The sequence below is a fragment of the Zea mays genome, chromosome 5, assembly GCF_902167145.1.
Source record: "Zea mays cultivar B73 chromosome 5, Zm-B73-REFERENCE-NAM-5.0, whole genome shotgun sequence".
Taxonomy (NCBI): Eukaryota; Viridiplantae; Streptophyta; class Magnoliopsida; order Poales; family Poaceae; genus Zea; species Zea mays.
Window position 1 is genome coordinate 85334973 of NC_050100.1, and position 71356 is coordinate 85406328.

At 45.0% G+C, this 71356-nt stretch overlaps 3 protein-coding genes and 1 long non-coding RNA gene across 5 annotated transcripts; 2 read left to right on the plus strand and 2 right to left on the minus strand.

Annotated features, from left to right (window-relative positions):
* Nucleotides 1-11093: 11093 nt before the first annotated feature.
* LOC103626660 (biotin--protein ligase 2) lies at nt 11094-14457 on the plus strand. The gene is made up of 9 exons (XM_008647054.3): nt 11094-11628; nt 11726-11787; nt 12212-12360; nt 12481-12601; nt 12694-12849; nt 13188-13233; nt 13424-13487; nt 13562-13638; nt 13823-14457. The coding sequence occupies exons 1-9, from the start codon at nt 11249-11251 to the stop codon at nt 13866-13868; spliced, it is 1101 nt and encodes a 366-aa protein (XP_008645276.1). The 5' UTR covers nt 11094-11248; the 3' UTR covers nt 13869-14457.
* Nucleotides 14458-15087: 630 nt separating this feature from the next.
* LOC103626661 (uncharacterized) lies at nt 15088-16249 on the plus strand. Its single transcript, XR_002262316.1, has 3 exons — nt 15088-15446; nt 15765-15845; nt 15934-16249. It is a non-coding gene; the product is annotated as an uncharacterized lncRNA (long non-coding RNA).
* LOC100191397 (Pentatricopeptide repeat-containing protein) lies at nt 16119-19924 on the minus strand. Of its 2 annotated transcripts, XM_008682739.3 has the most exons (2): nt 17072-19924; nt 16119-16405 (listed from the first exon to the last, which is right to left on the minus strand). In XM_008682739.3, exon 1 carries the CDS (start codon nt 19886-19888, stop codon nt 17465-17467), a length of 2424 nt encoding a protein of 807 aa, XP_008680961.1. In that variant the 5' UTR covers nt 19889-19924; the 3' UTR covers nt 16119-16405; nt 17072-17464. The 2 variants fall into 2 exon arrangements, with proteins under 2 accessions (XP_008680961.1, NP_001130303.1); NM_001136831.1 differs by lacking the exon at nt 16119-16405 and having other exon boundaries at nt 17094-19884.
* Nucleotides 19925-49757: 29833 nt separating this feature from the next.
* Nucleotides 49758-50932, minus strand: LOC103626662 (putative germin-like protein 2-1). Its single transcript, XM_008647055.3, has 2 exons — nt 50719-50932; nt 49758-50551 (listed from the first exon to the last, which is right to left on the minus strand). The coding sequence occupies exons 1-2, from the start codon at nt 50852-50854 to the stop codon at nt 50013-50015; spliced, it is 675 nt and encodes a 224-aa protein (XP_008645277.1). The 5' UTR covers nt 50855-50932; the 3' UTR covers nt 49758-50012.
* Between the last annotated feature and the right edge of the window lie 20424 nt (nt 50933-71356).

A 71356-nucleotide genomic window follows, 5' to 3' on the forward strand; every position in this document is an offset into this window, starting at 1 on the left:
CTTCGCAAGAGGCGTGGGAACCCTTCCACTTCTGAGCAGTAGGATGACTTAATGGCCAGAGAGTCTTCCATCTGGAATAGGAAAAGAAGGGTCTTGTTAAAACCGGGGAAGGGAAGAGAAAACTTTTCTTGAGGTAAGAGGTATTTTCTTTTTAAGGTAGGTTTTAGGGTCAGGGCTGCGACCTACGGCCAGTCCTATGGGCTCTGATACCACCTGAAGCGTCCCGATCCTTTGGGACTCAAATGTGAAACAATTACTAGTCCCAGGAGGCTAGTAAACACATTCCTTACTTCAAATAGTACAGAGTTTAGATAAATTTATTACAATACCGGGGTACAAGCTCGAGAGAGCCAAATAGAGAAGCGCAGAAGGAAAATATACTAGCCCAAGCCACAGGCAGAACTGGGTGCAGACACAGCCCTCTTAATCAAGCATAGCAGAAAAGAAGTCCTCGACTGCTGAAAAAACATAAATAAATCTGGGTGAATACACTAGGTATTCCGCAAGCCCACCCCGCTCCCGTAGAGAGAAAGAGACCTATGATGTACATGCTCAATTTGGTGGAGTTGTAGTCACTCATCATTTTCTTAGAGAGAGGCAGTTGCTTGAAGGTTTTCCCATGGTATTACAAGTAACCAAAAACTCAACCACCACTGAGCTTCCCGCTCCCGTGGCTTTATTTTCTTTTTCAACACCCATTTAAACACACCTTTTCCTTGTTAAGAAACTTAGTGAAAAAGCTCTAATTGCCATACCATACCAGACTCATCCATACCCGTGGACACGGACTATTCGAATAGGTTTCAACTCTGCGCAGAGGGGTACACTTTACCCACTAGCCCGGTTTCTGCGATCTCACCGTCGCGAGACCCGAATGTCAGATCTCTTTCCTTACTCGTGCGTCCTAACCTTAACGGTTATTCGGAAGGAGTCAGGCCACCACCATGCCCAAACCGGACAAAACTTTCCCCCTCCTTATCCTCCCGGTGCTCCCCAGCCTTCTTAACCCTGGGGTTGGACCGCATGAGTTCGGATTGAGTGACTGCCCACACAGTCTCGAGTGGTTGTACGACAAAGGAGTATAGGTAGTGAAAATGACAAGCCGGTCCTTATATGAGGGGACAATCCTTCTGCTCACGCCTAAACCAGCTAAGCCAACACCTTAGGCCCTCCCCTAAACCAGGGAGTCCCTGATCATCCCACTCCCAGGGTGATGAGGGTGAGTACCCTTCACCGCGAAATATTTCAAAAAGAGACTTTATTTGGGAAAACACATTGCCCTTCTTTCCAAACCACATTACGTATCCAGAAAGTATATGTTAATGCGGGCCATCTCTCACTCACAATGCAATATTCCCCCGTGATCCCGGCCTAGGCAGTGGTAGAGAGAATAGGTAATTTATGCATCAAGGGAAGGATGGACTTGCCTTCGTCGAAGCTTTCCTGGCACAGAAGACCTACTTCCGGAAGTTCGGGCTCTGGTCCCTCTTCCGGGGCTACGGGTTCCGGATCAACGATCCCCGCTTCTTCTAGGAAAACAGGCAATAAAACAATACATCAACAGGGATTTACAAATTATAGTGTGTCATTTTCTAACATCATTGTTGTATGAGACCTTTAGAAATTATTTGGATAATTTTTTGTGCATAAAATATTGAAGAATACTAATTAAATGGGAAAAGGGGAGGGAAAGGAAAAAGAAAAGGAATTTCTTCTCAGGTGGGCCGGGGGGGTGGTTTTAAGCCCAGCCAGGCGCGAGGCACGCGCGCGCGAGGGCGCCGGCCCAGCTGCGGCCCGCAGGCGGAGGAGACGGCGCGGGCGCGCGGGAGCAACGGCGTTACTGCGGGTCCACCAGTCAGCGAGAGCGGAGGGGAAACGGCGCCACAGTTCCACGGCGCGGGCGAACCGGCCGTCCACGGGGAAGAAAACCCGGCCGCCGGTGGGCTCGACGGCGATTCGCCGCCGGTGGCCCGGTTCTTGGTCCACGAGGAGGTGGCTTAGCACGGGCAGGGGCTGGCGATCCTAGGGGTAGGCTTGATTTGGCTAGAGGGGGACAGGAGGGGGCTGTCCGCGGGGAGGTGGCGGAGCTCCGCGGCGGGGATCGCCGCCGGTGGTCTTTGGGCGAGGGATTGGGGCGGGGAAGTGGTGTTTTGAGTTTGCGGCAAAGTGAGGAAGCTGCTAGGCTAACTTAATCGCTCGCTGGACCAACAGAGAGGGAGAGAGAAGAGGGGGGAGGAACTCACCGGAGAGGGGGAAGACGGCGGCGCTTCGCGAATTGGGCTCGGGCGAGGGGAGGAGGGTAGTGGTCGAGGCCGGTGCGAGGAAGAAGGAGCTCGGGGCGAGCTTTTTATAGGCGCGCGGGGGCAAGGGGAGCGGTGGAGCTCCCTGACTCCGGCGAGCTTCCCGGTGCCGCCATAAATGGCGCACAGCGCCGCCGAGGGGACGCTACGGCGGGGCGGTACCGGCGAGGACGCTGGTCAAGGGGAGGAGGACGGAGCGGTGCCAAACTTTCCTGTGTGGCAGGATGGCAGAGGGGAGGACGGAGGCGACGACCGGAGGTGACTTCGGCGAGGGGACGGCGGACGGACGACGAAGCAGCTGACCCGTGGGGTCACTTGGTCAGAGGGAGCGAGCGAGCGAGAGAGCGGGTGGCTGACGGGTGGGGATGCCTTGTCAGCGAGAGGGAGGGCGAGGTGAGGAGCGGCCGTCGCGCGCGCGGAAGCAGGCTGCAGTTGGGCCGAAAGCGGGGAGCGCGGGCGCGCGGGAAAAGGGGGGTTTGCGGGTGTTGGGCCGAGATTCGGTCCAACAGGGCAAGGAGAGGGTTTTTATCCTTTTTCTTTTTACTTTTCAAACCCCATTTCCCTTTTTGCCCCTTTTTCTTTTGAACAAAATATTTTGTGAATACTCTAAGTGTTTAGAAAATAGAATCTAAGTGAGGTGCCTTGATCAAACAAAATGTATGCATATGATGAAAGAAAAACTTAGTGGAGGACTTAGAATTAGGGGATGAAGGGAGGGGTAAAAAGGGGGATTAGGGTTTCAAACCTAGATTAGGATTTTTGGGATGCTACATGCCCTCACCCCCGATGGCTCCCTCCGCCGTGATTCGTGCTGCCGACGTCGCGATTCGTGCCCAGGGTGGATGGATAGCGTCGCGGGTGAAAGATCTTCGCCGCCGGTGTGCTGGACGCCACTCCGGCTAGCCGCAATCCCTCTCCCCTTGCTCACCGCCCTTGAATAAAGGTTCTCACCGCCGTCAAGCCTTCATCGTTGTCCGCCGCGTGTCTCAGACTGTCTACCGCATCACCGTGACTCACCCTTGCTCTTCGTCGATCACCGGAATAATCACCACGACGGTTGACACGAGTTCACTTGCACCAGTAACCTTTCTCTCTCTGGCCGCCACCGCGCCATCTTCAATTCAAGCGCCACTGCCCCTGGGATCTATAAATTGAGCCTGCAGCGAGCTTCGCAACATCATCACCCACCCAGCCACCGCGTCTCGCTAGCAATCATTCGCCTGAGCTCGCGAATTTTGAATTCGCCCCAAATCAGTTCTCCGCCACCCGAAAACCAACCTCATCGCGGCCAGCCCTCCACAGGTCTGCTCATACCCTTTTTGTTCCTGTTCTAGCATCTGTGCATGCTGGTGATGCTCGTCGACCCACGTAATTGAACTAGAAGTCCTCTGGTCGCCGGGAACACGGTTGTCTCGCCGTGATGTTCACGGTCACCGTGGCCAGAGCAAACCAATTGGCCATAGATGAAATTAGGTTGGGGGAAATGATCGAGGTAGCTCCAATTTCGTGTCAGTCGCTTGAAGAACCTAGTCGTTGCCCCAATCGGTCGGTCCAGACGGCTCGCCGGAGCTCGGCCGTGCTCCACGCCGTCAGGGACCGCGTGATGTAAAGTAATAGAAATCGGAGGGTTTTTCTGCAAACTGTCAGCGACGTAGGGTAATAGTGATAGAAGCCCATTCTGATTAGCCGAAACCCCGAGGACCTCAGCGCAAAGTCTCCTTCGCGGGCGCGAGCGCGCGCGCTTTCCCTCTGGTGTTGGGCCGCCTGGGTTAAAACCAGCCCGACACTATTCAATCGTTTTCCTTTTCTTTTTCAGTAGAACTTTAGAAATCCATAGAAAATTGTAGAAAAATCCTAAAATTGTGAAACCAATTTTCCTATACTTCTTATTTTCCATAGAATTTAATAAAAATAGTTGACTGATTTTTCGATAAAATAAGGAATTTTGGAGTATTTAAAGTAGCTTAAAACATTAGTTCTGGATTTTTAGAAAATAAATGGTAATCCCAAAATTGCTCAAACTTTTTGTATAAGCTCTACACATTATTTAGAAGCCTTGGGTAGAGTTTGGTTTGATTTGGACCTTGTTTGATACTTAGAACCCAAACCCCCCTGCCCTTTGAACTCCTTTACTGACTCCGGAAACCCTAAGTTCTCGGAGTTCCGTGAAGGAAAGTTGTATTCAAGACTTAGATAATACATCTTTATTATCTTTGCACTCTCATGAGCATTACATGGCATTCATTCTTATATATACCTATATGGTTATATTTAGAAAACGAAGAAGAGATCGAAGTAACTGAAGAGAAGACACCACCACCTTCGGAATCTCAGGCCGGAAATTGTTTCTACTTTGATATCTGTGGGTCCGAGCCTGACTCACCTACTAACGAAGGCAAGCCCCGGTGCATTTGCCACCTTCCTTGATGTTTTTAAAATCTTTCTCACTTGCTTGCTGCATTAGGTGCTAGGAGTTGAATGCTTAAACAATTCCTGCATTACCTTCCTTGAACTTGATTACCCTCCTTGAAACCCTGTTTTTTACAAAAAGGTTTTACTATGCTTAGTATTGCTCTAGAAAAACAAAAGGATTTGTTTTACAAAAGATGATTGGCAAAGTGGGAGGGTTGTTTTCAAAAATAAAACTTGATGATGGATCCATCATGGCCATGATGGGTTCAACATCGGAAAAGATGTACCTCTGCCAGGTACCAAGTTTTTGGGTTGAAATGATTAAGCTGAGACCGGGCGGGTGACTTGCACGAGAAAGGAGTCTCGGTGTAGTGTCTCTGTCTGAGTCGATTAAGGATCGTCTCGATGTAGGCTTTATGACCGAGGACCCTTTAGCTGGTCACATGCCTCGTCATGGGTAAGCCTTGCCTCGGGCAGACTAAGGCCAGAATAAGATAACACGAAATGGGCGTGGAGCGGTAGCGGGAGTAGCGTGTACCCTCCGTAGCAAGAGGCTGGACGGTGGTGTATCTATGCTCTCGGTTTGCGTGAACCTGATCTGGTCTTAAGAACCCCGGTGGCGGGTTGACATATGCAAGGGTTAAGTGCTACATATGTCGTGTGATTGGAGATCCTCAGCTGAGTATAATCGATTCGGATCGCCGTACCTTCGCGGTTATGAAGACTTGGTCACTGACTTACACGTAGCAATCCACTAAAGATGATGGTTTGTTAAGAAATTGGCTAGTGTAGGTCAAGTGATTGAACTAGGGTAGAAAGAACTCTAGTTGCAGGTAATTTTACTTAACTTGACAAATAAAACTGGATTTTTAAGGATCCACTTTAGTAAGCATTTCTGCAAAACAGAGTCTTTGATTATTGAAAAGCCTTACCTTGACTCCCTTAACCAGCATACCCTTGAGAGTCTTTTCTTTAGTTGGGTAAGACTTGCTGAGTAATTCCATACTCAGGGTTTATTCCCCCGTTGTTTTTAGGTGAGGAAGCGACAAATTTTTGTTGCTTTTGCTCCAAGGTGGTTCCAAATGAAGAAAAACAAGAGTGAAGCTGCGGGAGGACTTGGTCCTCCATATAGAACTTTTATATAAGAACCTATCGGGAGGAGTTTTTGCCTCCCTTGGTATTGTAATAATACTACTCAGCACTCGTTTTATAACTCTGGTCTGTAATAACCAACTTGATCTTACTTTCTAAATAAATGTAAGTTTATGTAATCGCTTCCGCATTTCTATATCTCTGATGTTCTGTAATGTCTGCAAGACGGGTGAAACGTTCCTGGAAAGGTAAGAAAGAAGATACCGAACTTGTCGAGTGATTCAGGAACATCTACAGGGTTGTCTGATGTCTGTGGGACAAGGACAACTGTAGGTGGGCCTAATTACTTGGGAGGTTCCGTCACAGTGAACTTGTGGCACTGTTCTTGTGTGCTCTTTTCTTGACTTGTGTGCGTATTGCTGCTGCGATTCTTGTCTTGTGTGTGTTTCTTTCCCTCCCTTACTCTTGTGCTTTTCTTGTGATCAACATTGTAAGGGTGAGAGGCTCCATCTTGTGGAGATTCCTCACAAATAGGAAACATCACTAAGGAAGAAAAATGTGGTACTCAAGTTTGATCGTTGGATCACTTGAGAGGGATTGAGTGCAATCCTTGACCGAAGGAGGTCACCACAACGTGGAGTAGGCATTGGCCGAACCACAGGATAAAATCACCGTGTCTCTTCTGTCATCCTTTATTGTGATTGTTTTTCTTCTTGAGTTCTCACTTAATCACTTGTGCTTTTGTTCCTAAGTTTAATACTCATTCTAAAGAACAATCAAGTGAAGAGTTCTCGCTATAGCATCTTGGTTTTGATCTAACTAGCATTTCGTAACCAAGTTTGGACTATTTAGTATTTGATTTTACAGGATCACCTATTCACCCCCCCCCCTCTAGGTGCTCTCAATACCTAGTGCTTCCTTCAAGGCCAGGTCAGCTTCGGGGTTGTACGGCTCTGGGGAGGTGAAAGTTCAGCTACATCATAAAAATGTCTATTAATTCCGAAGTTGAAAACGAATTCTGAAGCTAAACCTCAGAGGGTACCTATAAGCCAAGCATGCTCGGCAGCTTTTTCAGCTCGTTTAGCTTCTTCTTGAGCGTCATGAGATTCTTTTTAATTTTTCTAATAGCTTCATCAGCTATCTCACGGCCGCCTTTCATCCACACCTCGGAGTAAAATTTCCCGCCTAGCGTAGAAGCTTCAACTGAAGGGTTTTTAATGTCATCCACTAAAAAAACAAATTCTGGCCGAACTACAGCCTTGGCATGTTCGCAACCAGCTTTCTCTAAGACGGATGTGGCCCCCCGTGCACCAGCAAAGGCGCATAAATCTCCTCAGTCATTTAAAATTTCGTCAAAAGCTTCGGCCTCCCCACTGATCCACTAGACAACTCCATCAGGGTCGTTGCAGATGAATTTTTTCTCAAAGGAATATGCCTCAACCCTAGCAAAGCTGTCCTTTAATTTCTTGGTGCACTTTAGTGATATTTCATAACATTTCTCTTTCGAAGCCCAAAGCTCATCGGCGTTCTTTTGCGCTCTTGACCTTTCGATCTCGCAAATTTCATGTTCACCGCCTCAACTTCAAAAATTTTGGTTGCTTCAGCAACCTTCCTTTTTAGCTCTTCCACTTCAACTTTATGAGTTTCGGCTTGAGCAACAAGTTTGGCTTCATTAGATTTCAGCCTATCCACTAAGGAAAGTAATATCTTGTCCTTTTGAGAGCTTCGTTCCTTAGTGTGATAACTTCTCAGCGAAGATTCCCAAGAGCTATTCGGGAGCTCTCATCTTCTGATTCGTTCTAGGCCTTTAGAGCCTTGCTTAGAATTAAGCCCTACAAAACGAAGAATGAGCACATAATGATAAGAAAAGCTATAAAAATAATTTATTTTACAACAAGTCAAAATATACACACCTTAAGACTATTGTAGGCAAGGCTGTCTGCAAGCTGATCCTTCGACATCACAGATAAGCCGAGTTCAAGCTTCGGATATCCTATATTGTACGCCATTTCCCGGCAGACATGTATCTCTTTATTGTCTGGCAGACAATAAAGGAAGTCATCTTCGTCATTGCCACCATACACCAAGGACCCTCGGGGGTACTTCAGATCCCTGGCATAATGTTGCACTTTGGCAACCTGCTTTTCTGATAGCTGCTTTCCTGAAGCATGTCGAACAATGAATTCTAGCTCTTTAGCAGATGCTTCAGGAGCAGGAGATTTGGATTTCTCAGAACACTCTCCATCTCCAGGGTTATTGGAGCGCTTTCCGAAGGTCCAGCTTTGGCAGGAACTTCTGCAGGTCCAGTTTCAGTAATAGTCTGAGCCATGCTGGCGTCGTCATTTTTTCTCGAAACTTTAGCCTCTGTTCTAAGTATTTCGGCAGAAGCAGGAGTTGATGTTTTCACAGACTCCATAATAGCATCTAGCACACTAGCCATTCTCCTCTTCCTTGGAGTTGCTGCGGGGATGCTTGATGGCTTCGGTAGTTCCGTTGCGCATGGTGGACTCAGTGCCTTTAACTGATTTATCGTTTTCTCTAGTTTCGGCTCTTTAGTAACATTTGTCCCAGCTTCGACTGGCATAGAGCGACTTGGCTCTGTGATAGGAGCGGTCCCCTCACTTAGCTTCGGCACGTCGGCCGTTTCAATGCGCCTCGGTCGGCGCATCAAAACTTTAACCTTTTTCGACCTCGACACACTAGAAGTTGCCGAGGTAGCAGCTTTTCTCTTCTTCCCCTTCTTTCGCGTGGGATAGCAGTAATCTGGGTACAAAAACCCGATAACTCAAACACCCTATTCAATCTCTTTTTGCCTCGAGCACCGAAGGCAGTTGTCATAGCCTCATCTTCGGTCTTCGAGTATGCTCCAAGCAGCTCATCGCTAGTTGCCTCTATAGCATCTAGCCAGTCATCATTTGGCTCATCAAACTGGCTTCTGTATCGAAAAGTATACTTCAGATAGACCAAACCATTTTGGCTGGAGCCAGCGGCAGTCTCCTTCGGCATCTCCCATCCACTTGGAAGTGGCCACACTCTGTAAGCAATATGCTCTTGGACCAAGTCTCGTGTGCCGATGTAAGTACACACTGTATTGAAAGCTGCCTGGCACGTTTGCACATCATTTCCAAGTGCAATGACCGGCCTCCTAATGCCGAAGCGAGACCATATAGGGCGCTGAATAACCCCTGTTATATCTTCCCTTTGACTTAGGTCAACCTTCACATAAAACCATTCTTGCATCCAAGAACCTGGCCACTTTTTCCGAAATGTTGGCACATGATAATTGGCCTCAGCGCGGGGTACAAAGCTATAGCAGCCAAAATTGTTGTGGTATTGCTCTTTCTCGATCGCCTTCGTCTGATATGATAACTCGTGGATATTGCAGAAACACCTGGCATCTGGCTCCAACCCTTGGCTTCTCATGGCCCATATAAAAACCCCTACCTTGATAATAGCTTCGGGAGTAAGTTGATGAAGATAAATTTCAAAAGTTTTTAGAACTTCGACCAACATTTTGTCCAGGGGGAACCGAAGTCCGGCTTTCATGAAGCTTCTGAAAATTACCACTTCGTCAGCTTCGGGAAGAGGAACATTATTCTCTCCTCCGACCCTCACAATTGAAATGTCACGAAAGTATCTGCCTCTCATTGCTTCGATCTGCCCTTGTTTAATAGTCGACTTTCCTAAAACAACATGGCTCGGTCTCCATGGCCGATCTTCGGCATCTTCATTTCCACTTTCCACGTCGAAACTCTCACTATCGCTGTAGTTTTCAGATATTCCAACCAACATCTCATTGGTGATTTTCTCCATGTTGGTTTTTCCATAGCTTCATAAAATAGCACAATGCAAGCAGCTAAAATAGCACGAAAAATACTCACGACACGGGCTTCTATTTATATACTCAGAGCCCCACAGATTGGTGGGTCCCGCAAGTCAGTGTGATTCGTTATTCTAGCGAAGGGAAGGTGTTTTTTCGGACCTTCGCCTAAAGGCCTTCGTTCATGTCACAGTCTAAATTTGTTACAAAGAAACAAATCAATACTACGAGGGGCTACTGTTGGGGGCCTTCTTCCTCCGAAGGTCCTCAAAAACGTGACTAACCATAAGTTTCTAGTATGACATGGGTTATTACAGAGGAAGGCTTCGGCTTCGGGATGAAGGTTTTCTCTCGTGACAGGGTGGAAATACAACCCGAAGGTGCTGAAAATGGATAGTGGAGCTATAGCCGAAGAGCTTTGGCTTGACGTGATGACGAAGACCAAGCATGATGAAGACCAAAAAGGGACAAATACTATTCAATCCTTAATGATTTGCATTACGTTTATAGATGAATGTCAAGGGCATAAATGTACTTTTGACCGGGCTGCGTCCCGTGCCTATAAATAGATGAACAGTAGCACCGTACTGTTCACGCTGGATTGTAATCACTCTCTCGCATCCACGCTTTCGAGTAAGTCGAAGGTATCAATGTAATACTAATCTTGTTAATATTCATACGTGCTTTATGGAATACAAATATGAATAAATTAATAAGAAGCAGTTACTGTCTTCATCCTTATGCATTCTCATTCACATGATTAATGATGAAGATATTCCCTTTTTGACCTTCGTCTGGTAAGCATTATGCCCTTTGGAAATAATACTTCGAAAGACGAAGGTCTGTAATAATTAACAATTGTGTTGCCTTGTTCTTGATCCACAACATTTGAGAACAAGTGACCAACAATCGCCAATCCCCCGCAGTGGCCGAACCAGTGCAAGTGCAAGCAATTAGTAGTTGTCTATATTACAACAAACAAGGTATACAATTTCCTTACTGAAACTACAATTACAATGAAACTCTCATGAATGTGCTTTTTAGTACATAAATCATGTTGTATTTTGGTTGTAGACAATGGACATGTCATATTTTGTGTTTTAACGTCTTGAATGGTATTTTAATTTCATATATGTGGCAAAATTATTTGTACAAAAGTAGTTGTTTGACTAAAAGATGGAACAAAGGGCAAGAATGTCAAAGCACCTCCTCCTCCTTGTCAAACACCTCATCCTTGTTAGCTCGAACACTATATGGAGCATGCTCCACTTAGAGTTATGGAGTGGAGCAGAAATCTGTGAAGTTGAAGCTATGCAAACATGGTCAACTACTCAATGGATATTGACATGATTCATTCGCATCCTTATGCCCGGGCCTTTTTCTAGTTACTTTTAAAAAACGTACTTTCTCTGTCACAAAAGAATATACGTGCTTGCACATAAATACTCCAAAGTTTGCTAATCCAGCCCGCTTCCATCACGACTTTGAACTAACGGACCCGGTCTAGCTCAATATCTGCAGCAGTGAAGCCCACTCGCCCAGCCCACAAGTACCAAGCACGTGCACGACTCGGAGGAAACAAAGCACACGCACACCAAACTACCAAACCAACAGAGCAACATCAATGCGCCTTCCGCCGCCATCAACCACCGCGGCCGCAGCCGCTGCCACCGTCGGGGCCGTACTCGCCGCAGTCGCCCTCCGCCGCTACCTGTCCGCTTCTCGCCACCGCGAACCCGCCCGCGTGCCCATGTCCGCGGCCGCCGGAGCCACCACGCTTGTGGTGTACGGCAAATCGGCGCAGGAGCAGGAGCTGCTGGCCTCCGCGGCCGGTTCCGTCGTCCTCGGTGAGGGCGATCCGTCCGGTGATGTCGCCATCGCGCTCGCCTACGAGAGCGCGGGCTTCGACGCCGCCGCGTACATGAGCGCGCTCCGGGCGCGCCGGTTCGGGAGGTGGATGCTCTGGACGCCCAGGATTGGTTCCACGCAGGATCTCATCACGCGGTGAGTGCCATGTCTGGTTTCGCGCCGGGGAGGGATTTGGGTTTTCGTTTTATCTTATTTTTACTTTGTTTGACTTGGCGTCAGCTCGTGTTCGCAGGAACTTTGCAAAGCTACCGGTGGGCGTTGTGTGCGTTGCCGACGTGCAGTTCAAAGGGAGAGGTGCGCGTGATTAGGGGCTGGCTTGTTGCTCTTAGTGTTTTAGTCCTGATGAATTTGCAACTTTGATTACAAAGCTCTCGAATTTTATTTCAGGCGAGATTGATGCTCTCTTATACTTATGATCTCATTGATAAAACTGATGAAACTATCTGCTGAATGCTGTGTAACCTTTAAGATTAAGTGCTTGAAAAATGCAGTCTGACTGAACACAAGTAGAATCTTACTGTAGTGTGACAACTCTTTATCAAAATAACTGTTTTAATTGATTCTACTTTTTTGTGGCAACACATTCTTAACCAGTTGGCTAAACCAGATCATACATAGCATTCCCTTTTTTCTTTCATCTTTCTAATCACATAATTTTAGTATGCACTAGGTGCTATTAAGAGATAACAAATTTAATCTTTGCTCACGTATCATGCAGGCCGTTCAAAGAATGTGTGGGAATCGCCACCAGGCTGTCTCATGTTCTCTTTCACATCACAGATGCAGGATGCACGGAAGTTGCCCCTTATGCAATATGTTGTCTGCCTTTCGATAACTGAAGCTATCAAGGAGCTGTGCCGTGCCAAGGTTAGGTTATAGTTCAGTGTTGTCATGTTTGCTGCTTATTGATTGCATTTTGAGTCCCCTGTTTCCTTTATGCTAACTACCTCAGTTGCCATTTCATTCTGCCTTTGTGATAAAACTCAGGGACTACCAGAACTTGATGTGAGAATAAAATGGCCTAATGATCTCTATCTGAAAGGATTAAAAGTTGGTGGCATTCTATGTACCTCATCTTATGAACCCAAAGTGTACAATATTTGTACTGGTAAAATGCATTTCCAATGTTGCCCATTCTAAGCATTTGATCTCTTTTTTTTTTTCTTTTGACAAGGATGGGATTCCTTTGATCTTAATCAGGTGTTGGTTTGAATGTTGACAATGAGAAGCCTACCACATGCTTGAATGCTGCACTTCAAGAGGCAAATCATACATCACCCATATTGAAACGAGAAGACATATTGGCATACTTCTTCAATAAATTTGAAAACCTTTTCGAGATCTTCATGAACCATGGTACTCGGATTCCATTTCCCCCCATTTTTGCAGTACATAACCACATGCTCATTAGAACCGTGGCTGTTGATGTGTATGCAGAGCTGGTTCCTTTACTGACAATGCATTAAATGATAATTTTGTTTTGCTGTAGAGACTTACTGTTTTCCTATAGCTGATTTAGATGCTGACAAAAAATGTTTTGAAGTTAACTACAATTTTTTTGAACTCTAGTCTACCCCTAAAAGGCTTTTGTTTGTTTGTTGTTTTTGTCTAGCCTACCCCAAATTTCTTGGGACTAAAAGGCTTTGTTGCTGTTGGTAGAATTGTGTACTTAACATCCTCAAATTTCTCTGCAGGATTTCAGGTTCTTGAGGAGCAATACTATAACTCATGGCTTCATAGGTATGGACTATTATGTCAATATACATGCTAATTGGACCTTATTATGACAATTTGCCCTGAGTTACATTTACTGCCACTTGAATTTTAAGTGTTCATTGTAAATATCTAAAGACGATGCTTGCAAGTTAATATGTTCTATCTTTGGTATGTGCCACTTTATGTGAAAGAAATTTGCACTTATTGTTTGTAGTGGCCAGAGAGTTGTCGTACATGATGCACATGAAAACAAGTCAGGCAGTGTCGTCACCATCCAGGTTAGCACAAAACAGAACTGTTATGGTTGAATTGATATTTCTGCTTACCTAATTATGGTGTTAATCGTTTCCAGGGGTTAACACCAACTGGGTACTTACATGCTATTGGTGAGGATAACAAAAGCTATGAGTTGCACCCAGATGGCAACAGGTATTGTCCATTGCTCCGTTTTTTCATCCATTAACTTTTTTTGTTCTATATATAATTACTCAGTATGTATACAATGTTTTTTATGTGTCTCATCTTATATATGTCCTCAACATGTAATCGATTGTTCTATCACTAACTATTCTTTGTCAGGAGTGACATTTGACATAGTACCATCTGTTTGCAGCTTTGATTTCTTCACTGGATTGGTGAGGAGGAAGATGGAAGCTTAGGGTATCAATACAATGGGATACATGGATAGATTCAACAGACTGTACAAATGAATGGAATGAGAACATGATTTAAGCATCAGCCCCCTCCATCTGTATTCAAACCTTGTGCTTGGAATAAATAGAAGGAATGCTCTTATCACAATCCTGAACGGCCGCTTTGAGACCTCAAACCTTAACAAGTGCCCCACCCTCGCAATTCCATTTGCGACAGCTCAGCATAAACAATTAAGAAGACAATCAACCGTGACTGAAGCCCAGGCATGAGTTCAGATCTCAGGTGAAGAAATCGCAGTGACTGAAGACCGTTTACTTGAATGATTCATATTTCATAGGAAGAATGCATGAAAATTATGAAGCACATCTGCTCCATTGATGGGCGGACAGCTTCTTCGGCAGTGTTTGGGGCTCATGTTTGCATCAGGTTCTGTATAACTGCAGTGTTTTTTCTATTAGTGAACTAAGTTGGAAATCTGCTGCAACTGCAAGATTTGTAGCGGTGATGTATGAGTTGGTAACTTGTATTTGCACAGATGCTTAACTGAAAGGACATGTTATATATTATCCATGCTGTCGTTGTTGGCTTGTGCAAGTCGTCTGGGTAACTGCATATGCATCATTGCGTGTGTTCCGTGGGCAAGACAGCCGTATACCGGGATTGATGACCCCACTGGTTGATTTGCACAATTATCACTTTATCAGCACACAAACATGCGCACACAGTTCGCCCTCTCTCGCTGCTCCCCTTCCTCTCCCGCACGAATCCGAATCAATAAGGTCAACTCCACTTGGCCTTAATGGAAGCTTGCTGCCGCCGAGAAGCTGGTCACCTGCAAGCTTTCGTGTTTGGTGGTAAACTGAATTCTGTATCCAGTATCCATTTCATCAAAATGATGAAACCAGTAAAAACTTGCTATTCAGTTGTGCTGTTGATATAAAAAAAACCGATCAAAATTAGTGACAAACTTAGCAAGGACACTATTTTCTTTGTTATAAGAGTGATCTGATTCTTTTACTTGACTAACATGATTTCCTTCAAGATGTTTAGGGTTTTTAGAGTGTTTGGACACAATAAAGTCTGGGTATTAATTAGATGTTTGTTTACCTCAGTGGCGAGCTTCTTGTTTCAATTCTGGAAAATGCCAGCCCTGATGATGCAGTTCTGAAATCAAATGCTGTAAATAAGGCTGTCGAGAGGGTTTATAATGGTGAACAGGTGAGCTAAAATGATGTTGTCCATATGATTAATAAACATTCTTTTTTTTACCTGAACTAACCTTGCATGCATAGACTGAAATATGTATCAGTCTGGTCATATGAACCTTTTTGCTTTCTTTATTTTTTTTACATTCACGTCCCGAAAAAACTGGTGGAACTCCACAAATTTAATCAATTCTCAACTAATAGGATGAACTCCGAATTTCTGTAAATATGAGTTACTCAAGGAGCTATGAAAATTATCACTAAGTGAAACAATAATGTCATTCTCGTACAAACTGAGCTGTTTGATTCATGCAACAGGTTGCACATACTATCACTTGCTAAGACTTACCAACAAATAGATGCCAGAGCAAAGGGCAGGTAAAACCTCACTCTTTAGTTATACGGACTGTAGCAGAACCTGTAGAAGTTATGATGGTAACTGAATATGGTTTGCAAGTACAAACTTAGGTTAGTACTTTAAAGCAATCCTCCGCCCTCACTCTGAATTCAAAGGAATTACGTTATGCTCGTAGACGTACAAATGAAACCATTTGTGAATCTGCTAATTCTCAAACTATTGTTAAAAAGATGCATTGGCAGGTGATGGCATTTTTTTTTTTTGTTATTGATCATCTTCCTAAGTTGCCTGTGGTTTCTTCTTGTTCTGAAGAAAATTACCCACATTCAAATTCACAGATTTGATGGTGTGGCCCCAGAACCACGGAAAGGGTAATAAGTGGGCATATAACAGGAAGCATCTGTGTTCCATTCCCTGAGGTTGGTATGATTCAAAGATTTAGTGTATTACATGATAATTGGATAACCACCAATTACTAAGAAATGATGATGTTTTATTTCATCCCAGATGTTCAATGGTGCACCAAGCCTTCTGTCTGCAGATGAGCTGCGGCAGAAGTTTCAGCAAGCAGGCAGGTCTCCATTCTGTTGCAACTTGCAACTCATTTTAATAATCAGAAACAAGTAATTTGTTGTGTTCTTGGCAAGAACGAAAGCAAGAATTTTTCCAAAGTACAAATACGAGAAGCAGAGGAAGAAGAAGAATACTGATAATTTAACATTTCAGATCTTTGAGAAATTGAGTATTTCTCACAGATATATTATACATGTACATAAATTCTGAAAAGTTTGCCAAGCAATAACAATATGGTGTGTTTGGTGTTTCTTCAGGAATTTCCCTAGACAAACCCATTGATGTCACTTGCGGATCTGGCATGACTGCCTAAATTATGATGGATCTTGGACAGAATGGGAAGCACAATTAGATTCCAATTACCCAAGTTACCGCTCCTTCTTGTTAAACTCACCAGTCACCAGCTCTGAAAAAATTAATGCAGTTTGAGAATCTTGGACCATTCAGTTTAGATTGTCAGCAAGATAACATTATGCTGTAACAAGCTTTGCACTAAATAACAGCGAATATTGTATGGACCAGAAATTTGCTATATGTTTTATGTTGTCCTGACACAAAAAGAGATGAAAGGGAACATGTAAAACGAAAAAAAGTGCCCCCTTGCCATTTCCCACGAGCCGTGACCCTATTGTCAGCATCAAACTTATGGTTGACATGTACTGACTAGTAACGTTGATATTCAAGGAACATGTGCTTGACAACAACACTAACCATCTGAACTGATTTTATTCACCATGGTAAACATTGTATTTACCATACAAATTATTACCATCATTGACATATTGTGTCTAAATCAGGCAAATTCTTGTTTATTGCATCATACTGGCAACATATGACGGTGGATGTATGAGAGTTTCAACTCTCATACCATATTTCTTTTGTAAACTTGAGATCTAATGATGAAGTTGTTTTCTTATGAATTTTCAATGAACAATTGATACAATAAGTCAAAAACTGTCTTCTGATCAGAAAAGAAACAATCTGCTCACTCTCCAGTACACGTGTTGTAAATTGTAATCAAAAGGCATTGTCTGCCAAGACTTCTAAGAACATATAGTACAGTTAGTGTTACCTTTTTCTCCCATTATACACTTCAAAAAACAATTGCAATTTTATCCTTGACTCATCTGGGAAGAAATTTACACTCATCATGGTGCATGAAGCTAGGAATTGGTATGAGCTTCCACATGTCATGGCTCAACACACCTTTTGCAGAATATGATGAAATAAACTAATCAATCCAGCTTGAAGTTGTCTTTGCACCAATCTGCAATGTACATTTCCTTCAGTTCACACTTTCCTCCCAAACGTTCAGACCATGCCTAATTTGCAGTAACGCTTGAAGCTAAAACAACAGTGAAACCTGAGGCTCCCAACACCAGATTGAGCCTGCTGGATTCAACTAATATTGGTTTAAGGTTTCAGTGAAGATGGTAGCAGGCTAGCAGCAGCACCAGATTTCAAATCATCCAGCACAGGTTTCATCTATGTGCACTTCTGTCATCCCAGAAGTGTCCCCATTATCACTGAACATTGTGCGTTCTCCAACATCCGTTCCAAGATCATCAGCTACCATAAAGGCACGAGAACCATCCTTGTGATTCACCCAGCTGTATCCGCGGCCTTTCACAACACCGCGACTACTCATCAGCGCCCTAACAGCTGAGGCATCACCATGTCTACCCAAAGTAGCATATATGTTTGATAGAAGCACATAAGGTGATGGATTTTTTGGATCAAGGCGGAATAGATGCTTGGCAGAAAATTCCCCCAACTCAGCATTGTGATGTACAACACATGCAGCTAGTAGAACTTCCCACAGTATAGGATCATCCTTGTATGGCATTTTACCTATCACTGCCTCAACTTCAGCAAAACGAGCAGCCCGCGCCAGTGCATCTATCAGGCAAGTGTAATGCTCAACTAATGGTGTAATCCCATAATTGCTCTCCATGGAATTAAAGAATGTAACTGCTTCATCAACGAGCCCAGAGTGACTGCATCCTGTCAGTACAGCAATGAAAGTCACACTGTCAGGCTTCTGTTTTGTGGTTAGCATGTACTCAAACAATTCCACAGCTTTCTCTCCAAAACCATTCTGGGCATATCCATGGATCATCTCATTCCATGCCACTAAGTTCTTCACAATCATGCAGTTAAAGAAAAGGCGTGCATCATCCATGTTGCCAGATTTAGCATACATGTCGATCAGGGAACAGCCAACGTATACATTCTGATCATAACCATCCTTCAGAACCTGTGCATGCATCTGCCTACCTTGAGGTATGGATGACAATCTAGCACACAAATTGATCATACTAGCATAAGAGGATTCTGTGGGGAACATCCCATTTTCCCTCATCTGCTTCAAGAAATCGAAGGCCTCTTCACTCAAAGAATGGATAGCCAAACCTGAGATCATGGAATTCCAGCATACCACATCTCTCTCGGTCATCATGTTGAAAATGATCAGTGCGATGCCAACCTGACCACACTTTGAATATATATCTATCAGACCACTCGCAACAAACATGTCATTATGAAGCAGTAGTCTTACTGAAGCAGAATGCACTTGCTTGCCCAGTTCGAAATTTCCTAATCTAGAACATGAACTGAGTATCACAGCTAAAGTTGTCCGGTCAGGCTGCACATTTTGATGTTGCATTCTCCTAAACAAGTCGATTGTTTCTTGATGCAGTTCCTCCTGGCCGTAGCCAGATAATAGGGTGTTCCATGTAGTCACACTTGGCTTTGGTATCTTGTCAAACATTGCACGAGCAGACGGAACATCCCTTGCCTTAATACAAGAAGCAAGCATGTTACTGTAGGTTACCTCATTGGGCTCAAAGCCTGACTCTTGCATAAACTCAAGAACTTCCATGGCCCTCTCATAGCATCCCAGCTGACCATACCCAGTTATAAGAATGTTCCAAGAAACAATACTAACACTGGACAACGACTCAAAGACTTTGATGGCCTCATCCATCTTCATGCCCTTCGCGTACAGATCAACCAACGAGTTACCCACGTGTTGGTCCGATCCAAAACCTTTTCTGACAACCAATGCATGGATGGACTGTGCGAGCTGGATTGCACGAGCGACATTGTAGTCACCAGCGCAGGCCTGCGCGCAGGCGCCGAGAACACTGGAGACCGCTACCGGATCAACACGAATCCCGGTCCTGCTCATCCGCGCGAACAACCTGAGGGCATCGTCGACGGCCCCGCCCTGCGCCAACCCGCCCATCATCGCCGTGAACGACACCTCGTTCGGGCTAGGCATCCCGTCGAACAGCCTGACCGCGTCGGCGACGCTCCCGCACTTTGTGTACATGCCGAGGAGCCCGTTCTCGACGAACTGGTGCCCGTCGAGCCCGACCTTGACGGCGAGCCCATGGCAGCGCCTCCCGTCGTCGAGCGCGGCCACGGCGCCGCACGCGCTGAGCACGCTGGCCAGCGTGAAGTTCGTCGGCGCGAGGCCCTCCTGCAGCATCCCCTGGTACATCTCTAGCGCCTCCCCCGGGGAGCCCGACCGCGCGACGGCGGCGATGACGGTATTCCAGGAGACGGCGTTCCGGTCGGGCATTCGGCCGAGCAGGTCCCGGGCGGCGGCGAGGTCCCCCGCGCGGCAGGCAGCTGAGATGGCGGCGTTGTAGGAGTAGACGTTGGGGTGGGGCAGCGCGCGGAAGGCGCGGAGCGCGTGGCATGGCAGGCCCGAGAGGGAGTAGAGCTCGACGAGGCGGTTGAGGAGGAAGGTATCTGCGGCGAGGCCGGCGGCGAGGACGCGCGCGTGCGCGGCCTTGGCGTTTGAGCGGCTGGGCTTGCGGCCACCGCTACGCTTGATGCAGGCCTGGAGCACGGCAGCGAGCTGGGCCGCTAGGTTGGCCATCGCGGCGAGAAACGAGAGGAGTGCATCTTTTATGAGAAAGTTGATTGGACCCTGTCTAGCATAGTTTCTGACTGTTAGAAAATCAGCTTATCCAATAGTCGGTGAAAAACACCTTCTGTTTATTGCTGGTTTTTCATTCATTCTTATGATATAACTCTACTTTTATCCTTGATTTTTAAAGATTATAAGTATATCTTTCAAAATGAATTGGTATATTTTCCATATTTCATTATCATCACTTACAGAGTTAACTCAACTCGCCAAGATATGTTTCTCTTATTTTCTCTTACTAGCTAAGTGTGACGACTGACGACATGCTTCTCTCTTATTTTCTCTATCCTAGGCAAATAACTTGTAGACAGTTGAACAGCCTTGTCCATTTATATCGTGTTTGGTTAGTGAAATGCTGCCATACAGAACAGTGGCGGACCCAGAAATTAACCAAGACCCGGGCCGAAACGACCGTAAACTCTAATAGTAGCATATAAATAAATTGTACGAAACAACGTTGTCATAGATATTAAAGATGACATACAAATTATAATGTAGCTCCTCCAAAATGTATCATGTCAACATCAACATCAGTGCTTCTTGCTCCAGAACCTTGACGAAAATCATGTTAAGAACGCGACTTGAAAGGTAATGTTGAATAAATTTAATAATATTAATAATTGGTACATACCACTAGTACGAGGTAGATTCACTCTGCGGGTTCTCATGCCTTGAAAATAATCCAATATCTTTGCATCCTCAATACTTGTAAATATATCCCTCTCAATATAACACATCATACGATGGTTAAGCCATTCGTCTCCTGTCTTATTCCGCAACTCAGTTTTAATGATATTCATAGATGAGAAAGATCTCTCCACAGATGCTGTTGCCACTGGTAAAATTAAAGCTAATTCAATGAGACGATATACAAATGGAAAGACAACATGCCTGTCACTCTGAACCATTCTCACAGCAAGATCACCTAGGTCATTGCAACTTAGAATATCTGGATCAGCTCTCATATCAATAATGAATATCTCAAGTTGGTCTTTCAATACTATGCAATCATATGTAGAGAAATCCGCATCATACAATTTAGCAAGCTCAATTAACTTATCTCCATCAAAATTGGCAAAAGAATTTCTTGGATCAAGGCAGGCAATGCATCTCAATAATTGGGTAGATCTTTCACCAAAACGGTTGTTGAACTCCACAATAAGTTGGTCAAGCACCACATTAAATATTTCATGTTTCAAGTGATGATGGTAAGTTATCAACTGACCTCCACGACCTCTTGAGCGACCTCTAGCAGTGGTTGTATCCAACATGTTTGGCACAATGATATTATATTGAATGCAAAATGATTTTGTATCCTCAAATAGATCTTCCCATCCATGTTGTCTAATTTCATCAATTTGTTGCAATGTGGCACCAATCAGTCCTATGGCACGAACGATATTTTGATCTTTCTTTTGCAAGCATTGGGATAAATCATTAGTCTTACCCAATAATTTGATAACAAAATGCATAATAAGCACAAACTCAAAAGTCTCCATTTGTTTTAGCAAACCAGATGCAGTAGTTCTTTGAGAACTAGGACCATCTTGACATATATTCTCTAATACCTCTAAGACTGCTTTCCACATATAATGAAGACGACACAATGTTTTGTGGTGTGATCCCCACCGAGTGTCCCCAGGCCTTGCAAGATTAGTTGCTTGGTTTTTCCCTCTTCCAGAAAAAATTTCACCCATTTCTAAACTATGCACAAGGTTGTCATGATGTTCTTGGGCCAACTGATCATGTCTCTTACAAGATGCATTGACAATGTTAACAATTAATGTGGTATAGGTAAAAAAATCCGTGATAGAAGGGCAACATTTGGCAACAGCAACAACCACTAATTGCAATTGATGGGCAAAACAATGTATATAAAATGCATAGGGATTTTCATCCAATACCCGTCGTTGTAGCCCATGGAATTCACCTCTCATATTTGATGCCCCATCATAGCCTTGCCCTCGTATTTTATGTATGGATAAACCATGACTGAGAAGCATAGAGTCCAAAGCTTCCTTTAGAGCTATTGAAGAAGTGTCTGGAACATGCTGAATTCCCAAAAATCTTTCGATGACATAGCCTTTGTTGTTCACATACCTATATCACAACACATAGAAGCCAATTAAATCACAAAACATGTACACTTATTGCTTAAATAAAATGCTAACCTCACAATAATAGCCATTTGCTCTTTTATAGAGGCATCACGAGACTCATCAATAAGAATGGAGAAATTTTTCTCCCCAATATCATATAAAATAGCTTTGGAGGTCTCTTTTGCACAAGCCTCACACAGTTGCTTTTGTATTTTTGGTGAAGTCAATAAATGGTTAGCAAGAGAATCACCAAGAAGGTTTTGAACAGCTTTACTCCTCTTTCTAAACCAATCAACAAATTCAAGAAAGTTTCCCTTATTGCAAGAGGTAGAAGACTCATCATGACCACGAAAGGCAAGAGCTTGCAACAAAAGAAATCTCACGATACTCAACATTATAGTGATTCGATTCAAATATTCTTCTTCATGCTTCTTAGAACCACTTGCCATTGCGTGTCCAACACTTTGCCTTTGATTTCTAAAATCCTCACAATGTTTCCTAGCTTTATTATGCAAGCTATCCACCTTCCCAACATGCTCAACAAAAGATTTTGTTGCATTCTTCCAATTACAAAAACCCTTGCTCGTGAATGCATCAATACCAAAATTTTCATGTCTTTGTTGTTTGAATAGATAACAGTAAAAACAGAAGGCAGCATCTTTGGTAACACTATACTCTAACCAATTATGGTTCTTGAACCATGAATCATGAAAACTTCTTTGTCGGTCTCCCATCTTTTTTTAGGATATATATGGGCAATTGGTTGACATGGACCCTGTAACAAATACTCTCTTCTAACAGCATCCCTAATGTTAACATCGTATTCATCAATTGGTTTTTTAAGCCCAGGATCAACAACTATATCGAATACCTGCCCAGAAGGTGGAATTTCTTGCTCTTGTTCATGTGAAGTTGGATTTAGTACTGCCTCAACAGTAGCCTCCTCGGTTGAAATTTCTTGGGCTTGATTGTTACTGGTTCCGGTTCCCACTGTTGGTTGAGAATTGAGGTTTGGTCTTGGCTGCACATTACACACGACGGGTGTTAGAGCTGGAGAGAAAAATGATTGCAATGTTCTAGGCCTCTTCTTCATTTTGACGGACGGACGAAGCGTGGCCGAGCGAGCTGACAAGGTGTTGACTGATTGGTGACTCGCAGACTCGCAGACTCGGTGATGGTGAGCTCTGAGCTGCAGTCGCGACGGCGCACGGCACGGGCCACGGCGCGTGGCCTGGCGGCTGGCGGGCAGGCGAGAGCCGACCGGCGAGGGGCGAGGCGAGCCGAGCCACACCCGCACGCCCACTGCCCACACGGCAGCGGCCAGCGGCTGGCGGGCGCCGGGCAACCGCCGACCGGGCGGGCAAGGTGCCAACTGCCAAGGTCGAAGCAGGGGCAGCCGGGCAGGAGCACTGGAGCAAGCGGCGCTCCTGGGAGGCTGGGACAGCCGGACAGGAGCAGGTGCAGCCGAGCGCGTCTGACCGAGCAGCTAGCAGCAGCGAGCAGGTGCGCTGGCGGCGGCGCCGTGCCGGCTGGCGCTTGGCGGGTTGGCTGCTAGCGCTAGGGTTCTGTTCTGCCGTTCTGGGCTGGGAGAGAATTTCGTTTTTTTGGGCCTGCGCGCCCCGGGCCGTGGCCCAGGTGGCCATGGGCGCCGGTCCGCCCCTGATACAGAATTATCTGATCCAAAACAGAACCTCCTCGAGCTGTGTTTGTATCATGGACTCACTTCGTTTGTCAACGTGTAGTACTAGGTAGTGATTCCGCAGGGGACGAGTTCATTCCAAAAAATGTCATACCGACCCATTCTGATTGAACCCATGTCGTGTGAACCAAATCCACAAACCAAATGCACCGTTAGGGTGTCCCCTCATACTTCATAATATACTAGTTAGTTGTTCATACTTCACTCTAACATGAGTTGAGTAGTTAGAGGCTAGTGTTATCTTTCTAGAGACCACGATTTGAATTCCGATAGGTGCACTTTTTGATATTTTATTTTGCTGGCGTGTGGAGAACGCTCGCTAAACGCGCGCGGGGAGAGAGACGATAGGTGAGTGTGAATGTAGAGCTAAGAACTAAAGTTTGACCACCATTTATACATAATTTTACCTTATTTTTATATAACCGTAGACGTGGACGTTGAAGTTGATGTTTGAATCATAGGTAAGATTAGAAAAAATATAGGAACTTTTTTTAACAAGGACGATCGTAGAAACTAGAAAAATCAGTTCACCCAAAACGAGACTAAAATATGTCGTGCTTTTCAACTTTTTAATAGAAAAAACAAATACAACGCCTAGAGTCAAACAGGAAGTAGTTTGTATGGGAAGAAAAAATTAATGACTTTGTGCACACTATGGAGAGAGAGATAAGCCGTGTAGCCGTTATGGTGTTCCGGACCTATTTGTTCCAGCTTTTTCTCTAACGAACTTTTCTAATAAACTAGTTGTGAGAATGATTTGAATACCGTAGGGATTAGAGATTGTTTAGAAGTAAAGTATTTTTCTAGGCCATAGTATTTTATATCATAAGGTGTTTGTTTGTATTTTTGAAAACTATATTTTGAAAATTATGATATTCTAAATACCATGGTATTTTTGGAGTATTAGAAACTTCACTCCAACCCAAAGTTTTCATGACAAAGGCTAGCTTTTGTCTAACACCATGGTTTACAATGTTGTATCCAAACAATATTTTTCAAAACCGTAGTATTTTTGGAGCTGACTAGAACTACCGTATTAACAAGACAATTGCAAAGTATAGTATTGTAAAACTATGGTTTTGAGAAACATTATACCCAAACAGGTTACATGCCAAGGAACATGAAGGGACCCTATGGTTTATAATCTAGAAAGTGACGTATTCATACAACCGCGACGACTCGGGCGATTTTATGTTCGCGTTAATTTTGGTCTGTTTTCACTAAAACGATTCGCACAAAAGCAAGCTGAAAAGCTAGTCGTTTGACAGTCTACGACAGCCAAAAGATAGAAATAAGCTCAAACAAACATCACCCATATCTCTTGCTCCACTATACATTGGTATCACATCTCACTACCGGAATCCGGGCCTTTGCCGAGTGCCGGACTCTTTGCCGAGTGTCTTTTGTCGGGCACTCGGCAAAGGAGGCTTTGCCGAGAGCCGCACTCGGCGAAGTCCTGCTCTCGGTAACGAGCTGGTTTACCGAGTGCAGGACACTCGGCACAGAAAAACTCTCGGCAAAGACAAACACTCGGCAAAGGTGATGCTCGGCAAAGGGTTGTTGATGAGGAGGATGATGAGGTGCAAAATGATAATGACTTAGTAATCCTTGAAGGCAATGACATTAGTGACGAACTTGCGTCTTCTGATGGTGTTGACTATGAAATGGTTGATAGTGATGATGAGAGTTATGATCCGGCTAATCCCGACACATATGAAGATTATTTTTAATCGATGTAATGCTATATGACTTTTTATTTCGCACCTGTTTTTAAATATATCTTTTTATATGTGCTTATTTGTTTACTCTTAATTGCAGGTTTTTAGACAAATATGGTGGGCGGTTGGCTGAGGAGGAGGAGCAGGACGGCGGACAAGGCAGAGCAGGACGAGGCACAGTAGGCGCCGCAGCAGGACGACGACGACCAGTAGCAGGACGACGACGAAGCTCAGCAGACCGCCTCAGGTTCTGGCGCCTCAGGTTCGAGGAGCATCTACCTGCGAGGTCTCGCGAGTCTGCCTCAGCGTCCCATACTTCGGGACAGGCGGCCTCTGATTCGGCCGTTTGGGGAGAGGCATGTAACTTTATGTTCTTCATTCTTGTTCAAAATCATAATATAAACTAATACTTTTTATTTATCACTTGGACAGGTCTTGGATGGTTGTGGATTATGCTGGAGGTCATCGTCGCCTCCCCAATGGCATCCTCGGCCTGCTGTGCAGGGAACACTTCCCTGGACTGGTTGAGTACGCTGGAGTGACGGGTCCAGCCTACACCTTTGACCACTACGCCGTCACCCCCGATGCAGTAGACCGGGACGGCCGGGAATTCAATAACAAGGCGGAGCGGGTGAAGCAAGAGCTGTGGGTAAGTCTTAGTATAATGTAAAATATGTCGCATTCGTTGCAAATTCTTGATGTATGGATACATCATTTTTGTATGCAGGATTTCTTCAGATGCGAGGCTGGATACGAGGATAGGGCGGATGTGGTGGCCACCACGAGCTGTAAGAAGCTCGTCGTGGACATGCACTATGAGGCCCGAATCCAGGCCATCGTCAGCTACCACGACTCCGTCCTTGGGGAGAGGGTGACCTAGCAGCAAGCCCGAACCATGTCGTTGACCAGGGACCAGTACCTGCAGGTAAAGTCATGCATGTTTGGTACCAGTACTCCATGCATGAATTTTATTTTATCTTCTGATATGCACTTAACGTGTTTACTTTGTAGATGATTCCACATTGGTGCGCCGCACATCCTCTATGCTGGGAGCAGATGGTGGATTGGTGGTGTTCGGCTGAGTGGGACGAGGCGCACAACGCTAGCCGGGAACGGCGTATGATGATGCAAGGTTCCTCCCACCACCAAGGCAGCCGGAGCCTGGGCCAATATGCAGAAGCATGGGTACGTCCTCTTTTTTATTTAGGTATATATCACTGGATTAGATATTATTTCTAACTATCTCGTTGGTTTTCTTGCAGTCGGCGTCACATGGTGGTCGGCCTTGCTCCACCTTCTCGCCCTATGCTATGGCCCATAAGGGCAAGGCGACGTCCGACGTCACCTACAACCCGGATGATGGGCCCGAGGCCTACACCAACCCCGCCGTCTACAGCCGCCTTCATGACTACACCGCCATGGCGCAGGAGGTCCATGGCCCAGACTATGATCCGAGCACCGAGCCGATTGTCCCTGATGTGCTCATGAGGGTCGGAGGAGGCAAGAGACATGGGCGGTACTGGATTGCCGACGGGGCAATCGACTCGTCCTCCACTCCCACTCTGACTCAGGTGCGAGCAAGGAGCATGGGCTCGAGTCTAGCCATACGACCTCGGCACGACAACTCACAGCATCGCATACAGCAACTCGAGGTTAGTGCTTCTGTAACTCGTCTTTCCTTGAGTTATATACTTTCTTTTTGAGTTACTATAACGTTGGCTTGTAATATTACAGACCCAACTAGAAGAGATGGAGGCGAGGATGATGGTGGAGCGGGAGGCGGAGCGAGAGGCTCGCCTGGCGGCTGATCAGAGGATGGCAGAGATGTTTCAGTACATGCAAAGCCTTGGCGTCGCACAGTGTTTCGCTCCGCCACCTCCATTGTTCCCTGCAGTTGACCCTGCTCAGTTCCATACTCCTGTGAGTATCAAAATTGTAGTTACATGTTGGTAATGCATATGGTATAACACATGTAATCTCTTCTCTGTGCAGGGCCAATCTGGGGCGGCATCCAACAACCCTCATGAAGGGTTCAGCCTAACGCAGCACCAGACCAACCGCCCACCTCCATGAGTGTCAAGTTATGTTTTTAGTGTTTCGAACACAAAACTTATGTTGAATACTTGTCGGAGCTTGTGAACTTGTGTTGATACTTCTGAACTTCTGTTAATACTGTTTGTGTTGAGAACTGAAAGGGAAATGTGCTCTTGGGCCATTTCTAAGTATTTTGGTGATTGAGTGCCAACACAAGTGCTTAAATGTGAATTTATGCTCATGGATGGACAAAGTGCAAATCAAGAGTAAAGGTATGTTTCTAAGCCTTAGTACATTGGTTTTGTGTACTAATATGCTTGTCTAAGTGTTAGAAACAGAAAGAAGAAGAAAAGAAAAGAGGTGAAAAAGGCTTGGCTGTGTGCAGCCAAGACTCAGCTCAGTCTGGCACACCGGACTGTCCGGTGGTGCACCGGACAGTGTCCGGTGCGCCAGGCTGACTCGACGTGAAGTGGCCGCTCTCGGGAATTCGCCGACGGCGTACGGCTAAAATTCACCGGACTGTCCGGTGTGCACCGGACTGTCCGGTGAGCCAACGGTCGGCCGCGGAATCAGCGCGCGACACGTGGCCGGGCCAACGGTCGGAAGGGGGCACCGGACTGTCCGGTGTGCACCGGACATGTCCGGTGCGCCATCCGCTCCCAGATTTGCAACGGTCGGCCGCGCTATTTTAGGAAGGAAATCGGGCACCGGACAGTGTCCGGTGTGCACCGGACTGTCCGGTGCACCCGACGACAGAAGGCAAGATTGGCCTTCCGGATTTTCTCTCAACGGCTCCTAGCTGCCTTGGGGCTATAAAAGGGACCCCTAGGCGCATGGAGTAGGACACCAAGCAACCTTAGAGCATTCTTGATCATCCACACTCAGTCTTTGCGCATTCGTTTGTCATTCTCAGTGATTCGAGCTCCGTTCTAGTGAGAACTTTGAGATAGTCTTTTGAGCTCGATTCTTGGCCGTGTGTGTGCGCATTTTGCTGTGGATTTGTGTGTGTTGCTTCCCTCCCTTACTCCGTACTTCTTTGTGAAATTCAATTGTAAGGGCGAGAGACTCCAAGTTGTGGAGATTCCTCGCAAACGGGAAAAGATCAAAGTAAAGAAGAACACCGTGGTATTCAAGTTGATCATTGGATCACTTGAGAGGAGTTGAGTGCAACTCTCGCCCGTTGGGACGCCACAACGTGGAGTAGGCAAGTTTTGTACTTGGCCGAACCACGGGATAACCACCGTGCCATCTCTGTGTTTGATTTCTTGTGGTTATTGTGTTTTGACTCCTCTCTAGCCACTTGGCAATTATTGTGCTAACGATTAACCAAGTTTTTGTGGCTTAAGTTTTCAAGTTTCACAGGATCACCTATTCACCCCCCCCTCTAGGTGCTCTCAATTGGTATCAGAGCCGTTCTCTTCACAAAGGGACTAACCGCCCGAAGAGATGGATCCTAAAGGGAAGGGAATCGTGATCAACGACAAGGAGAAGGAGTCCTTCGTCAACGAGCCAAGGGATGACAAGTCCAACGACTCGGGCTCAGGCCACATACGCAAAGATGGGAAGAAGAAGAAGACAAGACGCATCAAGGAGATCGTCTACTACGACAGCGATGAGTCTACTTCCTCCCATAAGGACGACGACCACAACGAATACGAGAGGAAGAAACCGGTCAATTCGAACTTTTCTTTTGATTACTCTCGTATTCCTCAAAGTACTAATGCTCATTTATTATCCATTCCACTTGGTAAACCTCCTCACTTTGATGGAGAAGACTACGGATTTTGGAGTCACAAAATGCGTAGTCACTTGTTCTCTCTCCATCCTAGCATATGGGAGATTGTAGAAAGTGGAATGCACTTTGATAGTACGGATAGTCCCATGTTTATTAATGAACAGATTCATAAAAATGCACAAGCTACTACTGTGTTGCTAGCCTCTTTGTGCAGGGACGAGTACCATAAGGTGAGCGGCTTGGACAATGCCAAGCAGATCTGGGACACCCTCAAGATCTCTCATGAGGGGAATGATGTCACCTTGCTCACCAAGATGGAGTTGGTGGAGGGCGAGCTTGGACGGTTCGCAATGATAAAGGGCGAGGAGCCAACTCAAACATACAACCGGCTCAAGACCCTTATCAACAAAATAAGGAGCTACAGAAGCACGCGATGGACGGATCACGACGTCGTCCGCCTAATGCTAAGGTCCTTTACCGTTCTTGATCCTCATTTGGTGAACAATATTCGTGAAAATCCTAGGTACACCAAGATGTCGCCCGAAGAAGTTCTGGGGAAGTTCGTAAGCGGGCGAATGATGATCAAGGAGGCAAGATATGTGGACGATGCGTTGAACGGTCCTATTCATGAGCCTCAACCCATTGCTCTCAAGGCAACGAGGAGCAAGGAGGCGCTACCGAGCAAGGTTGCGCAAGTTGAGGCGGCCGGGCTAAATAATGAGGAGATGGCCCTCATCATTAAGCGCTTCAAGACGGCGCTTAAAGGTCGCAAGGGACAGCCAAGCAAGACCAAGACAAAGGAGAAGCGCTCGTGCTTCAAATGTGGTAAGATTGGTCATTTCATTGCTAACTGTCCCGATAATGAAAGTGACCAGGAAAAGGGGAACAAATGGGAGAAGAAGAAGCATTACAAGAAGGCCAAGGGCGAGGCACATATCGGAAAGGAGTGGGATTCGGATTGCTCCTCCTCCGACTCCGACAATGAAGGACTCGCCGCCACCGCCTTCAACAAGTCATCCCTCTTCCCCAACGAGCGTCACACTTGCCTCATGGCAAGGGAGAAGAAAGTAAGCACTCATGATACTAGTACTTATGCTTCTTCAAGTGAGGATGAGTCTAGTGATGATGATGAGATAGATTACTAATGCTTATTCAAGGGATTAGATAGATCTAAAATTAATAAGATTAATGAGTTGATTGATGCTTTGAATGACAAGAATAGATTACTAGAAAAACAAGAAGATCTTCTATATGAGGAGCATGATAAATTTGTTAGTGCACAAAATTCTCTTGCTCTAGAAATTAAAAGAAATGAAATGCTCTCTGGTGAATTATCTACTTGTCATGAAACCATTTCTACTTTACAAGGTGTTAACAATGATTTAAATGCTAAATTAGAAGTAGCAAATAAATCTAATTCTTGTGTAGAACATGTTATAATTTGTACTAGATGTAAAGATTTTGACATTGATGCTTGTAGTGAACACCTAGTTTCAATTTCCAAACTTAATGATGAATTGGCTAGTCTTAATGCTCAACTCAAGACTAGCAAGAATGATTTTGATAAGCTAAAATTTGCAAGGGATGCCTACACGATTGGTAGACACCCCTCAATTAAGGATGGACTTGGCTTCAAGAGGGAAGCCAAGAACTTAACAAGCCATAAGGCTCCCATCTCCGCCAAGGAGAAAGGGAAGGCCCCTATGGCAAGTAGTGCTAAAAAGAACCATGCTTTCATGTACCATGATAAGAGACAAACTAGAAATGCTTATAGGAGTTACAATGCTTATGATGATTTTGATTCTCATGACATGTTTGCTTCTAGTTCTTTCTATGTGCATGATAGAAATGTTGGTAGGAGAAATGTTGTTCACAATATGCCTAGGAGAAATGTTGTTAATGTTCCTAGGAAAGTTAATGAACCTTCTACAATATATCATGCTTTGAGTGCCTCCTTTGCAATTTGTAGAAAGGATAGAAAGGTGATTGCTAGGAAATTAGGGGCAAAATGCAAGGGAGATAAAACATGCATTTGGGTCCCTAAGACAATTGTGACTAACCTTATAGGACCCAACAAGAGTTGGGTACCTAAGTCCCAAGCCTAAATTTGCCTTGCAGGTTTATGCATCCGGGGGTTCAAGCTGGATTATCGACAGCGGATGCACAAACCATATGACGGGGGAGAAGAAGATGTTCACCTCCTACGTCAAGAATAAGGATTCCCAAGATTCAATTATATTCGGTGATGGGAATCAAGGCAAGGTAAAAGGGTTAGGTAAAATTGCAATTTCTAATGAGCACTCTATCTCTAATGTGTTTCTAGTAGAGTCTCTTGGATATAATTTGCTATCGGTTAGTCAATTATGCAATATGGGATATAACTGTCTATTTACAAATATAGATGTGTCTGTCTTTAGAAGAAGTGATGGTTCACTAGCTTTTAAGGGTGTATTAGACGGCAAACTTTATTTAGTTGACTTTACAAAAGAAGAGGCCGGTCTAGATGCATGCTTAATAGCTAAGACTAGCATGGGCTGGCTGTGGCATCGCCGCTTAGCACATGTGGGGATGAAGAGCCTTCACAAGCTTCTAAAGGGAGAACACGCGATAGGTTTGACTAACGTACAATTCGAAAAAGATAGACCTTGTGCAGCTTGTCAGGCAGGTAAACAGGTGGGAGGAGCGCATCACAACAAGAATGTGATGACCACATCAAGACCCCTGGAGCTGCTACATATGGACCTCTTCGGACCCATCGCCTATCTAAGCATAGGAGGAAGTAAGTATGGTTTAGTTATTGTTGATGACTTTTCCCGCTTCACTTGGGTGTTCTTTTTGCAGGATAAGTCTGAAACCCAAGGGACCCTCAAGCGCTTCCTCAGGAGAGCTCAAAATGAGTTTGAGCTCAAAGTGAAGAAGATAAGGAGCGACAACGGGTCCGAGTTCAAGAACCTTCAAGTAGAGGAGTTCCTTGAGGAGGAAGGGATCAAGCACGAGTTCTCCGCTCCCTACACACCACAACAAAATGGTGTGGTAGAGAGGAAGAACAGGACGCTAATCGATATGGCGAGGACAATGCTTGGAGAATTCAAGACCCCCGAGCGTTTTTGGTCGGAAGCCGTGAACACGGCTTGCCACGCCATCAACAGGGTCTACCTTCATCGCCTCCTCAAGAAGACTTCGTATGAGCTACTAACCGGTAACAAACCCAATGTATCTTACTTTCGTGTATTTGGGAGCAGGTGCTACATTCTAGTGAAGAAGGGTAGAAATTCTAAATTTGCTCCCAAAGCTGTAGAAGGGTTTTTGTTAGGTTATGACTCAAATACAAAGGCGTATAGAGTCTTCAACAAATCATCGGGTTTGGTTGAAGTCTCTAGCGACGTTGTATTTGATGAGACTAATGGCTCTCCAAGAGAGCAAGTTGTTGATTGTGATGATGTAGATGAAGAAGATGTTCCGACGGCTGCTTTACGAACCATGGCGATTGGAGAAGTGCGGCCACAGGAACAAGATGAACGAGATCAACCTTCTTCCTCAACTATGGTGCATCCCCCAACTCAAGACGATGAACAGGTTCATCAACAGGAGGCGTGTGATCAAGGGGGAGCACAAGATGATCATGTGATGGAGGAAGAAGCGGAACCGACACCTCCAACCCAAGTTCGAGCGATGATTCAAAGGGATCATCCCGTCGACCAAATTCTGGGTGACATTAGCAAGGGAGTAACTACTCGGTCTCGATTAGTTAATTTTTGTGAACATTACTCTTTTGTCTCTTCTATTGAGCCTTTCAGGGTAGAAGAGGCCTTGCTAGATCCGGACTGGGTGTTGGCCATGCAAGAGGAGCTCAACAACTTCAAGAGGAATGAAGTTTGGACGCTGGTGCCTCGTCCTAAGCAAAATGTTGTGGGAACCAAGTGGGTGTTCCGCAACAAACAAGACGAGCACGGAGTGGTGACGAGGAACAAGGCTCGACTTGTGGCAAAAGGTTATGCCCAAGTCGCAGGTTTGGACTTTGAGGAGACTTTAGCTCCTGTGGCTAGGCTAGAGTCCATTCGTATTTTGCTAGCATATGCCGCTCACCATTCTTTCAGGTTGTACCAAATGGATGTGAAGAGCGCTTTCCTCAACGGGCCAATAAAGGAGGAGGTGTACGTGGAGCAACCCCCTGGCTTCGAGGATGAACGGTACCCCGACCATGTGTGTAAGCTCTCTAAGGCGCTCTATGGACTTAAGCAAGCCCCAAGAGCATGGTATGAATGCCTTAGAGATTTCTTAATTGCTAATGCTTTCAATGTTGGGAAAGCCGATCCAACTCTTTTCACTAAGACTTGTGACGGTGATCTTTTTGTGTGCCAAATTTATGTAGATGACATAATATTTGGTTCTACTAATAAAAAGTCTTGTGAAGAGTTTAGCAGGGTGATGACGCAGAAATTCGAGATGTCAATGATGGGCGAGTTGAACTACTTCCTTGGGTTCCAAGTGAAGCAACTCAAGGACGGCACCTTCATCTCTCAAACGAAGTACACGCAGGACTTGCTGAAGCGGTTTGGGATGAAGGACGCCAAGCCCGCAAAGACTCCGATGGGGACCGACGGACACACCGACCTCAACAAAGGAGGTAAGTCCGTTGATCAAAAGGCATACCGGTCAATGATAGGGTCGTTACTTTACTTATGTGCTAGTAGACCGGATATTATGCTTAGCGTATGCATGTGTGCTAGATTTCAATCCGATCCTAAGGAGTGTCACTTAGTGGCAGTTAAGCGAATCCTTAGATATTTAGTGGCTACGCCTTGCTTCGGGCTCTGGTATCCAAAGGGGTCTACCTTTGACTTGATTGGATATTCAGATTCCGACTATGCTGGATGTAAGGTCGATAGGAAGAGTACATCGGGGACGTGCCAATTCTTAGGAAGGTCCCTGGTGTCATGGAATTCTAAGAAACAAACCTCAGTTGCCCTATCCACCGCTGAGGCCGAGTATGTTGCCGCAGGTCAGTGTTGCGCGCAACTACTTTGGATGAGGCAAACCCTCAGGGACTTTGGCTACAATCTGAGCAAAGTCCCACTCCTATGTGATAATGAGAGTGCTATCCGCATGGCGGAAAATCCTGTTGAGCACAGCCGCACAAAGCACATAGACATCCGGCATCACTTTTTGAGAGACCACCAGCAAAAGGGAGATATCGAAGTGTTTCATGTTAGCACCGAGAACCAGCTAGCCGATATCTTTACCAAACCTCTAGATGAGAAGACCTTTTGCAGGCTGCGTAGTGAGCTAAATGTCTTAGATTCGCGGAACTTGGATTGAATTGTAGCATACATGTGTTTATGCCTTTGATCATGTTCATTCTGCATTTTGTTGCTTATTGTGGTGCTCAAGTTGTACAAACATTCCCTGGACCTCACAAGTCCTTGTGTAAGTGATGCACATATTTAGGGGGAGTTGTGTTACAACTTGACCCTTTGAGACTAACCATATGCTTGAGTTTGCTTGATTTAGTCTCAAAGGAGAATTGAAAGGGAAAAGGTGGACTTGGACCATGAAAGACTTCCACTGCACTCCGATGAGAGGGTAACTTATTCCAAGTTCATCTCATGAACTCTTATTGCCATTTGCTCTTAATTGAAAATTTTGGTGAGGCAATGAGGTTATTGGGCCAAGATTGATCCCGTTTTGGTGCTTGATGCCAAAGGGGGAGAAAATAAAGGCCAAAGCAATAAATGGATCAGCTACCACTTGAGAGATTTGAAAATAGTAGAGTAGAGCTTTTGGTTTGTCAAAACTCTTTTATTGTCTCTTTTGTTAAAAGTTGGCTTCTTGTGGGGAGAAGTAGTGATTATGGGAAAAAGGGGGAGTTTTTGAAATCTTTGATCAATATCTTTTGGAATGACTCTCTTTATGCTTCAACATGTGTGTTTGACTTAGAGATAGAGATTTGAGCTTGATTTGCAAAAACAAACCAAGTGGTGGCAAAGGATGATCCATATATGCCAAAATTGAATCAAAATAAATTTGAGTTGATATTGCACTTGTTCTAGTTGCTTTATGTTGTGTTGGCATAAATCACCAAAAAGGGGGAGATTGAAAGGGAAATGTGCTCTTGGGCCATTTCTAAGTATTTTGGTGATTGAGTGCCAACACAAGTGCTTAAATGTGAATTTATGCTCATGGATGGACAAAGTGCAAATCAAGAGTAAAGGTATGTTTCTAAGCCTTAGTACATTGGTTTTGTGTACTAATATGCTTGTCTAAGTGTTAGAAACAGAAAGAAGAAGAAAAGAAAAGAGGTGAAAAAGGCTTGGCTGTGTGCAGCCAAGACTCAGCTCAGTCTGGCACACCGGACTGTCCGGTGGTGCACCGGACAGTGTCCGGTGCGCCAGGCTGACTCGACGTGAAGTTGCCGCTCTCGGGAATTCGCCGACGGCGTACGGCTAAAATTCACCGGACTGTCCGGTGTGCACCGGACTGTCCGGTGTGCACCGGACTGTCCGGTGTGCACCGGACTGTCCGGTGAGCCAACGGTCGGCCGCGGAATCAGCGCGCGACACGTGGCCGGGCCAACGGTCGGAAGGGGGCACCGGACTGTCCGGTGTGCACCGGACATGTCCGGTGCGTCATCCGCTCCCAGATCTGCAACGGTCGGCCGCACTATTTTAGGAAGGAAATCGGGCACCGGACAGTGTCCGGTGTGCACCGGACTGTCCGGTGCACCCGACGACAGAAGGCAAGATTGGCCTTCCAGATTTGCTCTCAACGGCTCCTAGCTGCCTTGGGGCTATAAAAGGGACCCCTAGGCGCATGGAGTAGCACACCAAGCAACCTTAGAGCATTCTTGATCATCCACACTCAGTCTTTGCGCATTCGTTTGTCATTCTCAGTGATTCGAGCTCCGTTCTAGTGAGAACTTTGAGATAGTCTTTTGAGCTCGATTCTTGGCCGTGTGTGTGCGCATTTTGCTGTGGATTTGTGTGTGTTGCTTCCCTCCCTTACTCCGTACTTCTTTGTGAAATTCAATTGTAAGGGCGAGAGACTCCAAGTTGTGGAGATTCCTCGTGTTGGGTCTATGCTTCGTCGCCGAAGGTCTTATAGAAAGAAGTGATCCTCGGATGAAGCTGTTCGCACAAGATAGCCGAAGGTGCCTTTTCGCAGAGCTTCGGCATTACAAACCGACTTAAAGATAGAATGACCTTTTAGTCCATAAAGGTCTGAGTCAACGTTGTAAGTTCTTATAAGGGGCATACTTGTAATTCCTCACAGGCTGCGTCCTGTGCCTATAAATAGTGAACAGTATTACGTTACTGTTCACGCATTTTCTGACATTTGCAATCGCATTTCTCGGAATACAACCTTTGTCAAGGCATAGGTATCATTGTATTTTATGATTCAATATATTAAGTGAATATTATATAATGCATCTGTGAATCATTTATTCATTCTTACCTTTTATTTTGCATTATTCTACAACGTTTATTGAAAGTTTATTACGAAGGTTCAACTTCGTAATAAGACGCTTATCAACCTTCGTCTAAGATCCATTATCCTCAAAGGAATAATGCTTCGCGGACGAAGGACAGTATCATTTAACATTCTATGTTGCCTTGTTCTTAATTCATAGCATTTGAGAACAAGTCCCCAACATTGGCGCCCACCTCCGGTGAACTCACTTCCACTTTTCTGAGCTGATGGCTTCGTTCAACAATCAAGCTGGAGTTGCTTCGGACCCGAAGCTGGTGCTCCCGATCACAGGTGGCTCGTCCTCAGAGCCAGCTAACAAGAAGCAGAAGAAGGAAGCGCAGAGAAGAGTACAGCATGTTGGGGTGCAAGGACCCTTCATCAAATCAAGATGGTCTCACATTCCTATTACCTTCTCTCAAGAGGACCTTCAGCTCAAAGATTACCCACACAACGATGCCATGGTTATCTCTTGTGTTATCAAAGGATTTCTGGTTCACAATGTCTTGGTCGATACAGGCAGTGCAGCTGACATCATATTTGCTAAAGCCTTCAGACAAATGCAAGAGCCAGAAGATAAGATTCATGATGCTACACATCCTCTTTGTGGCTTCGGAGGAAGACAGATTGTAGCACTGGGCAAGATCACCATGTCAGTAACCTTCGGATTCATCAACAACACTAGAACTGAGCAAGTTGTGTTTGACATTGTTGACATGGAATATCCTTACAATGCAATTATTGGTCGTGGTACTCTTAATGCCTTCGAAGCAATCCTTCATCCTGCCTATCTTTGCATGAAGATACCTTCGGACCAAGGGCCTATTGCTATCCATGGAAGCCAGGAAGCTGCTAGAAGGGCCGAAGGAAGCTGGACCGACTCCAAGGCAATCCATAATATAGATGGAACTGAAGCTTGTGAACAGTACAAATTCAGAAGGGAGAAGGCAGCTTCAGCAGATCAGCCGAAGCCCATGCTATTGTGTGAGGACATAGCAGAGCAGAAGGTGCTGTTGGGCTCGCAATTATCTGAAGACCAGGAGAAAACCTTGATAAGGTTTTTATTCAACAACAAAGATGTTTTTGCATGGTCGGCTAATGATCTCTGTGGAGTAAATCGGGATGTTATTGAACATTCGCTCAATGTTGACCCATCCTTCAGACCCCGAAAGCAGAGGCTTCGGAAAATGTCTGATGACAAGGCCGAAGGGGCTCGCAATGAAGTAAAAAGACTCCTCAGTGCAGGAGTTATCAGAGAAGTGAAGTATCCAGAGTGGCTAGCTAACACTGTTATGGTGAAGAAGGCCAATGGCAAGTGGAGAATGTGTATCGATTTCACAGATCTCAACAAGGCTTGTCCGAAGGACGAATTCCCGTTGCCAAGGATAGACTCTCTAGTCGATGCAGCAGCTTCTTCAGAGCTCATGAGTCTCTTGGACTGTTACTCAGGATATCATCAAATCTGGATGAAAAAGGAAGATGAGCCGAAAACTAGCTTCATAACTCCAAGTGGCACGTATTGCTATCTTCGGATGCCTGAGGGGCTCAAAAACGCTGGAGGAAGTTTCAGCAGAATGACTGCGAAGGTTCTTCAGTCTCAAGTAGGCAGAAATGTGTTGACCTATGTTGATGACATTATCGTCAAAAGCACGAAGCAGGAAAATCATATTGTTGATCTGCAGGAGACCTTCGCCAGCTTCAGACAAGCTGGTTTGAAGCTGAATCCAGAGAAATGTGTCTTCGGAGTAAAGAAGGGTAAATTTCTTGGATGCTTGGTTTCAACAAAGGGAATCGAAGCTAATCCAAATAAAATCGAAGCTATACTTCGAATGGAGCCACCAACTACAAGAAAAGGGGCCCAAAGATTGACAGGAAGGCTGGCATCTCTCAACAGATTTATATCCAGATCAGCAGAAAGAAACTTACCATTTTTCGAGGTGCTGAAGTCAGCCGAAGTCTTTCAATGGGGCCCAAGTCAACAAAAAGCCTTCGAAGAGTTGAAGCAATACTTGATAGATCTCACAACATTAACTCCGCCAACGCCAGGGGCTCCTCTGTTGTTATATGTGGCAGCTTCGCACTCAGCAGTAAGTGCGGCACTTGTCCAGGAGAAGCTTTATGGCCAGCTCAAGAAGCAAGTTCCAGTGTATTTTGTATCTGAGGTCCTTAGTGTCTCAAAGAAAAATTATACAGAGCTGGAGAAGGTATTATATGCCGTTTTAATGGCATCCAGGAAGCTTCGGCATTATTTTCAGGCATACAATATCATTGTTCCTTCTTCGCAGCCGTTGAAGGATATAATGAGAAATAGAGAAGCTACTGGACGGATTGGGAAATGGGCTGCAGAGCTCAACGAATTTTACATTGATTATGTGCATAGATCTTCGATCCAGTCTCAAGCATTGGCAGATTTCATTGCCGACTGGACGCCAGGGGCTCAGGATGAAGAAGCAAATAAAGATGCCGAAGTGTGGACAGTGTTTTGTGATGGCTCTTGGGGAATCTTCGGAGCAGGTGCAGCTGCTGTGTTGGTTTCACCATCCAAGGTCAAAACTTGTTATGCAGCAAGACTTGATTTCAGCTGCACGAACAATATTGCTGAGTACGAAGCCCTGCTTCTGGGCCTTCGGAAATTAAAGGCAATGGGAATCAGAAGGGCAATTCTTAAAACTGATTCCCAGGTGGTTTCGGGTCATGTTGACAAAAGTTGCAAGGCTAAAGATCCGAAGCTTGAAAAATATCTAGATACGGTCCGAAGGATCGAAGCATCCTTCGAAGGATTCTCTGTCAAGAATATTCCTCGAGGACAAAATGAGCATGCTGATTTGCTAGCTAAGTCTGCGGCACAGGGGCTGCTGTTACCTTCGGATGTGTTCTTCGAAACAATAAAGGCACCTTCAGTGGAGCTCCTTGAAAGAGCAGTCCTCAACATATCTCCTGTTTACAGCGAAGATTGGAGAACTGAAATAATCTCTTACCTTCAGGGTAAGTTCCTTTCAGATGACGAAGCTTACAATAAAAGAATAGAGGCAAGAGCTCGTCCGTATGTCATGATAGAAGGGGAATTATACAAACATGGAGTTTGCGCTCCGCTGCTCAAGTGCTTATCTAGAGCCGAAGGTATAGAGTTGATGAAAGAGATACATGCAGGCCTGTGTGGATCCCACATCGGATCCAGGCCATTACTTGGAAAAGTGTTCCGCCAAGGTTTTTATTGGCCGAAGGCAGCTTCGGATGCAGCGGAGTTAGTCCAAAAGTGCGAAGGTTGTCAAAAATGTGCAAGAGATCAAAAGCAACCTTCGTCTTTGACACAGCTGATACAACCCATCTGGCCATTGCAAAGATGGGGCCTTGACTTGTTGGGTCCATTACCACCGGCCCAAGGGAATCTAAAATATGTTGTAGTAGCTGTGGAGTATTTTTCCAAATGGATTGAGGCGAAGCCATTAGCTACAATAACTTCGGCCACTGTCCAAAAGTTTTTCTGGCAGAACATTGTCTGTCGCTTCGGAGTACCGAAGGCCATCACTGTAGACAATGGAACGCAGTTCGACTCCGAAGCTTTCAGAAACTTTTGTGATCAAATTGGAACGAAGATCCATTTTGCATCAGTCAGGCATCCGGAGTCGAATGGGCTTGTTGAAAGGGCCAACGGCATTATAATGACAGGAATAATGAAGTTAATCTTCAATCAACCCAGGGGAAAGTGGCCAGACCAGTTAACCAAAGTGGTGTGGAGCCACAATACAACAGCATCAAGGTCTACAGGCTTTACCCCATTCAAGTTATTATTCGGAGACGAAGCAATAACCCCGGAAGAAGCCAAAGCTGGATCAATAAGAGTAGTAGCTTCGGCAGAATCAGGTCCCGAAGATGCTCGCCTTGTGGAAAAGGATGCTTTAGAAGGGATCAGGCTTCAGGCCGTGGAGAATATCAATAAATATCAGGCTGAAACAGTTAAATGGCGAGATAGAAAAGTCCGGCTAAAAAATATTGAGCCGGGACACTTGGTGCTTCGGAGAGTGGCTAACCCAGATACAGTGGGTAAGCTACAGTTGAAATGGGAAGGACCATTCTTAGTAGTATCTTCGTCAAGGCCTGGATCGTACAGATTGAAGGACATGGATGGCAACGAAATTCCAAGGTCTTGGAATGCGGATGAGCTTCGGCGATACTATGTATAACATGATGTAATTTTTTATGTTTTTTCTTTTCTTTTTCATGGCACCCTTTTCCTTTCCGAAGGGGGAGAAAGGTTTTTAATGGGGCCATCATGTGTAATTTCCTTTTTTAGTCTTATAAGAGCAAAATCCCCCAAAAAATGTAAATGTAACAGCTGAGAACGCACCATCGAGTGCAGAAACTGAAAAAGAAAAAAGAGAAGAAGCTCCAAAGACGTCCCTAAGGGGATGCAGAGCTCTCAGCGAAAAGTCAACGCTGGTACCGTCTAAGTAAAAGACGAAGAAGCTCCAAAGACGTTCCTAAGGGAATGCAGAGCTTATACCGCCTAAGTAAAAGGCGAAGAAACTCCAAAGACGTTCCTAAGGGAATGCAGAGTTTATACCGTCTAAGTAAAAGACGAGGAAGCTCCAAAGTCGTTCCTAAGGGAATGCAGAGCTGATGTGTGGTTGATTCCAAGGAAATAATGGTTGAGTGTGGCTTCGGTTATATGTTTTGGACATTCATTCGCACAACACATTACATCATAGCATTTGCATTCATAAGCATTCATTCATGGGATCTGTGTTACTAAGTGGTTGCTTCGGCAAAAAGGAGAAGTATTCTTTTATGTTTTGGAGTGTACAAAAAAGCAAAGCTTCCGCAGAAAGAAGAAGCAGTCTTTAATGCTTCGTTGTGTACGAAAAGAAGGGAAGGTGTTTTTTTCGCCTTCGGCTCAAAATATTGATTTCGTCCACATCAAAGCGTCTTAATAAAAGGGTAAGGATATATTACAAGGTATGTACAAAGTTCCTTGAGAACGGTTTAATTGTATTTACAACAAGTTGTTACAAATTTTCCTCAGTATTTTCTAGCCTACTACTACTAATCTTCTTCAGGCTTCCGCTTCGGCGGCATATTCTTTAATCACCTTCAGCTTCGTCATCCTACATGAATCCAGGTATCCAGAGTAAAAATCAAGTATGAAGGAGAAGGTAAGTACAAAGTAGGATTTCTTACTGGTTCAAGATGACTTCGAGCTTCGTCTCCAGCCTTCTCCCGCCCGCCTTTTGTCCATATCATTTTTATAAATCTATTTGAGATACTTCGGGCGAGGTCAGGTATATCGTCCAGGATTGATGGAGACAGGGTGAAGTTGGGCCTGTTGACAATCTTTCCATGCTCGCAGCCAGCCTTCAGGAATGCTGCAGCAGTACCCCGAGAAGCTACCCAGGCACAGAAGTCACCGTGCCCAGCTATAACTTCGTCAAGTTCTTCAATTTCAGCTTCGATATGATCGAAGGCTTTTGGTAAATCTTCATCCGAAGGGGTAAATTTCCCGCTGCTGGCTCCAACTGAGTAAAAGATCTTCTTTAGTTGTTGGATACAATTGTTGCTAAAATTCAAACATTTATCCTGAAGGCTTGTTAATGATTTCTTCAAATTTGAGTTGGCTTGGACTTCGGCTTTAAGTTTAGAATTAAGCTCTAGCTTTTCTTGTTCAAACTGTTTTGATTGACCGATAAGCTTCGAATTCAATTCTGATATTTTAGCTTCGGTCTCTGCCAGCAAGCCTTCGGTTGATTGAAGTTCGAAGTCTTTCTTTTCGATGATGGCTGATTGTTCTTTTATTTTGCTCTCTAAATTTCCAATTATAGCTTCGTGTTTTTTGTCCTCCAAATCCTGCTGCATCTTCAGAGCTTTGCTCAGTAGCATGCTCTGCACAAAAACAGTTTTCGTTAGTAACATTTTCATTATCCAAAGCAATAAGGAACAGAGAAAAGATTGTTTACCTTGAAATTGGAATAAAATAAGCTGCCGACGATATGCTGTCGTCGGTAGCGGCTGATATCTGTCTCTAGCTTCGGAAAACCGATACTCTTTGACAGAGTACCGATGACCTTAGCTCCGGTTTGGTCTCGAATGCAGCCTAATTTTTCATCGTCCACACCTCCGAATAGAAGAGCTCCTGGCCTGTATCCGCAAGATTTGGCATAGTCTTTTAGCTCTTCTATTTCGTCCTCCGAAAGTTTTTGCCCAATTAAATTTTGAAATGTGTAGGCTTCGTCGTCCGAAGCGACTTCGGCTATTTCTTTCCCCTTCTCAGGCACTGCGGCCATGACTTTTTTAGCAGCAGCGGCAGCTTCTTCTGCAGCCATGTCTTCTAAAATTTTGTCGATATTCTCAATGGTAGTCTCTAAGTTCACATTTTCGGCTGTAGCGGCTTCGGTAGCCGCGACCTCCGAAGGTGCGACTTCGACGTTTGTTGTGTCTTCAGTAGCTGCTGTTTTCTGAATTGATGCTCTCGGTGGCGTCTTGTCAATAACTTCTGTTACGGCAATAATTCTTTGCCTTTTTGCTTTGGTTATCTTCGTTTTTTCTGGCTCCGCCACCTTTTGAAAAAGCTTCGTCAGTCGAGGCCCTAATGGACTTAGCTTCGTGGGCATGGGTTCAGTCATTACCTTTAGAATTTCCTCCACGTCGCTAGTAGAAGGTGGTGTGGGGGTCCCCTCTTCTTCGGATAGTTTTCGCTTTGGAGTTGATATTTTTCTCTTGACAATTTTCTTCTTTTTTGGTGGTTGTTCTTCATCCTTGTTTAAAGCTTCGGCCGCTCTTTTTCTTCTCTGGCCCTCAGCACCCTTGTTCAGCTGCGCATAGTCAGGATATTCGAAACCCAGTGCATCAAGCACTCGGTTCAGCCTTCGCTTCGGACGGGTGCCGAAGGCTGCTGTCATCAGTTGATCTTCTTTTTTCGAATAATTTCCAAGAATTTCATTACACATCACCTCAACTGTATCCAGCCACTCTTGGCAGGGCTTCTTAAAATATTTCTTGAATTTGAAGTGGTAAGGAAGCCGGACAAGATCCCCTTCCTTCTTCTCCCCCTTTAACTTTGGCATTTCCCATTTTTTCAGAGTAGGGAAGACTTTGAATGCTAAGAATTCTTGAACCAGATCCCTGGTACCAATATGCTCTGCAATGATTCTGAATTCATCCATTGCCCGTTGAGTTTGACCCTCTGGTGTCATGTTGCAGTGGGGTCGGGTTTCTCCGAAAGTTAGCTCGAGTGGACTTTGCACAAGCTTCTCCTTGTCCTCATCAACCTTGACATAGAACCATTCTGATTTCCAGCCTGCCGGCCATTTGCTTCGGTAGCTGATTACAGGAAACTTTGCGGTTTTCCGGTAGGCAAAATTGTAGCAACCGAAGTTTTCATGAAGCCCATCTTTTCTGGCCTTTGTTTGATAATGCAATTCATGAACTCGACAGAAACTGTCAGCAAAAGGCTCCACTGCTTGGCTTCGGAGGGCCCAAATATAAACGCTAAGCCTAACGATAGCGTTAGGAGTTAACTGGTGAAGGTAGATGCCAAACCTCTTCAATATCTCCGCAACAATCTCGTGAACAGGGAATCTTAGCCCAGCCTTTAAAAAGCTTTTGAAGATGACAACCTCGTCCTTCTCTGGCTTCGGGGTGGTCTCTTCTCCCCCGAAGCGAAGTAGCTTCTTCTGATCTTCACTGAAAAAACCTGCTTTCACCATCTTGGCGAGATCAACCTTTGAAACAGTCGATTTTCCGAAGTCTAGGTGGCTGGGTTTGCTGGGCATGGCAATACGGTAGTCATCTTCGGAGTCGGTTTCTTCAATGTTCCCTTCTCCTTCGGCAGCTGTCGGGTTTGCTTCGGCAGCAGGCATTTCTTCCGCAGTCACCAGTCCGGAGCGCTGCATCGCTTCGGAGATGGGCACAGTCTCCGAAGCTTCAGTTTCGTCCCCCTCACGCTCAACCCTAGCTGTAGAGCGAACTCTGGCCATTTAATTATGAACTTGTGAAACTTTGATACTTTTTTCTCCGAAGCAGGCTTCAAGATGGAGCTTCGTTCAAATCTGACAAACAAGCTTCGGCGATGGTTAAAAATTTTGGCAGCAAAACAGTGCAAATAGCAGTAAATGCTGTGGTAACTTCACACCTACTCGTCTGTTTATATAGTGCCGCAGGTAAGAAGGTGAAGTGCCAGGAGTTTTACACCAGGCGGACACCCGCTCGCGCTCGCTGTACGGTGGACCGCAGTGACCGAACAGTAACTCTGCAAGGTGGGGCCGCTGCGCGCAGGGAAATCCAATCGTTTCTCGACAACGAGCTCAGGGAAGGTGTTTTTTGAGACCTTCGGCGCTCTGAAGCTTAAGAAACTTTTTTCACGGATCAAGCTCGTTACGAAAAACGATCTAGCACCGCGAAAGGGGCTACTGTTGGGTCTATGCTTCGTCGCCGAAGGTCTTATAGAAAGAAGTGATCCTCGGATGAAGCTGTTCGCACAAGATAGCCGAAGGTGCCTTTTCGCAGAGCTTCGGCATTACAAACCGACTTAAAGATAGAATGACCTTTTAGTCCATAAAGGTCTGAGTCAACGTTGTAAGTTCTTATAAGGGGCATACTTGTAATTCCTCACAGGCTGCGTCCTGTGCCTATAAATAGTGAACAGTATTACGTTACTGTTCACGCATTTTCTGACATTTGCAATCGCATTTCTCGGAATACAACCTTTGTCAAGGCATAGGTATCATTGTATTTTATGATTCAATATATTAAGTGAATATTATATAATGCATCTGTGAATCATTTATTCATTCTTACCTTTTATTTTGCATTATTCTACAACGTTTATTGAAAGTTTATTACGAAGGTTCAACTTCGTAATAAGACGCTTATCAACCTTCGTCTAAGATCCATTATCCTCAAAGGAATAATGCTTCGCGGACGAAGGACAGTATCATTTAACATTCTATGTTGCCTTGTTCTTAATTCATAGCATTTGAGAACAAGTCCCCAACACCTCGCAAACGGGAAAAGATCAAAGTAAAGAAGAACACCGTGGTATTCAAGTTGATCATTGGATCACTTGAGAGGAGTTGAGTGCAACTCTCGTCCGTTGGGACGCCACAACGTGGAGTAGGCAAGTTTTGTACTTGGCCGAACCACAGGATAACCACCGTGCCATCTCTGTGTTTGATTTCTTGTGGTTATTGTGTTTTGACTCCTCTCTAGCCACTTGGCAATTATTGTGCTAACGATTAACCAAGTTTTTGTGGCTTAAGTTTTCAAGTTTCACAGGATCACCTATTCACCCCCCTCTAGGTGCTCTCAAGAACCTCTCAACTTATGTTGAATACTTATGTCAGAATTTGTGTTAATACTGTTTGTGTTGGATATATATGTCTGTGATGATCTGTGATGTATATATGTGATATCTGTGAAATATCTTTTGTTTGTTTGGATGAAATAGGGAAAACAAATAAAAAAGGTGCTTACTGGTCACTTTGCCGAGTGTGACACTCGACAAAGAGGTGCTTTGCCGAGTGTCAGAACCATAGCACTCAGCAAAGAACCAAGACCTGGGCATCGATATAGGTTCTTTGCCGAGTGTAGTAGCTCTGGCACTCGGCAAAGCGTGGTTCTTTGCCGAGTGCTGTCAGGCAGACACTCGGCAAAGTATCTGACAAGGGGGACCCCTCTGGCGGATTCTTTGCCGAGTGCTGTCAGGCAGACACTCGGCAAAGTTAACTCCTTTGCCGAGTGTCGCCTGGGACACTCGGCAAAGACTCCGTCTCCGTCACCGGTCGCAGTAACAGCTGCTTTTCTTTGCCGAGTGCCCGAGAAAAAGTACTATGTGGGCAACAAAATGTCAAATTTAAAATTCAAATTTTGCAAACAACCTCGGATGAAAAAAATGTCAAAATGAAAGTTTTAGAACTTCAAAAATTATTCAACTTTGTAGTTGACAACTGTTTTATTTGAATTTGTTTACGGTCTCAAACAAGCAATTTACACTCAGTTGATTGTAATATGTGGGCAACAAAACTATAAACTAGACACAAAGTATGCCATAACCGGAGTGATAGAGGAGGGTATGCGTGAGAGTGAGGTCAGTGGTTCGATTCCTAGCAACCGCGTAGTGCTCAAAAAATTCCACGACCTGCGACTTCGACGGAGACGGACAAGTTGGGGGTGGGTGAGCCGCGAGGCCTCCCTAATAAAAATATTTTTTTGCTATTTTTAAAATCCGTTTTATGTTTCCCGGAAACGATTTTCACTGGCGGTTTTATTACGCCGACCGTCAGTGAAAATCGATTTCCACTGGCGGTTCTCAGTTACCCGTCTGTAAAAATGGGGTGGGTGGGCCACGAGGCCTCCCTAATAAAAATATTTTTTGCTATTTTTAAAATCCGTTTTATGTTTCCCGGAAACGATTTTCACTGGCGGTTTTATTACGCCGACCGTCAGTGAAAATCGATTTCCACTAACGGTTCTCAGTTACCCGTTTGTAAAAATGATGATTTCTACTGGCCCCTAACACTGGCAGTTACGAAAAACGCTACTGTAAATAGGTTTACGACCGCCACTATAGAGCTTATCTATCGGCAAAGACTCCGTCTCCGTCACCCGTCGCCATAACGGCTGCTTTTCTTTGCCGAGTGCTCTCTGGCACTCGACAAACCACTTTGCCGAGTGCCCGAGAAAAAGTACTCGGCAAAGACGGCTTTGCCGATGCACTGTATGCCGAGCCCTATTTGCCGAGTGCGACACTCAGCAAAAAGTTTACTGAGTGTTTTTAAAGCTTTGCCGAGTGCTTCAGTCACTCGGCAAAGCCGACGATCCCGGTAGTGTCTCTTTTGTTCCACTATACGAACATTTCAACCGATTAAATGATTAATGCCCCTCAGCGCTATATTCAGTCAACAAAATACTTGATACGACACTACAGGCTCTAATCAGCATGCACACGACAACAAACTAATCAGCATGCACACTCCATAAATTTAAGTCCGTTACGATAAAAATACATTTGAGTGATCTACTCCATCATTTATCAATGCGTCTATACTGATGCGTGGCGTGGCGGCACTGCGGCAGGCCTGCACCAACTCTTTAATAAATAATAATCCAAAACCCATGGATCCTGGCGACCAGGCTCGCGGTACGTCTCACATTGCTGTCACCGTCAACGCATCAACCTCTGCCCGGTAATCATATGGACTGGGTCGGTCCGTCACATCAACGCACCAGGGATACCGATCGCGACCAGCGGATCAGGGACGCCGTCTATTCGTTTCGTGTATAATACTATTTTGCACTATAAATGCACTGTTTATAGAGAGGTGTTTGAGACGTAGTTTTAATTAAACGAGGGTGTTTGTTCTCTTCGCTAACTAAAGTTTAGTCCATGTCATATCTAATATTTGAATGTCAATTACTAATATCAAATAGTGTAGCTATGAAATTAATTACACAGATAAAAAGTAAACGGCGAGACGAATTTATTAAGCCTAACTAATACATGATTAGCAAATGTAAACCATAACATCACATGAGCGAATTATGGATTAGTTAGACTCGATAGGCCCGTCTTGCCCGTTCAGTTCTCATTTGTTTAATTAGTTTTATAATTAAACTATGTTTAATATTTCTAACTAGTATTTAAACATCTGATGCAACGAGACTAAAATTTATCGTCAGTATCTGAACATACCCTAAAGTCTCATTCTAAAATTACATAGATGATGACAACTAGAAAATTAAGTGGCCTTGAGGTTGTAGGTTACTCAGACTCACATTATGTGGAATATGGAAAAGATAGAAAATCCACACATCAGACTACATATTTACAGTCGTAGAATGAGCTATATTATGGAAAAGCTTAAGACAAACTATCACTTCATCATCTACAATGTGTGTTGAGTTTGTTATATGTTATGAGGCAACATGAGAGACTTTGTGGTTTAATAAATTTATACTCGGTTAAAAGTGGTAGATAACATAATAAAGCCATTCACATTATAGTATAATAATAAACCAATAAAATTTTACTCCTATAACAAGTCAAGCAGTGTTGCCAAACATGATCATATAAAGTATTACGTGATAAAGAAGATAATCCATGATCAAATAATTGAACTTGAGCATATAAATATAAAGTGAACACTAGAGGATCCACTCACTAAATGACTTCCACCTAGCATGTTAAAACATGTAATTGGCATGAGTTTAATGGAGTGCGTGTGATTCTAAATTAATGGGTCATTAATCCAACCATCTTCCTCGAGAATATTTTTTTGCTTTAAGATAGAAAAGAGCACTATAGTTATTGAGTTTAGTAACCTATAACTGGTTGTTGTAATACCTTGGTCTTAGTATACTCATCTATTAAGAAATAGACATTATAAGCTAAGAACTAAGAAAATAAAAATTAGTTTTGAGTATAAACGAGTAAGCATGAGATCAAGGAGGGGAATATTAAGACGTGAGATCAACATAACAGTAGCAAGTTGTAACGTGGTTTAGGCCCCACTAAGGCCTTGTTAAGTTGCATAGGGTTCAAAGAGAATTGAACGTGACTAAATCATCTTTTATTTAATTTTGATTAAGAAGGGATTTAATCCCCTTCTAACCGAACAAGCCCTAAGGTAGGATTGCGGGTAGCTGTGGCTTTGCCTCCTCGGCGGTCGTTCTTCTTTCTCCATTTAAAATAAACTAAGAACCGGCAAAACCAATACTCCCCGTCCTAATTTTTATTTCGTTTGACTAGCTCATTTTATTTAAAAAATCATAATTATTATTAGTTTTTTCTATGGTATTGTTTAGATAAGTATAGTTTTGATTTTTTTATTTTTCACTAAGACTAGTCGATCAAATTTGGTGAAAAAATCAAATAAATTATAAATTGGAACATGGGAGTATTCTTTTTGTTTTATTATTTGTTCCACTTCGTCTACGACTGTGCGTCTGTGCCAGGGAGTCGGAGCCATTTGTTGCCGTTCTATACAGGGCCGTAGTAAATAGTAATGAACTAAACAAACCTTGATCGGCTAAACACATAATCAAAACAGCAGCGCTGATGCCGTTAAAGAAATGGATAAAGGGAATATAGATTAATTGTTTTAATAAGATGTGCAAGATAGATTATAATTGCATTGTTCGACTACTTAAAAAACAGAAATATTTATCCAATAAGGACATGATGAATTAATACAGACAAGAAAAAAAAAGTAACCAAATCAGAATTTGATGACAAATAAAGGACCGATACCCGGGCAATATTCAGCCAGGGAATCTATACACAAACAACAATAAAGGACACCGACGGGCCATTTTACTAGCAGTGAACAACAATCTACTTTTTGGCAAACTGCGCCTTGATCCTCTGCACGGTGGCGGCGTCGATCCTGAACGCCTTGGCGAGGACCTCGTCGGTGACGGCGGGGGCGGCGCCGAAGAGCGAGTCGGCGACGCGGACGAGGCCGGGGTTCTGGCTGCTGAGGCCGGCGAGGCCGACGGCGGGGCCGGCGCCGCAGTTGAACTCGAAGTGGACGAGGCCCCTGGGGAAGACGAAGGCGTCGCCCCGGTTGAGCACCCTGGCGAAGAGCTTGCCGTCGGTGGCGAGGAAGCCGGCGTACATCTGGCCCTCCACGACGGTGAGCACCTCGGTGGCGCGCGGGTGCGTGTGCGGCGGGTTGACGCCGCCCGGCGCGATGTCGAGGCGCGCCATGGCGACGCCCAGCGAGTTGAGCCCAGGCAGCGCCCGCGCGTCCACCAGCGTCACCTTGGAGCCGAACGCGTTCCCGGTGTCGCCCGCGTCCTGCAGGCCCGAGAAGGCGAAGTCGGCCGCCGTCACCTGCGCCGGGTCCTTGCACGCCTGCCCGTTCACGAACACTGCGACGCATTGCATTGCATTGCATGCATGCGCGAGGTATGCGCGCAGAGGTACCGTACGTCAGAACTCAGAAGGATGGTATATGGACGAGGAGTATACAACAAGAGCTAAGCTATAGCTAGCTAGGCCGCACGGCCCGCACGTACGTGCACCGTGCAACACGTACCGTTGGAGGCGGTGTCGGCGACGCAGAAGTCCTGCAGAGGGCTCGGGTCGTACGCGAGAGCCCGAGGAGACGCTGCCATTGCCGCGACAAGGAGAGCAAGGAGGAGCTTGCTGGGCCTGACGACGACGCTTGCCATTGCTTTAGCCTACAAGCTATGTCTTGGCTTGAATTAGAGAAGGAGGAGTAAAAGATCGGCTTGCGATGCGAGCTTCTTGAGGCTTGGTGTACATGGACATACGTATATATAGCCGGTTGGTGCAGCATGGTGCTGCACAGCGCGCGTGTTAGCTAGTTTGACTGCGTGCGTACGTTACGTGTGTTAATCATCTTGGACACGGCCTGCTCGGCCTGCTGTGCTTCGACGCGCGAAATAATCAAAGCTGCGCGCGCGTAGTTTGCATGCATGCACTGCATCCGAAACCGAGTCGTCCCGTGCTGACGGAGGCACCCGGCACAGCGATGGATAACGAGAAGGTGTTTAACAATTAATTCCTCTCTGGCCCGATCGAACTGACGGGGTCTTTGACCCAGTCCATATAGTAGTAGCATATGATATGGTTACTGGGCGGCAGGTTGATGGGGTCGTGTGCGTGCTGGACAGCAAATGTGCGAGTCTCTCTGCGACACACGTACGTACCGCATGACGCAGAGCGATCCAGCGGGTGGGTGGGTTTTGATTGTTACGAGCCGCTGGTGCATGCAGGCCGGCACACAGCATCGTTGCGTCCTATTCCTCGGCTCACTCTACGGGCAACAACCGTTGTGTGCAATTATAGGGCAGTGGCAGACCTAGGATTTGACCATAGTGTATGCGATGCAAAAAAGTTATATATAATTCGGTAAAACCATATATAGTATGACGATAGATCCAGATGACGAACCTTCGAGAGACCGTAATTATATCTGATAATCTAATGTATATACCGCAGATGAGACATAAGAAGTGATCCTCCGATTTAGAGTAGGGCGGCGGCAGACTGCGACCCAACACTATGGCCAGGGCTCCGTTCTCTCCGATCAAGATTAGATTAGAAAAATGAAACGTCTATGCCACTAGGAAATTGAAACGGCAGTGGACTGCAGTCTTGAAAGGGAAATGTGCCCTTGGGCCATTTCTAAGTATTTTGGTGATTTAGTATCCAACACAAGTGCCTAAGTGTTAAATGGTGGACAAAGTACAAATCAAGTATAAAGGTATGTTTCTCAGACCTAGTACATTGTTTTAGAGACTAATGTATTCTGTCTAAGTGCTGGAAACAGGAAAAATTAAGTTGAAATTAAAGATGGCTTTGTTCAGCAGTCAGCTCTGTCTGGGTGCACCGGACTGTCCGGTGGTGCACCGGACAGTGTCCGGTGCGCCAGGCTGACTCAGGCGAACTTGCTGCTCTCGGGAAGTGATTAACGGCGTACGACTATAATTCACCGGACTGTCCGGTGTGCACCGGACTGTCCGGTGAGCCAACTGTCAGCCGGGCCAACGGTCGGCCGCGGAATCCGCGCGCGACGCGTGGCAAGTGCCAACGGTCGGATGGGGCACCGGACAGTGTCCGGTGCGCCAACGGCTCCAAGACTGCAACGGTCGGCTTCGCCAAATAAGGAAAGAGATCCGCACCGGACTGTCCGGTGCGCCAGGCGACAGAAGGCAAGAATTGTCTTCCTGGAATGCACTCAACGGCTCCTAGCTGCCTTGAGGCTATAAAAGGGTCCCCTAGGCGCATGGAGGAGAACACCAAGCATTAGCATTCCTAAGCACCAAGACTTCGATTCCGCGCATTTGATTCTTTGTGATAGCAACTAGAGCTTCATTTGAGTTGTGAACTCGCCGGGTTGTGTTGTGAGCTCTTGTTGCGACTTGTGTGCGTGTTGATACTCTGATTTCGTGTCTTGTGTGCGTTGCTCATCCCTCCCTTACTCTGTGCTTCTTTGTGAACATCAAAGTGTAAGGGCGAGAGGCTCCAAGTTGTGGAGATTCCTCGCAAACAGGATATAGTAAAGCAAAGCAAAACACCGTGGTATTCAAGTGGGTCTTTGGACCGCTTGAGAGGGGTTGATTGCAACCCTCGTCCGTTAGGACGCCACAACGTGGAGTAGGCAAGTGTTGAACTTGGCCGAACCACGGGATAAACCACTGTGTCTATCTGTGATTGATCTTCTTTTGATTATCGTGTCTTGCAAAAAGACTCTTCTCTAGCCACTTGGGTTAATTGTGCTAACTCCTAATCAAGTTTTGTGGATTAAGTTTCAAGTTTTTACAGGATCACCTATTCACCCCCCTCTAGGTGCTCTCAATTGGTATCAGAGTCGTTCTCTTCAAGAAAGGGACTAATCGCCCGAAGAGATGGATTCTAAGGACAAGGGGATTGTGATCAATGATAAGGAGAAGGAGTCCTTCGTCAACGAGCCTAACGATGACAAGCCTACCGACTCGGGCTCGGGCCACAAACGAAGAGATGGGAAGAAGAAGAAGACGAGGCGCATCAAGGAGATCGTCTACTACGACGACAGCGACGAGTCCTCTTCTTCCCAAAAGGATGACGACAACAACTACGAGAAAAAGAAGACGGTTAACTCAAACTTCTCTTTTGATTATTCTCGTATTCCGCATAGCTCAAATGCACATTTGCTTTCCATTCCACTTGGTAAACCTCCTCATTTTGATGGAGAGGACTACGGATTTTGGAGTCACAAAATGCGTAGTCACCTGTTCTCTCTCCATCCTAGTATATGGGAGATAGTAGAGAGTGGAATGAAATTTGATAGCTCGGATAGTCCTTTATTTATAAATGAACAGATTCATAAAAATGCACAAGCTACTATTGTGTTGTTAGCCTCATTGTGCAGGGACGAGTACCATAAGGTGAGCGGCTTGGACAATGCCAAGCAGATCTGGGACACCCTCAAGATCTCACATGAGGGGAACGACGTCACCATGCTCACCAAAATGGAGTTGGTGGAAGGCGAACTCGGGAGATTCGCGATGATTAGAGGTGAGGAGCCAACACAGACGTACAACAGGCTCAAGACCCTCGTCAACAAGATAAGGAGCTACAGAAGCACGCGATGGACGGACCACGACATTGTTCGCCTAATGCTAAGGTCCTTTACTGTCCTTGATCCACATCTTGTGAACAACATTCGTGAGAATCCTAGGTACACGAAGATGACGCCCGAGGAGATCCTTGGAAAGTTCGTAAGCGGACGGATGATGATCAAGGAGGCTAGATACGTCGATGATGCATTAAATGGCCCAATCCAAGACCCTCAAACTATTGCTCTCAAGGCAACAAGGAGCAAGGAGGCGCTACCTAGCAAGGTGGCGCAAGTTGAGGCGGTCGGGCTTAATGATGAAGAGATGGCCCTCATCATCAAGCGATTCAAGACGACACTAAAGGGTCGCAAGGAGCATCCCAACAAGAACAAGACGAAGGGGAAGCGCTCCTGCTTCAAATGTGGTAAGATTGGTCATTTTATCGCTAACTGTCCCAATAATGATAGTGACTAGGAAAAGAAGAGTGTAAAGTGGGAAAAGAAGAAAAACTACAAGAAGGCGAAGGGCGAGGCACATCTTGGAAAGAAGTGGGATTCGGATTGCTCCTCGTGAGACTCCGACAACGAAGGACTCGCCGCCACCGCCTTCAACAAGTCATCCCTCTTCCCCAACGAGCATCACACTTGCCCCATGGCAAGGGAAAAGAAGGTAAGCACTCGTAATACTAGTACTTATGCTTCTTCAAGTGAGGATGAGTCTAGTGATGATGATGAAATAGATTATTCATGTTTATTCAAGGGCCTAGATAGAACCAAGGTTGATAAAATTAATGAATTAATTGATGCCTTGAATGATAAGAATAGGTTATTAGAAAAGCAAGAGGATCTTTTGTATGAAGAGCATGATAAATTTGTCAGTGCACAAAATTCTCTTGCTCTAGAAGTTAAAAGAAATGAAATGCTTTCTTGTGAACTATCTACTTGTCATGAAACCATTTCTACTTTAAAAGGTGTTAATGATGATTTAAATGCTAAACTCGTAGTAGCAAATAAATCTAACTCTTGTGTAGAACATGTTATAATTTGCAATAGGTGCAAAATTTTTAATGTTGATACTTGTAGTGAACACCTAGCTTGCATTTCAAAATTAAATGATGAAGTGGCTAGTTTTAATGCCCAACTTAAGACTAGCAAAAGTGAATTTGACAAGCTAAAATTTGCAAGGGATGCCTACACGATTGGTAGACACCCCTAAATTAAGGATGGTCTTGGCTTCAAGAGGGAAGTCAAGAACTTAACAAGCCATAAGGCTTCCATCTCCGCCAAGGAGAAAGGGAAGGCCCCTATGGCTAGTAGTGCTCAAAAGAACCATGCCTTCATGTATCATGATAGGAGACATTCTAGAAATGTTTATAGAAGTTATGATGCTTTTGATTCTCATGCTATGGTTGCTTCTAGTTCTTCTATTATGCATGATAGAAATTTAGCTAGGAGAAACGTTATTAATCACATGCCTAGAAGAAATGTTGTTCATGTTTCTAGGAAAACAATAAATGAACCTTCTACAATTTATCATGCTTGCAATGCTTCATTTGCAATTTGTAGAAAGGATAGAAAAGTGATTGCTAGGAAACTAGGGGCAAAATGCAAGGGTGATAAAACTTGCATTTGGGTCCCTAAGGATATTGTCACTAACCTTGTAGGACCCAACAATAGTTGGGTACCTAAGACCCAAGCCTAAATTTGCCTTGCAGGTTTATGCATCCGGGGGATCAAGCTGGATTATCGACAGCGGATGCACAAACCACATGACGGGGGAGAAGAAGATGTTTACCTCCTACGTCAAGAACAAGGATTCCCAAGATTCAATAATATTCGGTGATGGGAATCAAGGCAAGGTGAAAGGGTTAGGGAAAATTGCTATTTCATCCAAGCACTCTATTTCTAATGTGTTTTTAGTTGAGTCGCTTGGATATAATTTGTTATCTGTTAGTCAATTATGCAATATGGGATATAATTGTCTATTCACAAATGTAGATGTGTCTGTCTTTAGAAGAAGTGATGGTTCACTAGCTTTTAAGGGTGTATTAGACGACAAACTCTATTTAGTTGATTTTGCAAAAGAGGAGGCCGGTCTAGATGCATGCTTAATTGCTAAGACTAGCATGGGCTGGCTGTGGCATCGCCGCTTGGCACATGTGGGAATGAAGAACCTTCACAAGCTTCTAAAGGGAGAACACGTGATAGGTCTGACTAATGTTACCTTCGAAAAAGATAGACCTTGTGCAGCTTGTCAAGCAGGGAAACAAGTGGGAAGCTCTCATCATGCCAAAAATGTGATGACAACATCAAGACCCCTGGAGTTACTTCATATGGACCTCTTCAGACCCGTCGCCTATCTAAGCATAGGAGGAAGTAAGTATGGTCTTGTTATAGTTGATGATTTTTCCCGCTTCACTTGGGTATTCTTTTTGCAGGATAAATCTGAAACCCAAGGGACCCTCAAGCGCTTCCTAAGGAGAGCTCAAAACGAGTTTGAGCTCAAGGTGAAGAAGATCAGAAGCGACAATGGGTCCGAGTTCAAGAACCTTCAAGTGGAGGAGTATCTTGAGGAGGAAGGAATCAAGCACGAGTTCTCCGCTCCCTACACACCACAGCAAAATGGTGTGGTAGAGAGGAAGAATAGGACGCTTATAGACATGGCGAGGACGATGCTTGGAGAGTTCAAGACCCCCGAGCGCTTTTGGTCGGAAGCCGTGAACACGGCTTGCCACGCCATCAACCGGGTCTACCTTCATCGCCTGTTGGGGACTTGTTCTCAAATGCTAAGAATTAAGAACAAGGCAACACAAAAAATGTTAAGTGTTAAGGTCCTTCGTCCTCCATAACGATATATCCCTTCGGGATATAAAGCATCTCGGACGAAGGTTACGAAGGACATACCTTCGTAAGCATAACAACGAAGAATGAAGCATTCACATAAATCATAGAATATGAAATAAACATTTAAATATTGTCATAGAATTATCTCTACTTGTACTAATGAATATAAATGACTTTGAATTACAAATGTACCTTCGGTCCTGCGGAAGGCAAAAGTACAAGCGTGATGCGAAAGCAAATGACAAGTTCACGTGAACAGTACAGAGGTACTGTTCATCTATTTATAGGCACAGGTCGCAGCCTGTGACAAATTACAATTATGCCCCTTGCGAAAGTTTACAGCATTGACTCAGACCTATATGTATAAAAAGGTCATTCTATCTCTATGTCGGTTTAAAACGCCGAAGCTCCATGAAAAGGGACCTTCGGCCATCTCTTGGAGACGACTTCAGCCGAAGCTGCTTCTTCGTGTGAGACCTTCGGCGCACCGAAGCACGACCCCAACAGTAGCCCCTTTCGCGGTGCTAGATCGTTCTTCGTAACGAGCTTGACCCGTGAAAAAAGCCTCTTCAGCTTCGGGAAGCCGAAGGTCCAAAAAACACCTTCCCTGAGCTCGTTGCGGAGAAACGATCCGACTTCCGAGCGCGTGTCGGTCCCACCTTGCAGAGTTACTGTTTGATCCTTGCGGTCCACTGCGCAGCGGGTACAAGTTACTGCGCGCCTGGTGTAACAATTCCGCCGCTTCGCCTTCTTACCTGCAGCACTATATAAACTGACAGGTAGTTGTGAAGTTACCACAGCATTCATTGCTATTTGCACTGTTTTGCTGCCGAAATTTTCCATCATAGCCGAAGCTTAAGTCCCAAAATCGAACGAAGGTGCTTCTCAACGTCCGCTTCGTCAGAAAGAAGAGCTTCGGAGAAAAGAAAAAAAGGAAAAAGTTTTTGACTTCCCAAACTTAGAATCAAATGGCGAGAATACGATCTACTGCCAAAGTTGTACGTGAGGGAGACGAAGCCGAAGGTTCAGACACTGTGCCCATCTCCGAAGCAATGCAGCGTTCCGGTCTACTGACTACAGAAGAAATGCCTGCTGCTGAAGCAGGCCCAACAACTGTCGAAGGAGAAGAAAACATTGAAGGGACTGACTCCGAAGATGACTATCACCTTGCTACGCCCAGCAAGCCCAGTCACCTGGATTTTGGGAAATCAACTGTTTCAAAAGCTGAGCTTTCGAAGATGGTGAAAGCAGGTTATTTCAATGAGGACCAGAAGAAGCTACTCCGCTTCGGGGAAGAAGAAACCACCCCGAAGCCAAGGAAGGATGAGATTGTTATTTTCAAGAGTTTTTTAAAAGCCGGGCTTAGATTCCCTCTCCACGGTATTGTTGCGGAGATACTAAGGAGGTTTGGTATCTACTTTCATCAATTGACTCCTAACGCCATCGTTAGGCTCAATGTTTATATCTGGGCCCTCCGAAGCCAAGCTGTGGAACCATTTGCTGACAGCTTCTGCCGAGCTCACGAATTACATTACCAAACAAAGGCCAGAAAAGATGGGCTACATGATAATTTCGGTTGCTATAATTTTGCCTACCGGAAGACAACAAAGTGTCCTGTCATCAGCTACCGAAGCAAATGGCCAGCAGGTTGGAAATCTGAGTGGTTTTATGTAAAAGTCGATGAAGACAAAGAAAAATTGGTTCAAAGCCCTCTGGAGTTAACCTTCGGAGAGACAAGGCCACAATGCCACATTGGCGACCTAAAAGGTCCCACCTGGGCTGCTCTGGGTGAATTTGAAATTATCTCAGAACATATTGGCACCAGGGATCTAGTTCAAGAGTTCTTGGCATTCAGAGTTTTCCCTACTCTAAAAGAGTGGGAGATGCCGAAGCTGGAGGGAGAGAAGAAGAAGGGGGAGCTTGTCCGGCTTCCCTATTACTTCAAGTTCAAGAAGTTCTTCAAAAAACCCTGCAAAGAATGGTTAGACACTGTTGAGGTGATGTGCAACGAAATCCTGGGGAATTACTCCAAAAAAGAGGATCAACTAATGACAGCAGCCTTCGGTGCCCGACCGAAACGAAGGCTGAACCGAGTGCTTGACGCCCTAGGCTTCGAATACCCAGACTACGAACAATTGAACAAGGGCGCCGAGGGCCTCAAAAGAAAAAGAGTAGCCGAAGCTCTGATCAGAGACGAAGAAATACCAGCAAAGGAGAAGAAAGTTCTCAAGAAAAGAAAAATATCTGCTCCGAAGCGCAAATCACCCGAAGAAGAGGAGACCCCCACACCGCCTTCTACCAGCGACGTGGAGGAAATTTTAAAGGTAATGACTGAACCCATGCCTACGAAGCTAAGTCCATTAGGGCTCCAACTGACGAAGCTTTTTGAAAAGGTGGACGAGCCGGATCAACCGAAGATAAACAAACCCAAACGGCAAAGAATTATTGCGGTAACTGAGGTTATCGACAAAACTCCACCTAGGATGTCAATTCAGAAAACGGCAGCTGCTGAAGGTAAAGCTTCGGAAGTCGCGGCTACCGAAGCTGCCACACCCGAAGATGTAAATTTAGAAACTTCTCTTGAAAATATTGACAAAATTTTGACGGAAAACATTGAAGAAGCTGCCACCGTTACTGAAGAAATCCTGGCCACAGTGCCAGGGAAAGGGAAAGAAATAGTCGAAGAAACTCCGGATGACGAAGCCTATTCTTTCCAGAATCTAATTGGGCAGAAACTGACGAAGGACGAAATAGAAGAACTCAAAGACTATGCCAAATCTTGCGGCTACAAGCCAGGAGCCCTTCTATTTGGGGGTGTAGATGATGAAAAACTAGGCTGTATTCGAGACCAGACTGGAGCTAAGGTAATCGGTACTCTATCGAAGAGTATCGGTTTTCCGAAGCTAGAGACAGACATCAGCCGCTACCGACGACAACATATCGTCGGCAGCTTGTTTTATTCTAACTTCAAGGTAAACAACCTTTTCCTCTGGTTTTTATTGCCGTTAACAATGAAAATATTACTTAACATAAGTTGTTTCTGTTCAGAGCATGCTACTGAGCAAAGCTCTGAAGATGCAACAAGACTTGGAGGACAAAAAGCACGAAGCTATAATTGAAAACTTGGAAAGCAAAATAAAAGAACAATCTGCCATCATTGAAAGGAAAGACTTCGAGCTCCAATCGACCGAAGGCTTGCTGGCTGAAACTGAGGCCAAAATATTAGAGTTAAATTCGAAGCTTATCAATCAATCAAAACAATTTGATCAGGAGAAGCTAGAACTGAATTCGAAGCTTAAAGCCGAAGTCCAGACCAGCTCAGAATTGAAGAAAGCATTAACAAGCCTTCAAGACAAATGCTTGAACTTTGGCAATAATTGTATTGGACGATTAAAGAAGATATTTTACTCTGTTGGAGCCAGCAGTGGGAAATTTAACCCTTCGGCGGAAAATTTACCCCAGGCCCTCGATCATATTGAAGCTGAAATCGAAGAGCTTGACGAAGTTATAGCCGGGCACGGCGACTTCTGTGCCTGGGTAGCTTCTCGGGGTACCGCTGCTGCATTTCTGAAGGCCGGTTGCGAACATGGAAAGGTTGTCAACAGGCCCAACTTCACCTTATCTTCATCAATCCTGGATGATATGCCCGACCTCGCCCGAAGTATCTCCAATAGATTTATAAAAATGGTATGGACAAAGGGCGGGCGAGAGAAAGCTGGAGACGAAGCCCGAAGTCATCTTAAACCAGTAAGAAATGACATTTCGTGCTTACCTTTTCCTTTGGGCTTGATTCTTATGATTCCTTGACTCATGTAGGATGACGAAGGTGAAGATGATGCCTAGGATATGTTGCCGAAGTTGTCGTCGAAGCTGAAGCTTAATGAAGACTAGCAGAAGTGTGCTTTAGAAAAACTCAGGATAATTTTGTAACAACTCTTGTAAATATAATTAAACTGTTCTTCAAGGAACTTTGTACATACCTTGTAATATATTCTTACCCTTCGGCTGAGGTGCTTTGATGTGGACGAAATCAGTTTTTTGAGCCGAAGGCGAAAAAACACCTTCCCTTCTTTTCGTACACAACGAAGCATAAAAGGCCGCTTCCTCTTTTTGCCGAAGCCTTTCCTTACATAACAAAACATAAAAGACTGCTACTCTTATCTGCCGAAGCTTTTATTTACATAACAAAACATAAAAGACTGCTACTCTTATACACAACGATTCATAAAAAACCACTTCTTCGAAACCTTTCTTTTACATAACGAATCATAACAAACCATTTATCCGAAACTTTTCTCTGTGCCGAAGCAACCATTTAGGAACACAAATGCTATGAATGAATGCTTATGCATGCAAATGCCATGATGTAATGTGCAAATGAGTGTCCGAAGCGTATGTCCGAAGCCACACTCATCCATCATTTTCTTAGGAGCAAACACACGTCAGCTCTGCATTCCCTTAGGAACGACTTTGGAGCATCTTTGCCTTTTACTTAGGCAGTATCAGCGTTGACTTTTCGCTGTAAGCTCTGCATCCCCCTAGGGACGTCTTTGGAGCTTCTTCGTCTTTTACTTAGACGGTATAAGCTCTGCATTCCCTTAGGAACGACTTTGGAGCTTCTTCGCCTTTTACTTTCGGCGGAATCAGCGTTGACTTTTCGCTGTGAGCTCTGCATCCCCTTAGGGACGTCTTTGGAGCTTCTTCTCTTTTTTAGTTTCGGCACTCGATGGTGCGCTCTCAGCTTTTACATTTACATTCTTTGGGGGATTTTGCTCTTATAAAACTAAAAAGGAAATTACATAAGATGGCCCCATTAAAAACCTTTCTCCCCCTTTAGAAAGGAAAAGGGTGCCATGAAAAAGAAAAGAAAAGTCAAAATTACATCGAGTTATACATAAAACCGCCGAAGCTCATCCGCATTCCAAGATCTTGGAATTTCATTGCCATCCATGTCCTTCAGTCTGTACGAACCAGGCCTTGACGAAGATGCTACTAAGAAAGGCCCTTCCCATTTCAGTTGCAATTTGCCCACTGTATCCGGATTGGCCACTCTCCGAAGCACCAAGTGTCCTGGCTCAATATTTTTTAGCCGGACCTTTCTATCTCGCCATTTAACTGTTTCAGCCTGGTACTTATTGATATTCTCCACGGCCTGAAGCCTGATCCCTTCTAAAGCATCTTTTTCCACGAGACAAGTATCTTCGGGACCTGATTCTGCCGAAGCTACCACTCTTATTGATCCAGCTTTGGCTTCTTCCGGGGTTATTGCTTCGTCACCAAATAACAACTTAAATGGGGTAAAGCCTGTAGATCTTGATGTTGTTGTGTTATGGCTCCATACCACTTTGGTAAGCTGATCTGGCCACTTTCCCCTTGGTTGATTAAAGATTAGCTTCATTATTCCTGTCATTATGATGCCGTTGGCCCTTTCAACAAGCCCATTCGACTCCGGGTGCCTGACTGACGCAAAGTGGATCTTCGTGCCAATTCGATCACAAAAATTTCTGAATTCTTCGGAGTCAAATTGTGTTCCATTATCTACAGTTATAGCCTTCGGCACTCCGAAGCGACAGACAATATTCTGCCAGAAAAATTTTTGGACAGTGGCCGAAGTTATTGTAGCTAATGGCTTCGCCTCAATCCACTTGGAAAAATATTCCACAGCAACTACAACATATTTCAGATTGCCTTGAGCCGGTGGTAATGGGCCCAGCAAATCGAGGCCCCACCTTTGTAATGGCCAGATGGGTTGTATTAGCTGTGTCAAAGACGAAGGTTGTTTTTGATCTCTTGCACATTTCTGACAACCTTCGCACTTTTGAACTAACTCAGCTGCATCCGAAGCTGCCTTCGGCCAATAAAATCCTTGACGGAACACTTTTCCAAGTAACGGCCTGGATCCGATGTGGGATCCACAAAGGCCTGCATGTATCTCCTTCATCAACTCTATACCTTCGGCTCTAGACAAGCACTTGAGCAGCGGGGCACAAACTCCATGCTTGTATAACTCCCCTTCTATAATGATATACGGACGAGCTCTTGCCTCTATTCTTTTATTATAAGCTTCGTCATCTGATAGGAAGTTGCCCTGAAGGTAAGAAATTATTTCAGTTCTCCAATCTTCACTGTACACAGGAGAAATAGTAAGAACTGCTCTTTCAAGTAACTCCACTGAAGGTGCCTTTATTGTTTCGAAGAATACATCCGAAGGTAGCGGCAGCCCCTGTGCTGCAGACCTGGCTAACAAATCAGCATGTTCATTTTGCCCTCGAGGGATATTCTTAACAGAAAATCCTTCGAAGGAAGCTTCGATCCTTCGGACTGTGTCTAGATATTTTTCAAGCTTCGGGTCTTTAGCCTTGCAACTTTTGTCAATATGACCCGAAACAATCTGAGAATCAGTTTTAAGGATCGCCCTCCTGATCCCCATCGCCTTTAGTTTCCGAAGACCCAGGAGCAAGGCTTCGTACTCAGCAATATTATTTGTGCAGCTGAAGTCCAGTCTTGCTGCATAGCAAGTTTTAACCTTGGACGGTGAAACCAAAACAGCAGCTGCTCCTGCTCCGAAGGTTCCCCAGGAGCCATCACAAAACACTGTCCATGCTTCGGCATCTTTATTCGCTTCTTCGCCCTGAGCCCCTGGCGTCCAGTCGGCAATAAAATTTGCGAATGCTTGAGACTGGATCGAGGATCTGTGCACATAATCAATGTAAAATTCATTAAGCTCCGCAGCCCATTTTCCAATTCGGCCAGTAGCTTCTTTATTTCTCATGATATCTTTCAACGGCTGCGAAGAAGGAACAATAATATTATATGCCTGAAAATAATGCCGAAGCTTCCTGGATGCCATTAGGACGGCATACAACACCTTCTCCAGTTCTGTATAATTTTTCTTTGAGACACTAAGGACCTCAGATACAAAATATACTGGGACCTGCTTCTTGATTTGTCCATCAAACTTCTCCTGCACAAGTGCCGCACTTACTGCTGAGTGCGAAGCTGCCACATACAACAACAGAGGAGCCCCTGGCATTGGTGGAGTTAATGTTGTTAGATCTATCAGGTATTGCTTGAGTTCTTCGAAAGCTTTTTGCTGAGCTGGGCCCCATTGAAAGACTTCAGCTGATTTTAGCACCTCGAAGAAGGGTAGATTTCTTTCCGCTGATCTGGATATAAATCTGTTAAGAGATGCCAGTCTTCCTGTCAATCTTTGGGCCCCCTTTCTTGTGGTTGGTGGCTCCATTCGAAGTATAGCTTCGATTTTATTTGGATTAGCTTCAATTCCCTTTGTTGAAACCAAGCATCCAAGGAACTTACCCTTCTTTACTCCGAAGACACATTTTTCTGGATTCAGCTTCAGACCAGCTTTTCTGAAACTGGCGAAGGTCTCCTGCAGATCAGCAATATGGTCTTCTTGCTTCGTGCTTTTTACAATAATGTCGTCAACATAGGTCAACACATTTCTGCCTATCTGAGATTGGAGAACCTTCGCGGTCATCCTGCTGAAACTCCCTCCAGCATTCTTAAGCCCCTCAGGCATCCGAAGATAGCAATATGTACCACTTGGGGTTATGAAACTAGTCTTCGGCTCATCCTCCTTTTTCATCCAGATTTGATGATAGCCTGAGTAACAATCCAGGAGACTCATGAGTTCCGAAGAAGCTGCTGCATCAACTAAAGAGTCTATCCTTGGCAGCGGGAACTCATCCTTCGGACAAGCCTTGTTGAGATCTGTGAAATCAATACACATTCTCCACTTTCCATTGGCCTTCTTCACCATAACAGTGTTAGCTAGCCATTCTGGATACTTCACTTCTCTGATAACTCCTGCACTTAGGAGTCTTTTTACTTCGTTGCGAGCCCCTTCGGCCTTGTCATCAGACATTTTCCGAAGCCTCTGCTTGCGGGGTCTGAAGGATGGGTCAATATTGAGCGAATGTTCAATAACATCCCGATTCACTCCACAAAGATCATTGGCTGACCATGCAAAAACATCTTTATTGTTGAATAAAAACCTTATCAAGGTTTTCTCTTGATCTTCAGATAATTGCGAGCCCAATAGCACCTTCTGCTCTGCTATATCCTCACACAGCAGCATGGGCTTCGGCTGATCAGCCGAAGCTGCTTTTTCCCTCCTGAACTTGTACTGTTCACAAGCTTCAGCTCCATCTATATTATGGATTGCCTTGGAATCAGTCCAGCTTCCTTCGGCCCTTCTGGCAGCTTCCTGACTCCCATGAATAGCAATAGGCCCTTGGTCCGAAGGTATCTTCATGCAGAGATAAGCTGGGTGAAGAATTGCTTCAAAAGCATTTAGGGTACCACGACCAATGATGGCGTTGTAGGGGTATTCCATGTCAACAATATCAAACACAATTTGCTCAGTCCTTGTGTTATTAACAAATCCGAAGGTTACCGGCATGGTAATCTTCCCGAGTGCCACAATCTGCCGCCCTCCGAAGCCACAAAGAGGGTGCGTAGCATCATGAATCTTGTCTTCAGGCTCTTGCATCTGTCTGAAGGCTTTGGCAAATATAATGTCAGCTGCACTGCCTGTGTCAACTAGGACATTGTGAACCAGAAACCCTTTGATCACACAAGAAATGACCATAGCATCATTGTGGGGATAGTCCTTGAGCTGAAGATCTTCCTGAGAGAAGGTAATTGGAATGTGAGACCATTTTGACTTAATGAAGGGTCCCTGCACTCCAACATGCTGCACCCTTCTCTGAGCCTCCTTCTTCTGCTTTTTGTTAGCTGGCTCTGAGCAAGAACCGCCTGTTATCGGGAGCACCAGCTTCGAAGCCGAAGCAGCTCCAGCTTGAGTGTTGAACGAAGCCATCAGCTCAGAAAGGTGGAAGTGAGTTGACCGGAGGTGGGCGCCAATGTTGGGGACTTGTTCTCAAATGCTAAGAATTAAGAACAAGGCAACACAAAAAATGTTAAGTGTTAAGGTCCTTCGTCCTCCATAACGATATATCCCTTCGGGATATAAAGCATCTCGGACGAAGGTTACGAAGGACATACCTTCGTAAGCATAACAACGAAGAATGAAGCATTCACATAAATCATAGAATATGAAATAAACATTTAAATATTGTCATAGAATTATCTCTACTTGTACTAATGAATATAAATGACTTTGAATTACAAATGTACCTTCGGTCCTGCGGAAGGCAAAAGTACAAGCGTGATGCGAAAGCAAATGACAAGTTCACGTGAACAGTACAGAGGTACTGTTCATCTATTTATAGGCACAGGTCGCAGCCTGTGACAAATTACAATTATGCCCCTTGCGAAAGTTTACAGCATTGACTCAGACCTATATGTATAAAAAGGTCATTCTATCTCTATGTCGGTTTAAAACGCCGAAGCTCCATGAAAAGGGACCTTCGGCCATCTCTTGGAGACGACTTCAGCCGAAGCTGCTTCTTCGTGTGAGACCTTCGGCGCACCGAAGCACGACCCCAACATCGCCTTCTCAAGAAGACTTCGTATGAGCTACTAACCGGTAACAAACCCAATGTTTCATATTTCCGAGTTTTTGGGAGTAAATGCTACATTCTAGTGAAGAAGGGTAGGAATTCCAAATTTGCTCCCAAAGCGGTAGAAGGGTTTTTGTTAGGTTATGACTCAAATACAAAGGCGTATAGGGTCTTCAACAAATCATCGGGTTTGGTAGAAGTCTCTAGCGACGTTGTATTTGATGAGACTAATGGCTCTCCAAGAGAGCAAGTTGTTGATCTTGATGATGTAGATGAAGAAGACGTTCCAACGGCCGCAATGCGCACCATGGCGATTGGAGATGTGAGGCCACACGAACAAAATGAGCAAGATCAACCTTCTTCCTCAACAATGGTGCATCCCCCAACTCAAGACGATGAACAGGTTCATCAAGAGGAGGCGTATGATCAAGGGGGAGCACAAGATGATCATGTAATGGAGGAAGAAGCACAACCGATACCTCCAACTCAAGTCCGAGCGATGATTCAAAGGGATCATCCTGTCGACCAGATTTTGGGTGACATTAGCAAGGGAGTAACTACTCGGTCTCATTTAGTTAATTTTTGTGAGCATTACTCTTTTGTCTCTTCTATTGAGCCTTTCAGGGTAGAAGAGGCCTTGCTAGATCCGGACTGGGTGTTGGCCATGCTGAAAGGGAAATGTGCCCTTGGGCCATTTCTAAGTATTTTGGTGATTGAGTGCCAACACAAGTGCTTAAATGTGAATCTATACCCATGGATGGACAAAGTGCAAATCAAGAGTAAAGGTATGTTTCTAAACCTTAGTACATTGTTTTAAAGACTAATGTATTGTGTCTAAGTGCTTGAAACAGGAGAAATCGAGTCAGAGAAAAGTTGGCTATGTACAGCCAAAAGGCTGTTCGGTCTGGAGCACCGGACTGTCCGGTGGTGCACCGGACAGTGTCCGGTGCGCCAGACTGACTCGGGCAAACTGGCCACTCTCGGGAATTTACCGGCGACGTACGGCTATAATTCACCGGACTGTCCGGTGAGCCAACGGTCGGCCGGGCCAACGGTCGGCCGCGCGATCTGCGCGGGACACGTGGCCGAGCCAACGGCTAGAAGGGGGCACCGGACTGTCCGGTGTGCACCGGACATGTCCGGTGCGCCAACGGCTCTCTGGCAGCCAACAGTCGGCTGCGCCGTTTAAGGAAAGAAATCGGGCACCGGACAGTGTCCGGTGTGCACCGGACTGTCCGGTGCACCAGTCGACAGAAGGCAAGATCAGCCTTCCAGATTTGCTCTCAACGGCTCCTAGCTGCCTTGGGGCTATAAAAGGGACCCCTAGGCGCATGGAGGAGCACACCAAGCATTCTTACAACATTCCTAAGCACCAAGACATCGATTCCACGCATTTGGTTCATTGTGATAGCATCTAGAGCTCTTGTTGAGTTGTGAACTCATTTAGTTGTGTTGCGAGCTCTTGTTGCGACTTGTGTGCGTGCTGTTGCTCTGATTTTGAGTCTTGTGTGCGTTGCTAGTTCCTCCCTTACTCCGTATTTCTTTGTGAATCTCAAGTGTAAGGGCGAGAGGCTCCAAGTTGTGGAGATTCCTCGTAAACAGGATATTGAAAGGCAAAGCAAAACACCGTGGTATTCAAGTTGGTCTTTGGACCGCTTGAGAGGGGTTGATTGCAACCCTCGTCCGTTGGGACGCCACAACGTGGAGTAGGCAAGCGTTGGTCTTGGCCGAACCACGGGATAAACCACTGTGTCATCTCTGTGTTTGATCTCTTGTGGTATTGTGTTTTGTTGAGACTCCTCTCTAGCCACTTGGCGATTATTGTGCTAATACTTAACAAATTTTTGTGGCTATAAGTTTAAGTTTCACAGGATCACCTATTCACCCCCCTCTAGGTGCTCTCAATTGGTATCGGAGTCGTTCTCTTCACAAAGGGACTAACCGCCCGAAGAGATGGATCCTAAAGGGAAGGGAATCGTGATCAACGACAAGGAGAAGGAGTCCTTCATCAACGAGCCAAGGGATGACAAGTCCAACGACTCGGGCTCGGGCCACAGACGCAAAGATGGGAAGAAGAAGAAGACAAGACGCATCAAGGAGATCGTCTACTACGACAGCGATGAGTCTACTTCCTCCCAAAAGGACGACGACCACAACGAATACGAGAGAAAGAAACCGGTCAATTCGAACTTTTCTTTTGATTACTCTCGTATTCCTCAAAGTACTAATGCTCATTTGTTATCTATTCCACTTGGTAAACCTCCTCATTTTGATGGAGAGGACTACGGATTTTGGAGTCACAAAATGCGTAGTCACTTGTTCTCTCTCCATCCTAGCATATGGGAGATTGTAGAAAGTGGAATGCACTTTGATAGTACGGATAGTCCCATGTTTATTAATGAACAGATTCATAAAAATGCACAAGCTACTACTGTGTTGCTAGCCTCTTTGTGCAGGGACGAGTACCATAAGGTGAGCGGCTTGGACAATGCCAAGCAGATATGGGACACCCTCAAGATCTCTCATGAGGGGAATGATGTCACCTTGCTCACCAAGATGGAGTTGGTGGAGGGCGAGCTTGGACGGTTCGCAATGATAAGGGGCGAGGAGCCAACTCAAACATACAACCGGCTCAAGACCCTTATCAACAAAATAAGGAGCTACGGAAGCACGCGATGGACAGATCACAACGTCGTCCGCCTAATGCTAAGGTCCTTTACCGTTCTTGATCCTCATTTGGTGAACAATATTCGTGAAAATCCTAGGTACACCAAGATGTCGCCCGAAGAAGTTCTGGGGAAGTTCGTAAGCGGGCGAATGATGATCAAGGAGGCAAGATATGTGGACGACGCGTTGAACGGTCCTATTCATGAGCCTCAACCCAGTGCTCTCAAGGCAACGAGGAGCAAGGAGGCGCTACCGAGCAAGGTGGTGCAAGTTGAGGCGGCCGGGCTAAATAATGAGGAGATGGCCCTCATCATTAAGCGCTTCAAGACGGCACTTAAAGGTCGCAAGGGACAGCCAAGCAAGACCAAGACAAAGGAGAAGCGCTCGTGCTTCAAATGTGGTAAGATTGGTCATTTCATTGCTAACTGTCCCGATAATGAAAGTGACCAGGAAAAGGGGAACAAAAGGGAGAAGAAGAAGCATTACAAGAAGGCCAAGGGCGAGGCACATATCGGAAAGGAGTGGGATTCGGATTGCTCCTCCTCCGACTCCGACAATGAAGGACTCACCGCCACCGCCTTCAACAAGTCATCCCTCTTCCCCAACGAGCGTCACACTTGCCTCATGGCAAGGGAGAAGAAAGTAAGCACTCATGATACTAGTACTTATGCTTCTTCAAGTGAGGATGAGTCTAGTGATGATGATGAGATAGATTACTCATGCTTATTCAAGGGATTAGATAGATCTAAAATTAATAAGATTAATGAGTTGATTGATGCTTTGAATGACAAGAATAGATTACTAGAAAAACAAGAGGATCTTTTATATGAGGAGCATGATAAATTTGTTAGTGCACAAAATTCTCTTGCTCTAGAAATTAAAAGGAATGAAATGCTCTCTAGTGAATTATCTACTTGTCATGAATCCATCTCTAAATTAAAAAGTGTTAATGATGATTTGAATGCTAAGTTAGAAATAGCTAGTAAATCAACATCTTGTGTAGAAATTGTTGAAACTTGCAATAGGTGTAAAGATTTTGACATTGATGCTTGTAGTGAACACCTAGTTTCAATTTCCAAACTTAATGATGAATTGGCTAGTCTTAATGCTCAACTTAAGACTAGCAAGAGTAATTTTGATAAGCTAAAATTTGCAAGGGATGCCTACACAATTGGTAGACACCCCTCAATTAAGGATGGACTTGGCTACAAGAAGGAAGCCAAGAACTTGACAAGCCATAAGGCTCCCATCTCCGCCAAGGAGAAAGGGAAGGCCCCTATGGCTAGTAGTGTGCAAAAGAACCATGCCTTCATGTACCATGATAGGAGACAATCTAGAAATGCTTATAGGAGATGTAACGCATATGATGTTTTTGATTCTCATGACATGTTTGCTTCTAGTTCTTCTTATGTGCATGATAGAAATGTTGGTAGGAGAAATGTTGTTCATAATATGCCTAGGAGAAATGTTGTTAATGTTCCTAGGAAAGTAATGAATGAACCCTCTACAATTTATCATGCTTTAAATGCTTCCTTTGCTATTTGTAGAAAGGATAGGAAAATAGTTGCTAGGAAGTTAGGGGCAAAATGCAAGGAAGACAAAACTTGCATTTGGGTCCCTAAGGATATTTGCACTAACCTTGTAGGACCCAACATGAGTTGGGTACCTAAGACCCAAGCCTAAATTTGCCTTGCAGGTTTATGCATCCGGGGGTTCAAGCTGGATTATCGACAGCGGATGCACAAACCATATGACGGGGGAGAAGAAGATGTTCACCTCCTACGTCAAGAATAAGGATTCCCAAGATTCAATTATATTCGGTGATGGGAATCAAGGCAAGGTAAAAGGGTTAGGTAAAATTGCAATTTCTAATGAGCACTCTATCTCCAATGTGTTTTTAGTTGAGTCTCTTGGTTACAATTTGCTATCTGTTAGTCAATTGTGCAATATGGGATCTAACTGTTTATTCACAAACATAGATGTGTCTGTCTTTAGAAGATGTGATGGTTCACTAGCTTTTAAGGGTGTACTAGACGGCAAACTTTACTTAGTTGATTTTGCAAAAGAAGAGGCCAGTCTAGATGCATGCTTAATGGCTAAGACTTGCATGGGCTGGTTGTGGCATCGCCGCTTAGCACATGTGGGGATGAAGAACCTCCACAAGCTTCTAAAGGGAGAACACGTGATAGGTCTAACCAATGTTCATTTCGAAAAAGATAGACCTTGTGCAGCTTGTCAAGCAGGTAAACAAGTGGGTGGAGCACATCACAGCAAGAATGTGATGACCACGTCAAGACCTCTGGAGCTGCTGCATATGGACCTCTTCGGACCCGTCGCCTATCTGAGCATAGGAGGAAGTAAGTATGGTCTAGTTATTGTTGATGACTTTTCCCGCTTCACGTGGGTGTTCTTTTTGCAGGATAAGTCTGAAACCCAAGGGACCCTCAAGCGCTTCCTAAGGAGAGCTCAAAATGAGTTTGAGCTCAAGGTGAAGAAGATAAGGAGCGACAATGGGTCCGAATTCAAAAACCTTCAAGTGGAGGAGTTCCTTGAGGAGGAGGGGATCAAGCACGAGTTCTCCGCTCCCTACACACCTCAGCAAAATGGTGTGGTAG

Bases quoted from the DNA above. Each gene is read 5' to 3' on its own strand.
- LOC103626660 (XM_008647054.3), top strand. From the start codon at position 11,249: ATGCGCCTTCCGCCGCCATCAACCACCGCGGCCGCAGCCGCTGCCACC. The intron at 11,788-12,211 runs GTGCGCGTGATT...CGTATCATGCAG, and splicing joins CGTGCAGTTCAAAGGGAGAG to GCCGTTCAAAGAATGTGTGG. The intron at 12,361-12,480 runs GTTAGGTTATAG...GATAAAACTCAG, and splicing joins AGGAGCTGTGCCGTGCCAAG to GGACTACCAGAACTTGATGT.
- LOC100191397 (XM_008682739.3), bottom strand. From the start codon at position 19,888: ATGGCCAACCTAGCGGCCCAGCTCGCTGCCGTGCTCCAGGCCTGCATC.
- LOC103626662 (XM_008647055.3), bottom strand. From the start codon at position 50,854: ATGGCAAGCGTCGTCGTCAGGCCCAGCAAGCTCCTCCTTGCTCTCCTT. The intron at 50,552-50,718 runs GTACGTGTTGCA...AATGCGTCGCAG, and splicing joins CGCCGACACCGCCTCCAACG to TGTTCGTGAACGGGCAGGCG.